This window comes from Nanorana parkeri, unplaced genomic scaffold, assembly GCF_000935625.1.
Source record: "Nanorana parkeri isolate BGI_ZX_2015 unplaced genomic scaffold, ASM93562v1 scaffold731, whole genome shotgun sequence".
NCBI lineage: Eukaryota > Metazoa > Chordata > Amphibia > Anura > Dicroglossidae > Nanorana > Nanorana parkeri.
The window spans coordinates 195,503-254,263 of record NW_017306999.1 but is presented as its reverse complement, the minus strand read 5'-3'; the positions used below and the strand labels follow the sequence as shown (position 1 = coordinate 254,263).

Below are 58,761 nucleotides of genomic sequence, written 5' to 3'. Positions count from 1 at the left end.
AGGGATTGGCAGAGAGGGGTGGGGGGTGGAAGCCAGTGGAGGGATTGGCAGAGGGGGGGTTGCAGACACTGAGTGGTTGCTTAGGTTGATGAGTCAAGCAGCTGCATTCATATTCATATTGTATATCTTTTGTACTCTGTCTGTTCCGATTCGCCCTTCGTCATGTTCAACTCCATAATATAAGCCTATGTGTGGAAATGCTGGAGGGTCAGGTGTGCACACACACACCCAGACTAGTTGATCAACTTGCAGGATTATTAACAAGAAATACTTTTTGGCCAAGTAAAACACTGGATCCAAACTACCTTCAAGAAACTATTGTGTGACGTAGAGGAAGATATGGTTCCCAGGGGCTGACCTTAACGACTAAGATATCAAGCCATAATAAATATCCTATGTGATATTTGGGGACACACATAGCGAGCACTTAAGGACCAGTTTGAAGCCGTTTTAACATAAAAAGGACAGTTTTTTTTATTTCTCTTGTAACAGAAAATAGCTTTCTTCAGCAACACAACATGCAATATGCTTATAATTCAGGATGTAGACAATATAACAGTGTCTAACCAACTCAAGATTGTCACATATACTCCATGTGGCTCTTCCACATATCCCTTGTGTGTCACCGGCTCACCAAGCCTCCTTGGCTTATTCCCTGGTGCCTCCAGCACACACACAGCCACCTGGGTCCACTCTGGCTTCTGGGTGGAATCCTCCTGGACACAACCTGTCCCTCTTCCCAGCAGGAGCCCTCATGTGCCTGAAGGCCACACCACACCAACTCCTCCTTTGAGCTCTGGTCTGGGCTCTTAATGAGGCTGCTCCAAGCCACCTGATCACCGGCAACACCTGACCTCAGGACTGGAGATTTCATCCCACCCAAAACTCTAAGTAATCTCCAGAGATCCGGATCCCAGTTACAATCAAGAAAAACCAGAAGAACTTGAAAGGCCATCTTCTTCCCTACAGAACTATTTTGATTCTGGAACCTCTCAGCCCCTCTGGCTGAGAGTCCTGGGTGACCATGTTGCCAGCATACTCCGTGGCATTGCCACACCTACATAATAAAGCCTCCATCTTGGCTTGGATGTTGGATGACCTTTCTCCATTTACCCAGCCTTAATACTCAATACTCCTCATTGCCAATGCCTATAGCTATCTTTTAAAGATTTATACCACACATCTCCATTTCAGGCATTGAACTGGTAAGCAATCTATTTACGAAATATAAGCTCAAACCATTTTTACAGCTATAATTTGCCTAACCAAAAGAGTTTTTATTACATACAGATTCCCTGTGTTATGATCCATCAAATAGCAAGGCAGTTCCTTACTTCTTCTACGGCCTGAATGAAATATTCAATAACTTAGTTAATGATAAACTAATCTTTACCAAAACCACTTCCTTTTTAAAAAAAAAAAACTTAACAAACTCTTTACAACTTCCCAGTGGCTCCATTCTCTTAAAGCAAATTACAATGCTTCGAATTGTGTTTAGTCTGAACAATGAACGTACTTAGCAGTTGAATCCTCTGATTACTACCCATGATAACTGCTATCTTTTAAATCTGGCAAATCTTCTAGTTTACATGAAGGTGGAACTACAGTTCTTGTTGTACTCCCATGGCTGATTGGATATAAGTGCTGCAGCTCTCAATAGACTTCCCTTCTATGGTCACATCTCTGCCCCTCTTCTCCGAGCCATTCGCAAAATGGAGCCAGGGCAGAGCACCCACATGCCATGCTACTTAAAGTGACACTAAACTCCTGAGTTAAATCTTGAAAATGCTTTCATGTACCTCAGGGGCGTCCCGAGGCGGGGTGACACCCGGAGCGGTAACCAAGTGTCACCCTGCCGAGACGTCACCGCGTGGCAGTCTTCTGATACCTTCCGGCGGCCATCTTGGTGATGGACGCCGGCAGAGAGAGTAGGGGACAGTCACACGGCGGGATAAGGTATGTCGCCGGGTCCCCTCCTCTCTCCTGATACTGCCGGGCGTTCGGTCCATGACCGAGCGCCCGACTTTTCAGAGGGGGGTGACACCAAAATTTTGGTGTCACCCCTCCAATGGTGTCACCCGGGTGCGGGCCGCACCCCCCTTGTGACGCCACTGATGTACCTTACCTATTGACAAACATGTATCTTATTTGTGTATCACTCGGCGGCTGTAGATCCTCCAACCATCTCTGAATTGGTGCTGACACTGTCCTTCCTTCTGGAGGGTGGCTACTTTTGTTCCCCAAAATAATTTTTGGTTACGGACTGACAAATTCTGTTGCGAGAGGTACGTTGTGGTGCCATTCATTTCAGTGGCACCCCAAAACGCTCCTCCTGCCTGCAGTGCGATCTCCCGCACTGGAACACGCGGTACTGTAATGCTGTGCATTTCAGGGCAGCGTGATTGCAAAAAAATATGCATGCAGTTGTATTCTGAAGTAAACTGTATGTTTGTAACACGGCATTTGTGTATTTTATTTTAAATAAAAGATGGGATTTTTTTTTATTCGATTAATCGAATAAAATAATCGGCCAACTAATTGATTGTGAAAATAATTGTTAGTTGCAGCCCTCATTTCATGGCATAATCACTCCACTCGTCCCTACTCCCCAATCCAAGCCATTGGTGCCTGTAGGTGCCTCATAGAGTTTGGATCCAATCTTCTATGGTCACCCTAAAAACGTTGCAGGGCTCCGCTGGGCTTATGAGGGTGAGAAGAGTCTGCTAATTGCTGCAAATGATACTTACCTTTCCCCAAATTCTCTAATGGCTGATCTCCCTCCTTGGCTTCCCTTTTTATCCCTCTCTGGTTGGGCTGGATCACACATAATTAAGGAAGTAATTTTGACTTCTGGGAATAACCACACTAAACTTTCCCCGAACAAAGGCGTGTGCAGCCCATTGCATTAGGGTGTGCACACAAACAGTACAAACACACACGCATCTATATACATATTTATGTATACTCATGCAGATTTCTTTCCATGTAACCTTTTCAGTTGAAAAGTGGACAGTTCTAGAGATAAAATCAAAGGTTTCTTCCCTCTATAGTAGTTTCTTCAGAGGTGGGCCCTTCGGCTGTGGCGAACCTACAAATCCCATCATGTATCTGCCACTGGGAGTCATGCTCCTTGACTTGCAATGCCTCATGGGAGGCCGGAGTTTGCCCACCCCTGAGTTACTTCCTTGTCACATGCGGCAGATGCCGGCTATGTGATGCTTACCTCTATAAGGGTCACTGAGACAGTATTGCGTCTCTGAAGGACACCTGTAGACAACCTGCATACACTGCCACCTATAGAATATAGGAGTTTGTAGTTCCTTAGGAAGCTGACTATCACTAGAAAATCCCATCATGCCTCTGTCTTTGAGAGTCATGCCTGTGGTTGTCAGAGTCTTGCAATGGCTCTTGGGACTTGTAATTCCACCACAGCTGGAGTGCCGAGGTTGCCCACCCCTGGTATGAACATACATCAGTGCTATTACGAGGGGAGGCCAATAAGTTCTTACCCCCATTATGATCTAGATGTGCTAGGGATCTGAAATGTTGCAGGTGTATAGGTGGATTTCTTAGTAATACGTATGCCAATTATTGTAGGTAGTGGTGGATTATAGTTAGAGCCAAGAGAAATGGAGTAAATGCCGAGCTGTGATAAGGTTCCTCCATCTTCAAGGGAAATCTGCCCCAATAATCGAGCTGCAGAAACTGTCACTTTAGTTGGCGATTGTGGCTATGAATCTCTGCCCCATCCACCTTACTCACCTGACCTGGCACCTTCGGACTTCTTCCTGTTTCCAAATCTGAAGAAACATTTACGGGGAAGATGTTTGAACAATGATGAGGCATTCATTACTGATATCTTGGCAGAATATTGCCGGCAGAAAGATCCTGTGTAAAAAAAAAAAATACACGTGATGGTTGTTTGCTTCTCTCGGCTCCCGCTAGTTTCATGATCTGTTATTGTCTAGGCACGCTTCATACGTGGGCTTTCTAAGATATTAAATCTAGGACCCCCATAGAAGTGAATGAGCTGCAGCCGGGTCAGACTTTCCTCCATAGGACCCCACTATCGGCAGCCCTGATTAGGGCGTGCCCAGGCACAGCCGGCACGCCCCGGGCATTTTTAGATTGAAAACTGGGTTACAAAACATATTCTCAAAGAAACGTTATTGTACATTGCTGTTTTTAAACAGTGGGAGACTGATTCATGACAACGTTACCTTTCCAGGGTAATCCTGCCCAGAAATGCCCAAACATCACCCATGAACACAACACTTTTGGGAAGTTAAGAATTGGGACTTTGTGTCTCAAAACAATTGTCTCGAGTTTCTCTACAACAAAGAGCAATACATGTCAATGATTTTGAAGAAGTCCCCGGCGAATCCGTCTTCAAACAACTTGCTGTTTTAATGAGCTTTTATTTCTACTTCCTCAAAAAGTAACAAAATGCAACAACCAAACAGAAACAACTGAGCTAAAAGTAACAAATTAAGTAAATCTACCGACTCATTGTTATAAAAGTAACAAAAATGTATAGTGGTCAAGTAAAATGCCTTAAAAACAATCATTTCAACAACTCGAACTTTAAAGTGATATAATATGTTTTTTTTAAGCTATTTCAAATGCCAATTAAATCACTTACAATGGATGCTGCTCCTTGATGCTTCCTGCAGAACCAGCTGGTATCCTGAGCACTGGCCATGATATGATGTTTTAGGGTGGTTCCTTTTCCTTTCAGGGTCCTATGGAGCCACCCTTGTGTGTGCTAGGAGGCTGTGCGTGTCTCCAGAAACACACAGGCACAGCAAGCCGCTCCCCTGCTCCCTGATCCTCCCTCTTCTCTTCTTCAAGCTAGTAGATGGACGGCTGCTGCAGACAGCCTTTGATGCACTCACGCTGATGCCATCACCTTAGTCCATCTTCTGCTTCCTGAAAGGACCCCGCTACTTGGAAGTGTCACAAGAAAAAAGTTGGGACAAGAACATCATGCTCCAGATATTAGTGGGGTTGAAGGGAGATTTGTGTGTGAGTGGGGGTGATGGGTTTGCAGCCCAAAGATCAGCTTTAATTTCCATTCTTTTAAAGCAATAATTACATTTTTTTTATTTCCCCCATGTCAGCCTATTTATGAAATTGCTCTTTATCAGCGTACACCTAGAACTAAACTGTCAGATGAGTAGGGTGCTTCACTTTCTCTGGCTCCAGCCACAGATAAATATTAGGGATATCCAGATACCAGTGCAGATACTTGGCATTTTCATGAGAACTACCAGGGTTGCAGCGGCTGCTGCTGGGACCTGGCTCTGGCACTCCACCATCAATTCCTAAACTCACAGCCTCAAGTGGCCACACATATTTCCATCTGAACATCTGATGATCTAATAGTTTCATTATGTCAATTGAATCTACAAAAAAAAGTGTGCGAGTGTGCGTGCAAGGCCAGATTTCCGACAAGGAAAGGGAGTGGAGGGACGGCACAGACACCAGGCGGGTAGTTTTGTTCTGCATTCAGCCCTGCTTCGGGTAAGTAAAAAATTATAAGAAATAATTACAATGAAAAAAAGTGATAAAAAAAGTAAAATAATAATAAAGAAAAGATAAAAACAAAATAAAGGTTTGGCGGGGAAGGGGGCACATTGAGGTACCTGGCCTTGGGGCAGCAGAGAGAGTAAATCTGACCCTGTGTGTGTGCATGCAATTTTAGTCACTGTCATATCATCATTCTTGAGATACATTAAAGGAGAACTATCGGGGTCAGTGCTTTTCCCCATAGTTCTCCTCAGGGTCACAGGAGGACATAAACTAGCGTCCTCCCTTCACCCAAAGCTCAGTATACCGCGAGCTACAGTTCACGGTATACCGAGACCGCCGCAGCCCTATCTAGAGGCAGAGCCAGCTGTTCCCACCCCCTCCCCTGTTTTTTGTCATATGACCAAACAAGCGCTTTCGGGACCGCACAGGGTCCCTTCATCAGACTTAGGTCCCTGTCCTTGTGTGTGTTGTAAAGTAGTCACCGCTCTCAGCTCACTCCCAGGATGGACTACAATCTCAATACAAATTAGTAAACTAAACCTGAGATTGTAGTCCATCACAGGAGTGAGCTTGGAGCGGTGACAACTTTACAACACACACAGGGACCATGGGGAACACAAGTAGCCCCCCTCCAGAACGAAGGACAGTGTCAGCACCTATTCAGAGATGATTGGAGGATCTACAGCCGAGTGATACACACATAAGATTCATTGTTGCTAATTATTAAGGTTCTTGAATGTATTTTTAAGATTTAACTCTTAAGTTTAGTGTCACTTTAAAAAGCAATATTGACCACTCAGCATGTTGGAGGGGTGTACCCCACTGACAAAAGGTAGACATCTTGATCACAGATACTTTTATTATTTGTAGAGCTATATATCTAATTTCAGGAAATGACAATGTTCTCTTCATCATATCTGTTTGTCTGGAATCTCTTGTTCCGGAGGCAAGATACAGTGATTCATTGTCCCAGCAACAGATTTACATCAAAGATTTGCACCATAACAAAGAAAGGACGGCTTGTTAGCAAAAGCAACAGCCAAATACAACATTGGCAGCCATTTCATTTGCTTCTCTTCCTCTCTTATCAAAGCAATTCACTTCTCACTGTGTTGGAAACAATGAATAGGTGGCCAGAGTGCAAGTATTTGATTTAATAAATGTGCACATACGGACCTGAACATACAGTTATTATAAGACAATAAGGAAAATATAAAACAGAGCTTACTTTCCGATTTGTGAAATAGCCTCAGAAGAGGCTACATTCCTGTATACCATCCTGTGTCCTGTAATGTTCTTGAAGAAATAGGATTTTACAGGCAAGTCTAGTGTGTAGAAGAATAAAATAGGATTTTTCTCTTAAAAGGGACTGAGTATCTACAATCTTGGAGTTCATCTTTAAAGGAGAATTATGAGGTGAGTGAAAATCACTCATCCTCATAGTTAAAGCCGATGTGTGAAACTATCACACATCGGCTAGGCAGAGCCAGCTGTCAATCAGCCAACTGTTTGAATCTCAACAGTATAGTCGGGATCTGTGCCGGCTGCGGCGCTCTTAGTATATAGCGGGCAATGGCCTGCTATATATTGAACTTTGGGTCACGGGAGGAGGTTAGTATATGTCCTCCCGTGACCCTAAATAGAACTATGGGATAAAAAGGTGATCCCATAATTCTCTTTTAAATACCTTGTGTGCCTTTTTATACTGACCTTGGTCCACCACCTGTGTCCCATTCTGACACCATTTCCAGGTGCCAGGGACTAGTAATCGAGTACATCCTTTGGTGGATTCACGCTGATGTCATCACTTTAGTCCATCTTCTGGATCCTGAAAGGACCCCGCTACTGGGAAGTGTCACAAGAAAAGAGTTGGGACAAGAACATCATGCTCCTCGGATTTAGATGAGTTGAAGGAGAACTATGAGGTGAGTGCTTTTCACTCACCTCATAGTTCTAGCCGACCTGTGACAATGAGACTGTCACAGGTCGGCTGAGTAGATCGGGAGGTGAGCGAACACATACCGGCGTTGGCTCACCTCTCGATCCTGTAGCTCGCGGTATACTGAGCCTAGGATGACGGGAGGATGCTAGTTTGTGTCCTCCCGTTACCCTAAGGAGAATTATGGGGAAAAGCCCTGACCCCATAGTTCTCCTTTAAAGAGACAATTAGATAGACAGAAATTAGTGGGGTTGAAGGGAGATTTGTGTGAGAGTGGGGGTGGTGGGTTTGCACCCATGTCGGCATATTTGAAATTGCTCTCTATCAGCATTTGTCTGTTGCCAAATGCATCAAATCTGTGTTGGTACACCTGGAACCAAACTGTCAGCTGAGTTAGGGTGCTCTAATCTTCTAATGGTTACTTCTAGTTGTACTGACCATTTCAGCTTCTCTGGCTTCAGCCATGGACAACTACGACAGCTGATCCTGTTAATGTGACACACTAAGCCTAGCCAGTTACACAAGAAGCTGGCCTGGGACAATAACTATTAAACCTGAATTCAAAGCAGAATGCATGTAATAGCTTTAGATTTGTTATTATGCACTTACATACAGTATGTAGCATGGTCTTATTAGTCTTCTCGCCCCTGAAAAGCAAATAAAATCACTTGCAAGCCTTGCCACTGTACTTCCAGCCATGTGGCTGACCCCAGCTCTGCGATCATTTTGCAGACTGTGATGACATCATTCTAGATTTTAGGAATTACACTGCAACGTCATTGGGGTCTGAATGGGAAAGTGCACACACAAGTACGGAGTCATGATCATTTGACCCAGGAATGTTCCAAAGTGGATTTTGTCAATTAAAAGCATTCTCTAGTATGGTTTAAAGTGGACCTTATATCAAAATACAAGGCTTGCTTAATATTTTTATAACCCCAACACCCCCTATGAAAAACATGGCATTAAAGTTCAACTCCTGGCTTAATTATATGTAGATGAAGTTTATTCTATTAATAATTATTTGTTGGTTAAATTACTTAGACGAGAGCATCTATCCAAACTCCATTCAGGGTCAAATCACTGGCCAAGCAAGCCACACCAATAGTCGAATAGGTGCCTCTGCAAAAGTAGATCGTTTATTAAATACTCTCCAAACACCTGATGTATTTATAAATATATAATCTATAATAATAAGTTCCACAAAACATCATTTATTGCTGTTTAAAAGCTGAAGGAAAATTAAACAACATTCTGCCCTTTTGCCAGTTGTACATCATAAAAACTCAGTATAGCTTTGGCTAAGACAGTAGCAAACTTTGGGCGCTCAGGACTTTCCCGGATCCATCTCGGAAGCTCAATTTGAATGGCGTCAACTTCCCCCGATATTTTAGATCCATGGGTGGCGACGATGTGTCCTCCGGAAAAATAATTACCACCGTTGGGCCCTGGATTTGATGGTGAGGGGACGCTAACATAACTCGCATTTTGCTCTTCGATGAGTTTTCCCAAGCTGTGGTTACCACGGAGTAAATTGACGAAAGTGGTATCCGGGCGTCTTCTGGACAACGAGTATATGGAGGTGTCGGCGGCTTTAAAATTCCCTGAATCTAAGTTTGTCTTGGAAATGAGATAACCAAGCTCTACCCACCCTTCAGCATGAGAATGACCATGAATATCTATGAGCAGACCGGTCGACATGCCAGATTTGGCATTACGAATGAAACCCATAAATTCTTCCCAGGCTTGTTCTGCTACAGGAACCCCGAAGGCTGCCTCGTCCTTGTCTCTGTTAGGATCCAGTTTAGACCTCGCTAGGTTGTTAATAACAACGTGGGGACAGTATCCTGATGTCAGAAGGCATATCTCTTTTGCCACCGCTGATGCCATTTCTTGGGTATACAGATCCTTCACGGTGGTAACCTTACAGTTGGTTGTGTCTTTTGCTGTTCCCGTTGGGCAGGAATGCACGTAGTGACACCTTCCTGTAGCTTTCTCCCAGCATCCAGCTTCTCGAGAAGGTATTGAAGAGGGTGCCAAAGATCCGCCATGTGGGGCAGTCAGGATTATGCTTAGGTTTCCAACCTGGTACTCCGTGTACTTGTTCTGACCAAAAATAACTTCTTGAGCACCACTTGGGTTGAAGAAGAACATAAGCGGGAGAATCAGCAACAACATTTTCGGTGAAAACAATAGTTTTTCCCTATAAGATAAAAACATATAAAAAAAATGTCTGTCAGCTTGAAAAATTATAAAGTTTTTTTTGTTGGCAGAAAAAAAAACTGTAACCTCCAAATACTACCTGAAAAACACTCTCGGGTTCTAAAACCGACAGTATGAATCCGTGAGGTATAGTGTGGGAACATCAATTCCTAAACTCACAGCCTCAAGTGGCCACACACATTTCCATCTTAACATCTGATGATCTAATAGATTCAATATATCAATTGTAGCTACAAAAAATGTGCGCGTGCAGGGTCCGATTTCCCACAAGGCCACCGAGGCCCAGCCTTGGGGCGGCACAGCCAACGGGCAGGTAGTTTTTTTTCTACATTCAGCCCTGCTTCGGGTAAGTAAAAAATAGTAAGAAATAATTAAAATTAAAAAAAGTGATAAAAAAGTTTAAAAAAATTAAATAAAATGAAAAAATTATATAAAAAAAAGTAAAAGATAAGATAAATAAACATTTTAAAAAGTTAAAAAACATTTTAAAAATAAAAAGGAGTGATAAAAAAGTAAAGAAATAAAGACAAAATTTAAAAAACTTAAATCAACCCTGCCATCTGGTTGCCATTCTCCATGGAAGGGGCAGGGAGGGGGGCACTGAGGAACAGAGAGAGTAAATCCGGCTCTGTGTGCGTGCATGCAATTTTAGTTACTGTCATATCAGCATTCTTGAGATACATTAAAAAAGAGGAAATCAAAAAGCTTTGAAAATGTTTGAGTGTTGTCACTGGCCAGTAGTATTTTTTTTGTCAGACTTTTAAGACAATTTAAGGTAGAACTCCAGGCAATTTTTTTCCAATCTGCAGTGTTAATTTAAGGTTAAGTCTCATGAGGTGTATGCCACTTCAAGTATCCTTTTACGTTCGTTAATATTTGCTCTTTCATTCAGGCTGGACAGTATACCTCTCACCAGTGGCGTAACAATCACCATAGCGACCCAGGCGGCCGCTTTGGGCCCCACCAGGAGACAAGGGGGCCCGGCCAGGCCAGGATGCCGTGCGGGCCGCCTGGGTCGCCATGGCATTTCCAGGCTGCATGTTCGGAGTGGTGAAGCTCACTGACAAAAGGTAGACATCTTGATCACAGATACTTTTATTATTTGTAGAGCTATATATCTAATTTCAGGAAATGACAATGTTCTCTTCATCATATCTGTTTGTCTGGAATCTCTTGTTCCGGAGGCAAGATACAGTGATTCATTGTCCCAGCAACAGATTTACATCAAAGATTTGCACCATAACAAAGAAAGGACGGCTTGTTAGCAAAAGCAACAGCCAAATACAACATTGGCAGCCATTTCATTTGCTTCTCTTCCTCTCTTATCAAAGCAATTCACTTCTCACTGTGTTGGAAACAATGAATAGGTGGCCAGAGTGCAAGTATTTGATTTAATAAATGTGCACATACGGACCTGAACATACAGTTATTATAAGACAATAAGGAAAATATAAAACAGAGCTTACTTTCCGATTTGTGAAATAGCCTCAGAAGAGTGAAGTGTTCTGTGTGCTCACCTGTCCAAGTCTGAGCTCTACTTCTAGAAGAGTTAGTAACGGCTGCTACAAAACCTATCACATCCCCACCTGTTTACTTCTCATCCCGGTTGTTTCAGATTAGCTTGCTGAAGGGTTATTGGTTTTCTTTTACAAGTAGAAGGTCATTGTGTTAATGATTACTCTGCTCTTGAAATAGAGATGTTTAGATCACAGACAAAAGAGGACGGATGGACATGTGGGTATGGAACCAGGGCCATAACTACAAATCATGGGGTCCCACAGCAAAAATGTGATGGGGCCCCCATTGGGGATCTACAGTACAAACGTCAAAAGTCCTGTAGCACTCCTTACCGGGAATCCCAAAGAGGTTAAACGGGTGCTTGAAATGACAGCGGATGGCGCCGTACATAGAACGTCTTTGGATGAGGATGTCACCAGCACACCAGGCACGACATAAAACACATGGGTCAGTGCGAATCCATTTAATGATATGTCACTCTGAAAATCAAGCGCTTTCAGGGCCACACAGGGTCCCCTTCATCGTCCACTCTCAGCCTGATGAAGGGGACCCTGTGTGGCCCCGAAAGCGCTTGATTTTCCGACGGACATATCATTAAATGGATTCGCACTGACCCATGTGTTTTTTGTCGTGCTTGGTGTGCTGGTGACATCCTCATCCAAAGACCCATTGGAGACCTCTCCCTGATCTGTGAGTAACGATGCCAAGATCCCAAAGACTCATGTGCATATGAAGTCGTCTCAACACTGTAGACAGGGGATTTGTCATTGCATTGCGATCCGTTGTGCTGTGATACATTTTTCAACGGATGCTAACAGAAGGGCACCGAAAAATGAATGGGTGTGAATGAGGCTAGTTTACACCACTCCATTATGTTCCGTCGCACTACCTTTTTTTTAGCGCAACATAATGCAACGGTTCTGGTGTGAACTAGCCCGATTCACACACATTCAGTTTTCGGTGCCCTTCTGTTAGCATCCGCTAAAAAATGGATCGCAATGCAACAGATTGGAAGGTACTATTGCAAGTCAACGGACCCTCCGATTTCCTTCCAATTTTGGTGTGAGTGCACCCTAAATTTTAGTAGCTGCATCAGTTTTGTTATTTCAGGCTTTTTTTTAGGCATTCCTTTGGTCCAAAGGTGGGCATCCATTGAACCACAGATCGGGAGGAAATCGAACGGTATAATTGCAAGTAGGGATGCACCGATACCGGTTTTTCGGTATCGAGTACGAGTACCGATATTTATATTTCAGTATTTGCCGCAATCTGAGTACCGATACCGGTACTTCCAATAGCATAGAACCTGCTTCCCGGGCAAACCTTGAAGCCGACTCCATTCTGTTTGGCCGTCTCGATGCTGATTGGACAGGAAGCCGGCTTCCCAGCCAATCGGCATCGAGGCCGACCAAACAGATCTGATAATATGGTGACACCACCCCCACCTTGCAGACACCTCATTCCCTTCACATAGATCCTAAGCAGCAGTCATCAACGTACCAGTCCCTCGGCCAGCTGGGCAGACACCGCTCTCCAAGCTCTCCCAGATCTGCCCACGTCTCCTGTGTGTGCAGCGCCCGTGTGATCAGCCCTCAGCCTGCTACTGCGCATGCACAGACTGCCCAGCGCTCTCATTCGGAAATCCTGTGCATGCGCAGAAGCAGGCTGAGGGCCGATCACGTGGTCCCTCAGACGTGGGCAGATCCCGGAGGGCTTGGAGTGCAGTGTCTGCCAAGCTGGCCGAGGGACTGGTACGGTAATGACTGCTGCTGAGGTTCTATGTGAGGGGAATGATTTGTCTGCGGGGTGGGGGTCGTGTCGCCATATTATCAGATTTGTTTGCCCGGCTCGACACTGATCGGCTGGGAAACCGGCTTCCCGGCCAAACAGCATGGAGCCAGCTGCCCGCCTCCATGTTCCCTCGCGGCACTGCCGGTCAGAGGAAATATCCCTCGGACTGGAAGTTCCAGTATCGGAAAAGGTATCAGAGCATTTGGGCAAGTACGAGTACTCGCCCAAATACTCGGTATCGGCACCGATATCGGTAAATCCCTAATTGCAAGTCAACGAACTCTCCGTTGACTTGCGATTTCCTTCGTACTTTTGTGTGAATGCACCCTGAAGGATACAGGACTGCATTATCTTCACATGTTCTAGGTTTAATTTGCCCACAAAAACCTAATAGGGCCCCCTTCCGCCCCCCGGGTTCCATAGCAGCCGTCTGGGCTGCCATGGCTATATTTGCGCCACTGTATGGAACCATAACTAGACATGTAATGTACTCTTGAATTGGTTGAGCATGCATGCTTATATCAATGGAGGCAGGAGTGCAAATGAAAACTTCTGGGTCTATTTTTTCACTGGGGGGGAAAATAGCAATTAACTGAAAAAATAACATATCCTCTGAGACGTGTTAACCAGCAATATCTGTAGAAGGTCTGGCGTTGCTCACAAACTTGGAGATCATTCCAACTGCAGCTGAACACACATTAAAGCATATCTAAACCCCCAAAAATGCAATAAATGACAGCTTACCATTCCTTACATGTGGTGGCTGCATTGGTTTTCCTTTTTTAAGACTTTTTTTCCCTTTATTTTAACCTGGTGATCCTGCCAGTAACACCTTGTCCTAGGGTGACAATGCTCAATCACTGTACTACATCTATGGAGAAACAGCGCTGTCACCCTAGGCTACCCTCATGATTTGGAAAGCAAACACCTCCCTTTCCCTCATATCCATTACATAGGGAGGATGGGCTGTGTACACAGAAGTTCGCTGGGAAAGCCTTTGTTTGAGATTTTAGTTTAGTAGACAAAAAGTTAGAGGGAGACTGGACTTCAGTCAGGATGGATAAGTACTTTTATTACTTGCAAAAAATGCATTTTTGCCTGAAAAGGAGTACACTAATGCAGCCATCACATCCAAGAACCAGTAAGCTGCAATATGTGACTTTTTTTTTCTTGGAGTTTAGATACACTATAAAGCCCAACTCCAGGGAAATTAAACCTTTTGCCCTGCAATGGGCTGACAACACACTGCAAGTCAAGTGCTCGTTTATGGCTAGGGGACAGGAAAAAGCTGTTTTACTTACCTGATCCATGCTCCTGTTGGCTCCTAGACTGATCCCCACAGCTTCTTCTTCTTCTCTTCTCTCCAACGGTCTAAGGATCACTGATGTCATCAACTACAGTGTGGGCTCCATAGCCCTGCATTGTGCATGAGGGTGCTAAGGGACAGTCCAAATTCATAGGGGTCTATTCACAAAGCTAGAAAAAAGCATCAGCCGCAGCTTGGGCTGATCCTTCGGCTAGCTTCGGTTGCGGGAGCCCTTCGGTTCAGTCGAACTGAAGGGCTGCTGTACGGACTATTCACAATAGCTCCTGAAGGAAGCCGAGCGGCTTAGCCGACCTGAAGGCATATGCTTCGGCTCGACTGAGCCAAACTGACAGCTGAAGCAGGGTGAACGGCCTGCCGAAGGCTGGCCATTCGCCTCGCAAATGACAGCTGGGCAGAGCCAGCCGTGATCTCATAATGACAGATCAGCATCCCCAAATGACCTGGGGACACTGATCTGTCATTCAACAATAACAACTGGGCGGAGCCGGCCGTGACGTCATGGCCGGCTCCGCCCAGTTGTTATTTATTGGCCGGGACCTGCTAGAAGACTCTAGCAGGTGCCGGACAATAGGAAACAGTTGGGCGGAGCTAGCTGTAACTGCAAGCTCCGCCCAATTGTTTTTGTTTTTTTAATTATTTTTTTTCTTTTTAAAAAAAACCTTTATTTTTTTTAAAAAATGTATTATTTATTTACATTTTTAAACATTTCTTTCGACTTTTTTTCCCAATTTGTTTCACTATTTTCTATTCTGCTCGTTAGCACAGAGGTACTGAGCAGAAAAGCCGATTATATGTGAATAGGGGCGAACGGCAGCAAGTGAGCTCAGCCGATCCTCTGCACTTCGGCTCAGCTGAACATGTAGAGCATGTTCGGCTGACCGAAGTGCAGCCGGAGGCAGCCGATGTATGGCTGAAATCAGCCGTACTGAGCCGCAGTGAATAGCCGAAATGTTGTTCGGGTCACTTCACTACGGCTCGGCTATTCACTCGGCTGCCTCCGGCAGCTTAGTGAATAACCCTGATAGTTACTTTCGTCAAAATGTATTCATTGAAGAGAGAATAAAAGCATGTTATAATAATACTTACTGTGAATTAACTCCTAAATTGCAGTATATTTCTGTTCCTTTAAACTGTCTCTTTGTTGGACATCACACGACGATCCCCTTGTATATTCTTCTGTTCCAGAAAGACCCGCATACAATGATATCCTGCTCAGGGACACATTCACCGCTGACAGTGTCATCATCACACTTCAAATGCTGTCACCACTGGCTGGGTAATGATTAGATTAGTCAACAGCTCGTGTCAATGTATTTCAGTAAGTAAATCTTTTACAATTTTGTCTTTAAAGTGACCCTGTCGCTTTACTGAAAAAAGAACAGCAGTATACTTACTAGGGATGCACCGATACCGGTATTTCGGTATTGAGTACAAGTATTGATATTTTTTTTGGGTACTCGCCATAACAGAATACCGATACTGGAAGTAGCATTAAGGAAGCCAGGCAGCGTGTAAAGACACACCTCCTGGCTTCCCAATTAGCAGGGAAGCCATCCCCATGCTTCTCGTCACTAGGTAACGAGAAAGCGAGGGGGGGATATATCACAATGGTACCTGGAAGTGGGGGGGATATATTACAATGACACCTGGAAGGGGGGGGGATATTACAATGACACCTGGAAGGGGGGGGGATATTACAATGACACCTGGAAGGGGGGGGGATATTACAATGACACCTGGAAGGGGGGGGGATATTACAATGACACCTGGAAGGGGGGGGGATATTACAATGACACCTGGAAGGGGGGGGGATATTACAATGACACCTGGAAGGGGGGGGGATATTACAATGACACCTGGAAGGGGGGGGGATATTACAATGACACCTGGAAGGGGGGGGGATATTACAATGACACCTGGAAGGGGGGGGGATATTACAATGACACCTGGAAGGGGGGGGGATATTACAATGACACCTGGAAGGGGGGGGGATATTACAATGACACCTGGAAGGGGGGGGGATATTACAATGACACCTGGAAGGGGGGGGGATATTACAATGACACCTGGAAGGGGGGGGGATATTACAATGACACCTGGAAGGGGGGGGGATATTACAATGACACCTGGAAGGGGGGGGGATATTACAATGACACCTGGAAGGGGGGGGGATATTACAATGACACCTGGAAGGGGGGGGGATATTACAATGACACCTGGAAGGGGGGGGGATATTACAATGACACCTGGAAGGGGGGGGGATATTACAATGACACCTGGAAGGGGGGGGGATATTACAATGACACCTGGAAGGGGGGGGGATATTACAATGACACCTGGAAGGGGGGGGGATATTACAATGACACCTGGAAGGGGGGGGGATATTACAATGACACCTGGAAGGGGGGGGGATATTACAATGACACCTGGAAGGGGGGGGGATATTACAATGACACCTGGAAGGGGGGGGGATATTACAATGACACCTGGAAGGGGGGGGGATATTACAATGACACCTGGAAGGGGGGGGGATATTACAATGACACCTGGAAGGGGGGGGGATATTACAATGACACCTGGAAGGGGGGGGGATATTACAATGACACCTGGAAGGGGGGGGGATATTACAATGACACCTGGAAGGGGGGGGGATATTACAATGACACCTGGAAGGGGGGGGGATATTACAATGACACCTGGAAGGGGGGGGGATATTACAATGACACCTGGAAGGGGGGGGGATATTACAATGACACCTGGAAGGGGGGGGGATATTACAATGACACCTGGAAGGGGGGGGGATATTACAATGACACCTGGAAGTGGAGGGGATATATTACAATGGTACCTGGAAGTAGGGGGATATATTACAATGACACCTGGAAGTGGGGGGGGGTGTATTACAATGACACCTGGAAGTGGGGGGAATATATTAGGCAGCACGTAAATATTTTGTCCCTGAAGTTGAGCAGAAAGTATGGACAAGCGTAAGGATTTAAGTGACTTTGACAAGGGCCAAATTGTGATGTCTAGGTGACTCGGTCAGAACAACTCCAAAACTGCAGCTCTTCTGGGATGTTCCCGGTCTGCAGCGGTCAGGACCTACCATAAGGCCCCGTTCACACCTGAGCGTTTTACCGCGCGTTCCTACGCTCGGTAAAACGCGCAACAGGTGAAAACCCATGTTTGCCTATGGGCATGGTTCTCACCTGCGCGTTTTACTGCCCGTTCGATCGCGTAAAACGCCATACGCCCATAGAAGTACATGAGCTTCTTTGGGGCGTATTAACGCCCGTATCCCGATGTTATCAGCCAGATACCCCCTCGGAAACTCGCGTTTGACGCGTTTCTTTTACCGCAAATCGCAGTAAAACCGCGCGGTAAGAAACACGCGGCAAACGCGAGTTTCCAATACGCTAAGGTGTGAACCCAGCCCAAGTGGTCCAAGGAAGGAGGACCAGTAAACTGGTGACAGGATCATGTGGGGCCAAGGCTCATTGATGCATGTGGGAAGTGAAGACTGGCCCGTGTAGTCCGATCCAATAGAAGAGCTACTGTAGCTCAAATTGATGAATGTTGGTTCTGATAGAAAGGTGTCTAAGCACACAGAACATCACGGTTTGTTGTGTATGGAGCTGCATGGCTGCAGACTGGTCAGGGTGTCCATTCTGACTCGTGTCCACCACCAAAAGTGTTTACAATGGGTTTGTGAGCCACATTTTCTTTTACATCATGTGGATGGCCAGGTTCATGTGTGTCTCTTACCTGGGGAATATATGGCACCAGGATGCACTATGGGAAAAAGACAAGCCGGCGGAGGCAGTGTGATGCTTTGGGAAATGTTCTGTAGGGAAACCTCGGGTCCTGCCATTCATGGGGATGTTACTTTGACATGAACCACCGACCTAAACATTGTTGCTTACCAAGTACACCCCTTCATGGAAATGGTATTCCCTGATGGCAGTGGCCACACTGCAAAATTGGTTCATGAATGGTTTGGAGAACACAGCAACAAGTTTGAGGTGATGACTTGGACTCCAACTTCTCCAGGTCTCAATCTAATCGATCATTGCGGGATGTGCTGGAAAAACAAGTCTGATCCATGGAGGCCGATCACCTCACAACCTACAGATACCACAGTGTACCTTCAGAGGTCTAGCGGAGTCCATACCTCGATGGGCCAGGGCTGTTTTTTTTCTGTTAAACTAATCTTATGTAAATATTATGCTAACAATTTACACAATTTAGAGTCCAAAGGTGAATAAAGCTTGCCAAATGTAAAATGTTTACATTCACTCTGAGCTTTACCATTCCGCTATGTTACATAAAAGTTGCAATAATGCCCCATATGTCCTGAAAAACAGATGTATCATGCGTTAAGGTAGACTACTAACGCTACAAAGTTTAATGCGCAGAACTTAGACATCACCAAAAGGAAAAAAAAGTTCTGAGACTCAAGAGGATTTAGGAAGAAAAAGGTTCAGGGACTCAAGTGTGTAATAAAAGAAAAGACATTTTGCTGCAATACTCACGTTCAATCTGGAGTAATGTGTCGCCTGCAGAATGTCCACACCTCCAGCAGGTTCAATAATTCCTCGCATCTGGTGTAAGGAACAGATAGCTATGTTTACATTTGTAAAGCCGACGGTCGGCTCTGACTCTGGCGGCTGGGCTGCTGTCAGATTGCTTCCAGGGGCTGGTACAGTGCAAGCGATTTGCACTCCAATAGCTTATTTGGAGTGCAAAGCTGACATTAGGGGTCTAATCAACTAAATAAATGAATGCTAATGAAGCATAAAATTCTAAATATTAACAACCACTTACAAAGCAATCCACAAATCTGCCCACGGATATATCTCAGACCTTGTCTCAAAGTATCACCCTAACCGTCCCCTCCGCTGTTCCAAAGACCTCCTGCTTTCCAGCTCCCTCATCAACTCCTCCCATGCTCGCCCCCACCACTTCTCTAGAGTCTCTCCCATTCTTTGACACTCCTTACCCCAACCTGTCCGTCTTTCTCCCACTCTGACTGCCTTTCGGCGATGGCTAAAGACTCATCTCCTCGGGGAAGCCTATCCCACCTCAAGCTAACCACTGAACTCTTTCTTAAACAATCCATCCCCACACAGCTACCTCCTCATGTATCACTGGCCCCTCCCTCTTAGATTGTAAGCCCTCAGGGGCAGAGCCCTCCTTACCACCTTGTCTTGAATTGTATTGTAATTATGTCTTCCATATATTGTAAAGCGCTGTGCAAACTGTTGGCGCTATATAAATCCTGTATTATAATAATAATAATAATTACATGTGACGGAAGCTTCTGTTACTCTGCTATTTGGAGGGGACCGCAGGCTTGCCTCCTTCCCACTGACAATGGGCCTTGGCTGTGGAGGGGGTTCTATTGATTGGGAGAGGGGCTTGCCATGGTGCTTTGGGGCTGTGTGGGACCTTTTATTTATGCTCTATGGATCAAGAGGACCCCAGAGACCTATTTCCCAATGATGTGGGGGATACATGGGAAGCTGAGACTCTGTTTTCCAATACCCCAGTATCCTGTCCTGGACCTGTTAGTCAAGTCTATTTGTCCATTTGTCTGAGTGTGTTAACAATGGGATTAACATGTCACTAGATGTAGGTGGAGTGAATTAACATATGATACACTCAGGAGATAATCCCATCATATGTGTCTCCTCTCTCCCTATTCATTAAGACACTGGGGAGGGGATGTCTGTTTGCATTCCGTTAATGTTTGATTGCGTTATGTTTTTAGAATCCAGAACTGTATATACTGTATACTGAGCTGGTTTTTCACTTCAACATTGGTGTTGAGGAGTTTAGTTTTCTGTCCTAATATATTGGTTTGCGTCCAAAAATTAGGCAGGTTTGGGCTGAGGACACTGGAATTCGGGTTCCAGCGGAGAGGAAGCTGATTTCTGACGGAGGTACCCAGTCGGGTGTACCGGGCGGTCCGTCACAGAACATATTTGTGCAAATGATGATCAAATTAATATTTTTAAGAAAATATACACCAAATTCATTTTAGTGCATACAAACAGAATATAAGACGCAAATTTTTGGTAAATCCTAAAAGATGGGGTTGTGTCGGGTAAATAGATACCAAACATGTCAAGCCTTAAAATGTCATGCCCCTGTGAAATGGCAAAAAACTATGGTACCCAAAATTGCTCATAGGTGATGCTGTACGAGAGGAGACCAATAAGTTCTTACCCTTACCATGATCTAGATGTGCTAGGGATCTGAAATTTCGCAGGTTTATAGGTGGATATCTTAGTAATATGCATGCCAATTTGGTGCCTGTGTGTGTTGTAAAGTAGTCACCGCTCCAAGCTCACTCTCGGGATGGACTACAATCTCACGTTTGGTTTACTAATTAGTATTGGGATTGTAGTCAATCAATCACGTACTGTCAACTCTAAATTGATGAGCAGTAAAGGCTTTTACGAGGGGAGGCCAATAAGTTCTTACCCTCACCATGATTTAGATGTGCTAGGGATCTGAAATGTTTATAGGTGGATATCTTAGTAATATGTATGCCAATTATTGTTTTTGTAGGTGAATTATAGTTAGAGCCAAGAGAAATGGACGTGCCGGACAAAGTTGAATACCGAGCCGTGATTAGGTTCCCCCATCTTCAAGGGAAATCTGCCCAAATATTCCATGAAGAGATGTCAGCTGTGTATGGATAGGATTGTCCATCATATGAGACTGTCAAACGATGGAAGAGAGAATTCAAGTGTGGTCGCACAAATATACAGGATGACCCAAGGGAAGGTCATCCGTCAACTGCCACAGAACCAAGTGTGGTGGCGAAAGTTGAGCTCGGTATTAAACTTTGTCCCGCATGACACCTACTCCATTTCTCTTGGCTTGACATATAATTCACCACGACCTACAAAAAAAAATTGGCATGCATATTACTAAGATATCCACCTATAAACCTGCAAGATTTCAGATCCCTAGCACATCTAGATCATGGTGAGGGTAAGAACTTATTGGCATCCCCTCGTAAAAGTCTTTACTGCTCATCAATTTAGAGTTGACAGTACGTGATTGATGGACTACAATCTCAATACTAATTAGTAAACCAAACGTGAGATTGTAGTCCATCCCGGGAGGGAGCTTGGAGTGGTGACTACTTTACAACACACACAGGGACCACGGGGAACAAAAGTAGCCCCCCTCCAGAAGGAAGGACAGTGTCAGCACCAATTCAGAGATGATTGGAGGATCTACAGCCGAGTGATACACAAATAAGATACATTGTTGTTATTAGTTAAGATAATTTAATGTTTAATTTTTAGGATTTAACTCCTGAGTTTAGTGTCACTATAAATATTATAAACAATATTTACAACTCGGGTATTAATAGCAGCCTGCAGTTAATATGAAGAGGAAGAAGAGGATGGGTGCGCTAACTTTTTCAGAGAGAAGTGACTAAACTCCTAAAATGTTGTAGCTCAGTATAACATGAAAGACTTGCTTTGTCATACCCTCCACACTTCAAAGGTTCTGCTCAAGCCTAAAAAAAAATGAAAAGCCACCAACCCACCCACCAGCCCGCCGTGATCGTATAGTGGTTAGTACTCTGCGTTGTGGCCGCAGCAACCCCCGTTCGAATCCAGGTCACGGCAGTGTGCTCTTTTTCACGGTCAGCATCCTCTATACATTATTGATTAATTTTGTTACTCATAACCACATGTAAAAACCTAACATTGGTAAATGGGGAACATAGAAAACTATTCAAAAGGGAATGATTCAGGCTGAATTTACATTGTTCCATGTGCATGCAAGGTAACGGACATGTGTAGGTATGAATGGGCACATAAAGATTTCTACCCATAGGGCCCATAGAGATTTCTACTTGACATGCATTGTCATGCAGGAAAATGCAACCATTTTGCTGCATCAAAACAGAAAAGTGTGTCCTACAAAGAACTTCTAATGTCTCTATGGCTAGCATAGAAAGAACCTGTTTACATCTTGCAGTAAACATGAAACACACTAAGGGCACGTTCACACTTATACGTATGGAACAACGTGTGAACAAGCATATAGAGCTGAATGGGACTTGTGCTTGATTTTAATTTCTGTTTCAATATTTTTATTGTTTAAAACAAAGTAAACACAGGTAATGGGTTCACAGTGCTCCAAAAATAGGAGTTAGTCAAGGAACAATACAAACATAATGAATGCAAAATCATATCCTATGATGTATAGTGTTAAGAGCAAGCAGGTGTCTCGCCCGTACCCATGTAGCAGGAATTTACATGTTGTGTATCAACAAAGTTAACAGGTTTTACACCTCTTAAGGGAGAACCCAGGGAGGGAAGTTAAGACCAAGAGGGAAGAGAGGCTAAGGTAGCGGGGAAGGGAAAAGGAAGAAGAAAGGAGCAAGAGGGGATAGGGAGAAGGGTAATGGTATCCCTCATACCCATAGTGGTGGCAGGGGCGGGTCCCACCTCGGACTTTCATTCATTGCTTTTGATCACCAACAGAGTCATCCCAGCCCCTCCACTAACACAAGAGCCATTTCAAAGTTCCGATCCCGTCAGATACACCGGTAGCCCATTGGATCCATGTTAGGGTGGCGATACCTGAGCCAAGGTTCCCAGATACCCAGAAACTTATTATGTTTGTCTTCTAAAATACTGGAAAGGCGTTCATTAAGCATGACATTATCTAGCCTGTTGCCAAATTCCTGAATTTCATTTCTATGCAATAAAAAACATGCGTTGTACTGCCGGAAAACGGACACATGTGGGCAGCCCCGCTTTTAGAGTGGAATGATTTTAAGGGAAATCGTCCTCTCATATTTTACTAAAGATTTGATTATATGATTAAAACTCCCATGGTACTTCTACCAAGAGACAACTGGAAGGTCATCCACTACCACCAGCCGTGATCGTATAGTGGTTAGTACTCTGCGTTGTGGCCGCAGCAACCCCGGTTCGAATCCGGGTCACGGCAGTGTCTTGGGTTTCTTTGTCACCGCCCTCTCTACATTATTGATTCATTTTGTTACTCCTACCAACATGAAAAAAAACCAACAATGGTAAATGGGGAACATAGGAAACTGTTCAGAAGGAGATTATTAAGCCTGGATTTACATTGTTCCTTGTGGACGCACCATGCAAGGTAATGCACATGTGTAGGTGTGAATGGGCCCATAGAGCCTATAAAGATTTCTACCCATGGGGCCCATAGATATTTTTACTTGACTCGTTCTCTCCAATTTTACAAACTCTTAGATTACATGACTAAAACTTCCATGGCTTCTACCCCAAGAGTCAACTTGAAGGTCATCCACCACCACCAGCTGTGATCGTATAGCGGTTAGTACTCTGCGTTGTGGCCGTAGCAACCCCGGTTCGAATCCGGGTCACGGCACTTTTTATTCACTGCCTTTTGTTTATTATTGAATACACTCGGCGAAAGGAAATTGCATTTGACATATTGAGGAAAATATGATACATACTAACCCTTTCAGAAGGGAATGCCTTAAGGGTTAGATCCCCTTGTCACAAAAAAATTTACTAACTCACAACACCCGCTCCCCTAGTCCTCACTGCACTTAGCTTCTTACAACCTCATTGGTCAGCGCAGTTTTGTGTCCCCATTGACCATTAACTGCTCTCCATTGCAAGCATTGTGATGCCGCACAGCCTCTGGCACTGTGTAGTGTAGTTTTGAAGTCTGCGACCCATAACACTGGTGACGTAGGCAGCGGGAGGTTGTCATCAAAGCACCTAAATGCAGTGGGGGCTGTGGAGGGTGTTGTGAGTTCACCTTGTGAAAAGGTGAACTAACCCTTTAAGCAGAGCTTGTCATGGTGATAAAAAGGCCGACTATGTTGAAAAACATTGTATTGTGGTAACTGTGAGAGGTTAATACTTATAATGACAGTATATCGTGTTTGAATTCCTTTGTAGTCCTCCTCATTCATACAGATGTGCACAGTCATACAATGTCTGTGCAGAAACCTGCACCTAGGAAGGGCAGCTGGTGTGTATAGCCACGTGCAGCCACCTTTTCAACTCAACTCTCTGCTCCCAAGGGTCTGCATCTATACCTGTATGAATGTGCAAGTTCAGGTCAGTGTGTAGCCACATGCAGCCGCATCCGGTAATTGACTCGTACAAGTGGCTACATGCAGTAGCTCTGTACATGCATATCTGTCTAGGCGGTGCTTGTTATAGACTATGCATTCATCACCTGATTACCACACCCGCAATTGTTTTTCTATGGTGGGATTGTGATGTCATTAGGACGTCACATGATCACGGCAGACGAGGGGATTGGCTCATTTCCACAGTATGGTGTCTATATATGTACAGTATATGGTTTCACTTGTGTTTGCATCACTCATTTTGCCTGATGAAGGGGATCCTGTGAGACCCCGAAACGTTGTTTTTTGATGCATTGTGCTATGTTTCATGCGTTAATAAATAGACGCTATTGATTCATTACTTGGAGTGCCGGTGTCTATATTATCGCACATGCAGTAGCTGTCCCTCCAGGGCACAGGTTTCTGCAAGGATGTGCATGCTGTGTGAATGATCCCTTAATTTCACAGCTTTTATTACATTTGTCTCTACGTTTACATCCAATATGCCCAAGAACTGAGCATTATGGGGATATGGAGAAGCTATAAGGGCCCATTCACACCAGATGCATTGGGACTGTGCTGGCCATTTTTTGCAGCGCAGCCCTAATGCAAGAAAAGGCAATTTGCCTCGTCACGGATTAACACCATTCACACCACCGTGTTGCGCTGAAATGCAGTAGCGTGTGCTAAAAAAAAGGATGGCACGCAGTACTTCTTTGTAATGCAGCGGGAAGCGACGCGGTACAACTGCCTCGCATCCCGCTGTGTCTGTAGAACTGAACGAAATGTCACTTGTGACAATTCAATAAAGTTACAAAAAAAGTACACAGTGAGATGTGCCGGGATCTGCGCATCAGCACTGTGCCAGGCACCGCACACCAACTGCTGTGCGATTTAGCGCAGTGGCTGGTGTGAATGGGCCCTAACATAGCCAGGGGTGCTTACAATGGTCAAATGTTGTATTTACATTATTGAACCTTATTTTCTGACAGATAAAATGTTGTTTCAACTTCTTAAGAGTTGCCGGCTGGATTTAGGCTTTAATTTGTCACTTAGATCTGAAAGTACCCTGTCCACAGTGTGACAACGCAGCAGCGATTTCACTGCAGAAGAAACTGTGTTGTGATCCTCATGAAGAAAATGAACATAAACAGATCTACTGAATCAAACCCTACCAAATTCTACCTTCAATTTTACAACTTTATTTACTATGGTAAACCAAACTTCACATGTTCTACAAAAGACTTAAAGGAGAACTATGAGGTGAGTGCTTTTCACTCACCTCATAGTTCTAGTCGACCTGTGACAATGAGACTGTCACAGGCCGGCTCAATAGATCGGTAAGTGAGCGAACACATACAGGCGTTCGCTCACTTCTCAATCCTGTCATGGCTCTCTGCCGTGACAGGGGGAGGGGCTGGATTCCCCCCTCCCCGCTCCGATCCTCCAGCGCTGACTGTAGGGGGGAGGGGGCGGGTACAGCTGGCTCTGCCTCTAGATAGGCAGAGCCAGCTGTCACTCACGCAGCTGGGCGGGTCCAGACATAATTGTCGGGATCCGCTTCAGCTGCGGCCTCTCAGTATACCGCGAGCTGTAGCTCGCAGTATACTGAGCTTAGGGTGACGGGAGAACGCTAATTTGTGTCCTATCGTTACCCTAAGGAGAACTATGGGGAATAGCCCTGACCCCATAATTCTCATTTAAGACATTAGAAATGCCAACACCATTGTCAGCCGTGATCGTATAGTGGTTAGTACTCTGTGTTGTGGCCGCAGCAACCCCGGTTCGAATCCGGGTCACGGCAGCTTTTTATCAGCGCTCATCATTTGTATTATCTATTATATACACATATTAAAGTGTATCTAAACTCAAAAACAAAAATGTAACATATTGAACATATTGCAGCTTACCAATCCTTTAAGTCAGTGGTCCCCAACTCCCGGGCCGCGGACCGGTACCGGTCCGTGGATCAAATGGTACCGGGCCGCCCAAGGAACGTGTGCGACTTTCCATGGACGAGAGGTTTAAGGCCGTGACATATGCAGGCGAAGCAGCGCGGCGCAGAGGCGAGCGGCGACTCGCGGTCCTTCGCCTGCAGTGTGTCTAGGGAGTTCCGATCCCCCGCTCTGCCCGGCGACAGCGTGCGTAGCGCAGCGTCGTGAGATGAAAAAGTTCATCTCCGGCCAATCACAGCGCGCGATGCAATGAAGGCATCACAAAGCGGCAAAACACGCGACCAGCCAATCAGATCACTCACTTCTGAGTGATCAGTATCTGCCTGTGTCTGTATTTGCCTGTTTGCAAATGCGTCTTGTCAGTCCAGAGGAGAAGTGTCTGTGGTATGTTCATACAGCCTAGTGCTATCCTATCCAGCACTCAGGCACTTTTAGCAAAAAATAAAGACATTTATCTACATTGAATTATAAAATGAAATATATTATATATTACATGATATGCTTAATTATTTATTTTATTAATATTAATTAATAATAATGTAAAAATGTATTATTAATTAATTATTCATTTGATTATTAATAAAATAAATACAGATACGTATTTAATGTAATAATTATATATATGTGTGTATCACTCGGCTGTAGATCCTCCAATCATCTCTGAATTGGTGCTGACACTGTCCTTCCTTCTGGAGGGGGGCTACTTTTGTTCCCCATGGTCCCTGTGTGTTGTAATGTAGTCATCGCTCCATGCTCGCTCCCGGGATGAACTACAATCTCAATACAAATTAGTAAACTAAACCTGAGATTGTAGTCCATCCCGGGGGGGGGGAGCTTGGAGCGGTGACTACTTTAAATAGACACAGGGATCATGGGGAACAATAGTAGCCCCCCTCTAGAAGGAAGGACAGTGTCAGAGATGATTGGAGGAGCTACAGCCATGTGATACACAAATAAGATACATTGTTGTTCAAAATGAAGGTCATTGAATGTATTTGTAAGATTTAAAGGGGTTCTAAACCCTCCGTTTTTTTTGCCTATATCTACTGCTAGCAAGCAGTAGATATAGGCAAGAAATGTAAAAAAAAAAAAAAAACGCTTAAAATCCTTTTAAACTTACCTCGTTATCGCTGCTCGCTCCCGCGACGAGAATCAGGAACTGCTCGTACGGCCGCAAAGGATCTTGGGGCGGGCGCATGCGCAGTTCCAGATTCTCGGCCGGGAGACGAGCAGAGATGCAAGGTAAGTCTATGGACGCGTGCACCCGCCTGCAGACACCGCTGGATCGGAGAGACAGAGCAGTCAGCACTGGATCGGAGTGACGTCACACCGCTGGAGGGACACATGAAAACATGGGGTAAGAAGAGGAAGATCGGAAAAAGAGACATCATTTGAGGTAAGTGCTTACATTTACATGGGGGGGAGGGGAAACATTTTTTGCCTTTAATGTCACTTTAACTCTTGAGTTTGGTGTCACTTTAAATGTAGTAGCTGAATTAGTTTTCTTCTTTTAAGCTTTTTGTTCTTTTGTCCAGTGGTCCAAGGGTGGCTCTGTTGCTCCCTGGCTCCTCCAGTCACCCTAAAGCTACCCATACACCTTGCGATCATCGGACGACACTTTACGTCCGATGATCGAACCGTCATACGATTTTTGTACGGCGGCCCCATCCTGCCCCGATTATCGCAAGGTTGGATCAGCGGTAATTAAAAGAAAGCACCTGGACGAATTGCGCTAACAAACTGCACATATTTTCGTCTGCGCATGTGTAGTGTAGATCGTATGAATTTTGACGTACGGAAACGCCACCAACCTTGTGAAAATCATACGATCGACCTGCTGGTTAGTCAAAAGTCGATTCTCGTTATCGATTAGTTGGTCTGGGTAGGTGCCCATACACCTTACGCAATCGCGTTTTCCTCCGATATTCGTAATGTTTTTTGGGCAGTGTACAACCGCAAATACTGTACAATCGATCGACTTTTGACTAACTAGCAGGTTAGAAAACTTCGGTCGATCGTACGATTTTCGCAAGGTTGGTGGCGTTTCCGTGCGTTAAAATTCGGACGATCTACACTGCACATGCGCAGACGAAAATACGTGCGGTCGATTACCGCAATTCGTCCAGGTGCTTTCTTTTCATCCAACCTTATAATTAAAGGAGGATGGGGGCCGCCGTACAAAAATCGTACGACGGTTCGATCATAGGACGAAAAGTTTCATCTGATGATCGCAAGGTGTATGGGCAGCTTATGAAAGCAAATGTGGCATCAGCCGGATCACCAGGTGAAAATAAAGAGCAAAAAGCCTAAAAAAATGAATGCGGCCTCCACATTTATGGATTTATAACCTGCAATGTATTAGATTTTTGTCTTTGCGTTTAGATACGCTTTAATTACATAGGATTGACATAAGGCAAACATAAAGCTGACATATTGGGCAAGACACTAACCCAGTCCAATGGGAATGACAATATGGAACCTGGCATGTCATCTAGGTGTTTACAACTTGCCTTGTAGTGGGATGCTCCAAACATCAAAAGTCTCTTTTTTTTTCTTAAAGGAGAACTATTGGGTTAGGGTTTTTCCCCATAGTTCTCCTTAGGGTAACGGGAGGACACAAACTAGCGTCCTCCCGTCACCCTAGGCTCAGTATACCGTGAGCCGTAGCTCGGGGTATACTGAGACGCCGCAGTATACCGCGAGCTGCTGCTCTCGGTATACTGAGACGCCGCAACTAAAGCAGATCCCAACAATTGTGCTGGGATCCGCCCAACTGCGTGACTGACAGCTGGCTCTGCCTATCTAGAGGCAGAGCCAGCTGTACCCGCCCCCTCCCCCGTCCGTTCCACCAGTCAGCGCTGGCAGATCGGAGCGGGGAGGGGGGAATCCAGCCCCTCCCCTGTCACGGCAGAGAGCCGTGACAGGATCGAGAGGTGAGCAAACGCCGGTATGTGTTCGCTCACCTCCCGATCTACTGAGCCGACCTGTGACAGTCTCATTGTCACAGGTCGGCTAGAACTATGAGGTGAGTGAAAAGCCCTGAGCTCATAGTTCTCCTTTAAACCAACACACAGTTTGAAACCTCAACCCCTCACCAGCCGTGATCGTATAGTGGTTAGTACTCTCTTCATACTAGCCATGGCTATATAATATTAAGCCAAGAGCAGTGATTAAAAATTGCCGTGACCCGGATTCGAACCGGGGTTGCTGCGGCCACAACACAGAGTACTAACCACTATACGATCACGGCTGGTGGTGGTGGATGACCTTCCAGTTGTCTCTTGGTTGAGTAGAAGCCAAAGGAAGTTTTAGTCATATAATCAAAGAGTTTGTAATATTGGAGAGAACGAGTCAAGTAGAAATATCTATGGGCCCCATGGGTAGAAATCTGTATCGGCTCTTTGGGCCTATTCACACCTTACCTTGCATGCTGCGTGCACAAGGAACAATGTAAATTCAGCCTTAATCATTCTCTTTTGAACAGTTTCCTATTTTCCCCATTTACCACTGTGAGGATCTTTTCATGTGGGTATGAGCAGGGGTGTAACTAGAAATCACAGGGCCCCATAGCAAAATTTTGTATGGGGCCCCTTTGATTTATAGTTACACCCCTTGCAGAGCCCAATTGAGATCCCACACAGCCCACCTGAGGGTGACCCTGCAGAGCCCACCATAGACTCTCTAAGGTGGGCTGGTCATACTCCTTACCTGTCCGTCTCCTTTTCTTCCTCCGTCGGTGATGAGCCCCGCCTCCTCCGCCCATCATCGGGCCACCCCCTTCCCCGTTGCCCGCCTCCTCCGCTGATCCCAACCCCAGGCCTCCTCCTCCACTGCTGGGTCCAGCTTGCTCCACCGCCGCTGCTGGCTTTCACTGACTCAGCAGCGGCTGTGGAGAGGAACGCGCCGCTGCAAAGATCACTGTCAGTGAACTGAACAGCGTCACATTTCTCTTCGCAGCCGCCAGTAACAGCCAGCAGCGTGAAATGCCATAGTGACCCAGTTGGCCCACAGGGCATCAGGAATGTCCTGGCCGGGCCCCCCTGTGCCCCGGGCCCCATAGCGGCCGCCTGGGTCGCTATGGTGATTGTTACGCCACTGGGAATGAGTAACAAAATGAATCAATTAAATAGAGGTCGTGCTGATAAAATAACCCAAGACACTGCCGTGACCCGGATTCGAACCGGGGTTGCTGCGGCCACAACACAGAGTACTAACCACTATACGATCACGGCTGGCTGGCTGGGTGGTGGGTGTGTGTTGCTATTTATTGTCTTTAGGCTTGAGTAGAACCTTTGAAGTGTGGAGGCCATAACAAAGCAAACAAGCTGCAACATTTTAGCAACTTAGTCACTCCTCTCTGAAAAAGTTAGCGCGCGCATCCTCTTCATGTCAACTGCAGGCTGCTATTAATACCCTCAACTAGCTGTGCCCAGGGCCAGATTTCCCACAAGCCCAACCAAGGCCCGGCCTCTGGGTAGCAAAGAGTAGAGGGGCAACAGGGGTGTGGAATTCCTATCTCCTGATGCTCGGGACATGCAGTTCCGGGCGCTGGGCAGGTGGTTGTTTTCTACATTTAGCCCTGCTTTGGGCAGGCAGAGCTAAATATACAGCGGGGAAGCCGCCACTTGTTTTGTATGCAGCCTGCAAGTCTGCCATTCTCTATGGGGGCGGGCATTTTGGCGGGTATGGGGGCGCATTGAGGAACCTGGCCTTGGGTCAGCAGGGAGAGTAAATCCGGCCCTGGCTGTGAATATTGTTTATAATGTTTAAAGTGACACTAAACTCCGGAGTTAAATCCTAAAAATACATTCAAGTCCCTTCACTATGAACAACAATGAATCTTATTTGTGTATCACTCGTCTGTAGATCCTCAAATCATCTCTGAATTGGTCAGAGCTAAATATACAGCGGGGAAGCCGCCACTTGTTTTGTATGCAGCCTGCAAGTCTGCCATTCTCTATGGGGGCGGGCATTTTGGCGGGTATGGGGGCGCATTGAGGAACCTGGCCTTGGGTCAGCAGGGAGAGTAAATCCGGCCCTGGCTGTGAATATTGTTTATAATGTTTAAAGTGACACTAAACTCCGGAGTTAAATCCTAAAAATACATTCAAGTCCCTTCACTATGAACAACAATGAATCTTATTTGTGTATCACTCGTCTGTAGATCCTCAAATCATCTCTGAATTGGTGCTGACACTGTCGTTCATTCTGGAGGGGGGCTACGTCTGTTCCCCATTGTCCCTGTGTGTGTTGTAAAGTAGTCACCGCTCTAATCTCGCTCCAGTGATGGACTACTATCTCATGTTCAGTTTACCAAGTTTGTATTGAGATTGTAGTCCATTAGGGGAGCGAGCTTGGAGCGGTGACTACTCTACAACACACACAGGGACCATGGGGAACAAAAGTAGCCACCCTCCAGAAGGAAGGACAGTGTCAGCATCAATTCAGAGGCGATTGAAGGATCTACAGCCGACTGGTACACATATAAGCCCGATGGAGGCCACTAGTCAGGGTTGCTCGGCCACTATTTTACCTATTTGACTAGTAAAAATGATACATGTTGCCAACTAAAGCCACATGCGGGGTCCCTTTATTCATTAAAGGAGATCTATCAGGTGAGTGATTTCCACTCAGCCTCATAGTTAGAGCCGACGTGTGACAAAGAAGCTGTTACAGGTCAGCTCTATAGATCGGGAAGTGAGCAGAAACATGCAGCGGATCCGTCTCCCTGCAGTGAGCGGTGACTGTCAGTTATCGCTCCCTGCAGGGATTCCTCCCCGCTCCGATCCACCAGCGCTGAGTGGAGGAACGGACGGGGGAGGGGGCGGGCACAGCTGGCTCTGCCTCTAGATAGGCAGAGCCAGCTGTCACTCACGCAGCTGTGTGGATCAAGACAGTATTGTCAGGATCCGTCCCGGCTGCGGCGCTCTCAGTATTTTGCGGGCAATAGCTCGCTATATACTGAGCTTTTGGTCACGGGAGGATGCTAGTATATGTCCTCCCGTGACCCTAAAGAGAACTATGGGGAAAAACACTGACCCCATAGTTCTCCTTTAATGGCTCAGCTCCTCATGTATAACCAGTGGTGGACATTGTGCACGCTACACACACCCCAAAAAACAAAAGTACAGAGTACAAAGGGCATGTGTAAGACACCCCGTCATTGTGTCCAACATGTGCACAGATGCCACAGGTCTCTGCAAGGTCCCGGAAACCAGCGGCATCTATGCGCATGCGTGGAAATCTCCCGCACACGTGTGCTGCAAATCTCTGCCTGCTCCCGAAGACCTGACACTAAGGTAGCATTCATCTAACGCTAACCCTCTCCACAGGGTGAGGACGCAGCAGTGATATCACAAAAGAAGAAACAGTGTTGTCATGTTCCTGAAGGATGTTGAACCTAAACAGGTCTACTGGCTGAATCAAAACCTACCTTCAGGGCCTGTTCACATGAGTTTCAGGTCCTGATCAGCAGACGCGGTGCTATGTGTTTTGCCGCGTTCCAGTAAAATAAAAAAATATTTATTTTTTTGGGCGTGGGGCTGTCAGTATGTTAGCTGCAGTACAGTGCGTTTTTGACGCGTTTTGCATTTCCTGGCCGTACAAAATGTGACATGCAGTATTTTTGTGTCGTAACCTGAACGGACTGCGCATGTGAGAACTGTAGACCATAAAACACATAGGGATACATTGGGAGGCATTTTTAGCGCAGGAGCGTACGGATCAGGTCAGCACAGAAAGCGAACGTCGTGTGAACAGACCCTCAAAGTTTACAACTTTATTGGTTGTGTTCAACTAAACGTCAAAGGTCCTAGAGAGCTAAAAGCAGGGAGCTTTACATCAGCCGTGATCGTATAGTGGTTAGTACTCTGTGTTGTGGCCGCAGCAACCCCGGTTCGAATCCGGGTCACGGCAGCTTTTAGTACCGCTCATCCATTTTGGTTATATATATATATATCGTGTCAGATTCCCCGCATCACCTTTCATCATCACGTGGAGTCACGAGGCGGCCCAACCAAGTACTGATGGGGTGGTCATAATAATCTGGCCGCTCAGTGTATATCTCACTCTATATATGAGCAGCATGAAGCAATCCCCTAGAGTTGAAATATTGGGCAAGACACAATCCCTGTCCGCTGGAACCTGTCACATCAGTTAAATTTTTACAACTTTCATCACGAGAAGCACCGAACATCAAAGGTTTTGTTTAGGGCTGCAACAACTAATCGACATAATCGATTATAATCGATTATTGAAAAAGTTGTCAACTTTTTCAATAATCGATTAATCGGCTTCCGATCAGTTGGCCCTGTTCGCCGCTCCACACACGCTCTTCACGCCGCACCTCCTCCCCGCCTCACACTCACCGCCCACCGACATCCACGATCGGCACAGGGACGCGGGGAGATGTAGTAAGGAGGAGCAGGTGTGGGGGGATGACAGCCGCCGATAGACAGGTCCGATCTCAGAAGCAAGTTGCTGGAAGACTGCTCAGGTAAGCCTGCACTTCCCACACATGGTGCTCTATAATGTATTGCTGGGATTTGTATTCCTCTATAGCTGATGGTACATTGTGCTGTATATTATACATAGGAATACAAATCCCAGCAATACATTATACACTGTATGTATAATGTATTGCTGGGATTTGTTGTACTCCTCTATAGCTGGTGATATTCTGCATTGCGCTGTATAGAGGACTACAAGTCCCAGCAATAATACATTATACAGCGCAATGCAGAATACCACCAGCTATAGAGGAGTACAACAAATCCCAGCAATAATACATTATAAAGTGGTACAATGCTAAATACCACCAGCTATAGAGGACTACAAAACCCAGCAATAGTACATTATACAGCGCAATGCAGAATGCCGCCAGCTATTATGTACTATTGCTGGGATTTGTTGTATTCCTCTATAGCTGGCGGTATTCTGCATTGTGCTGTATAATGTGCTTTTGCTGGGTTTTGTAGTCCTCTATAGCCGGTGCCATTCTGCATTCATTGCTGTATAATTTTACACTTTCCATTTCACTATATTGCACACCACACTATCTTTTTTTTTTTTTTTACTTCCACCGCGCCAAGCTTGCTCCTGTGATGGACTACAATCTCAATACAAACTAGTAGTCATCACTGGAGCCATTTTTTTAAATGTATTTTATTGTTTATCCGATTAACCGAACGTAATAATCGGTTTTGAAAATAATCGTTAGCTGCAGCTCTAGTTTTGTTACCGGAACCCACAGACGGTCATATGCGCCTATCAGCCAACAGACGTGATCGTATACTGCAGGGGTAGGCAACTCCGGCCCTCCAGAGGTTGTGGAACTATAAGTCCCATGAAGCATTGCAAGACTGACAGCCACAGGCATGACTCCCATAGGCAATGGCAGGATGGGATTTGTAGTTAAAGCACAGCTTGAGGGCCGGAGTTGCAGATACCAGTAGTCTGCGTTAGTTTGAAGGAGAGATGAGCTCATCACTGCGCTGCTTCTTTTATTTTAAAAAGAAATAAAATCATAAGGTTTGTATTTTGCTCCCAGAGAAGGCAGCCAACCTCACTTACATTGCTACTCTCTCCTCCTAAGGATGCTTCTTCACTGACCCCCGTCCATACTTTGAAAATTATGATTTGTGCATTACACATCGTCACTCCCCCCCCATCCCAAACCAGCTAATTTGGCGCCACACACAAATCCCTTTCACGTTTTCCCGCCACCCGCCCTCCCTGCTGACGTCACTCAGGCGTCACGCCCCTCTTGCCCCTTCGCGGCCATCTTTACTGCGGGCGCCGCTCTCTACACGCTATCCTCGCCCTTTTCTTATTCAAAATACCGTCTTTCAGTTGCAGTACCGCCGCTTACTATTCGCTTTCAAACACGCAGAACGTTTATAACAATTTAACGTCTCTTTGTGGTCTCGTTCCCTTAACCATAATGGCGGATCGAGGTCTCCGGCTCCACCCTGATACGTGCATAGAATCTGACGTCACTGCGCAACGAGCGCGCTTTGGTTTAAAGTACCGATTCTGCTGGAGTCTGGCGGACGGGGAACGGTGCGGAGTGACTGGGGATGGCGATGACGGTACATTCCGGGGAGGAGGCTGCATAGGGGTTAATGACAAAGTAGAGGCTTGGGGGTTGGTAGCTCACTGCCGGGTTGGTGTTTGCTAAGTGCCAGCTGACAGTGTATGAAGGAAGCTTCCTCCCCTTAAAGGGACAGTCCTCTCCTCTGCAGTAGACCCTCGTGTCATTTATAGATCTCTACAGGTGAGTGTGCTTTATGACTACTAACATAAGTTTAAAAGTGTGTTAAGCAGTCGTGTCAGATGGGGGGATGTGGCCCAATGGTGTCACGTGAGGGGGTGTGGCCTGCACTGGGTGACACCAGAATGACTGACAGTCATTTTGGTGTCACCCCCTTTTAAAATTTGGGCACTTGGTCATTTCACGAGGATGGAGGGGGGACCTGGGGGATACCTGATCCTGCTGGGTCAATATCCCCTCCTGTCTCTGCTGGCGTCCGTCACCAAGATGGCCTCTGGCAGTGAAATACATCACTATGCATGCGTGATGATGTCACCCTGTGAAAGTCATAACACATTCGCGATGGGCACACCGGGTGACATCCACCCTGATGCCGCTGCTGGTGTTGAAGTAACCCTGTCACCTCCATAATGTCCATAGAACACAGCAGCCTCCCTTGAAAAAGAACTCAAAGTAGATCTGAAGCCATTTTAGATGATTTAGGATTAAACGCTATGTTTACCTTCCGGGCCAGACTTGGGCATTTTACAGCCCATGGGCCACTTTCGTCCCTTTGGCTATCCCTGTCTGGACAAGGACTGATCGCCGACCCGCGCTTGTTTATGGCCAGGTGACACTGGAGGCGCCGGCATCTAAGGGCAGACCCCCTCCTCCTCAGTCATTGGTTGCTAGGACCGCTGACATCCTAGCAACCAGTGACATTAGGTGTCTACTTCGTCCTCAGTCATTGGTTGCTAGGACCACTGGTATCTAAGCGACCAATGACATTAGGCGTCTTCTTCATCTGCAGTCATCAGCTGTGATGGGGACAAGCAGTGCCGGGGGGCGCTGTGATGGGGACAAGCAGTGCCGGGGGGCGCTGTGATGGGGACAAGCAGTGCCGGGGGGCGCTGTGATGGGGACAAGCAGTGCCGGGGGGCGCTGTGATGGGGACAAGCAGTGTCGGGGGGCGCTGTGATGGGGACAAGCAGTGCCGGGGGGGCGCTGTGACGGGGACAAGCAGTGCATTTTAAAGACATGTCCTGATGCTTCCGCGATGTCCAATGGCTCGTCTGCTGGGTCATGTATATACTGCGTATGCTGCTCTGGATTTGTGGAGTGAGTTTGTAACTCATCTTTGTGTGCCGCAGGTTATTCTGGAGGATCGCTACACAACTGATTGGTCTTAGTTCAGTGCTCCTCGAAGTCCTTCTTCTGCCATCATGGGTATTCAAGGTCTTCTACAGTTCCTCAAAGAGGCATCGGAACCCGTCCATGTGAACCAGTACAAGGGACAGACGGTGGCAGTGGACACCTACTGCTGGCTTCATAAAGGAGCTTTCGCCTGTGCAGAGAAACTGGCGAGAGGGGAACCGACTGAACAGTAAGTTTGTGTCTTGTTAAAGCAGCACTCCGGACAAAAGTGTTTTAACTCTTGTAGTTGGGCTACCCCGGCACTGCAAGGGGTTAAAGTCTTTTATTTTTGGCATTAAAAGTGAACTATGGGGCAAGTGTTTTTCCCCATGGTTCTCTTTAGGGTCACGGGAGGACATAAACTAGCGTCCTCCCGTGACTCAAAGCTCAGTATATAGCGAGCTATTACCCGCGATATACTGTGAGGGCCGGGACGGATCCCGACAATACTGGCAAAATCCACCCAGCTGCGTGAGTGACAGAGCCAGCTGTCAATCTAGAGGCAGAGTCAGATGTGCCCGCCCCCTCCCCTGTCCGTTCCTCCACTCAGCGCTGGAGGATTGGAGAGGGGAATCCCTGTGGGGAGCCGTGACCTACAGTCACCGCTCACTGCAGGGAGACTATCGAGAAGTGAGTGGATTGGCTGCATGTTTCTGCTCACTTCCCGATCGATAGAGCTGACCTGTGACAGCTTCTTTGTCACACGTCGGCTCTAACTATGAAGATGAGCGGAAATCACTCGCCTCATAGTTCTCCTTTTAATCTTCTGCTAGCAAGCAATAGATATGTCCCATGATTAATAAATTAGGAAATACCTAAATACTTAACTGTTCCTGCGCCGCTTGCTCCCGGCTGAAGAACTCCCGGCTCCTGAACGGCTGTGAAGAAGAAGGGCGCATGCGCAGTAAAGGGGAGAAAACAGACACTGAAGCTCAATGGAGGCAGCCGGGAGAGCGCACGTCGGACAGACACCGTGGGACACGAGGAGTCTGCGGTGGATCAGAGACCGGCAGCAGCATTGGAGGGAGTGTCGGAAACAAGTGGAAGGAAGAAGATGATCGCAGCAAGAGGCATCACAGAAGGTAAGTGCTTACAGAAAGTGGGGGTTTACATTAAAGGTCTTTTAAGAACATTTTTGCCCAAAGTTCTGCTTTAAAGCTGAACTCCAGGCAGATATAAAGAGTAACACGTACTCTATAATGGCAACTGTAGCAGCTGCACACACTTGTATTCCCTTTGAGAAGGAGTCCTGTGTAAGCTCTGAGTCTGGACTTTGTGCTTCTACAAGGCGGAGGACTATTCCCCTTTCCTTTCCTCCTTTTTTTCTCCTTTCCTCCTTTTTTTCTACTTTCCTCCTTTTTTTCTCCTTTCCTCCTTTTTTCTCCTTTCCTCCTTTTTTTTTTTTTTTCCGTTCTTGTTTTCCTTTCCCTTCCCTCAATCCCAGGGCTCAGTGTCTGGTCAGCCATTTACTAAGCACTAGTGCTCTCACCTGGGAGGAAAGTGTCTATGTTAGAAAAAGCAAACTTTCATTTGCTTTCCTGTATTAGAGAACTGAGGATTGGAGTTTGCTTGCTGTGGGTTTCATACACTCTCTTACCTTTCCTCGGGGGTTTTCTTTACCCGTGGTGTTCTTCCGATGTTGCTTACAGCCACCAATGTTGCTTTTTGTGTTTTACAGGTATGTGGCCTATTGTATGAAGTTTGTACACATGCTTTTGTCACACGGTGTGAAGCCCATACTGGTGTTTGATGGATGTACGTTACCATCGAAGAAAGATGTAGAAAGAGCGAGACGAGAGTGAGTAGTCCAACGGACCAACACCGTATTCACATTTGTTACTATTGGTTGTAGTATGAAGGGTCATTGCATTTAGTTGTATACAATGTGACTGTTCTATGACGGGGCTTCTAGATCCTGGGTGCATTGTTATACAGCACGTTGCATAGCAGTGTCATTCATTTGCACAGTCTTCTTTTGTGTTCTTTTTGACTAACCCCCAACCTCCTCGCCCGCCCACCTCATCAAATTTAAAACAATAAGGACCTTAGATTCCTGGTCCCAAACCTGCCACCTGGGGCTTTAGCTTTGATAGTCATATTTCATACATCATTTATCCTGCATGTATTGGAATTGCAGGAATATCATTGATTATAGTTTGGTTCGTGTTGGCAATGCAGTAAAAATATTTGTGTGTTTCGCAGGAAGCGGCAGGCAAATTTGCAGAAGGGGAAGCAGCTGCTGAGAGAAGGCAAGCTGTCCGAGGCCAGAGATTGCTTTACACGCTCGGTTAACATTACCTCTGAAATGGCTCATCAAGTCATAAAAGTAAGTCTGCCGAGTTCAAGCTTGAAGATGGGGCATGTGACTCATTTCACCTATCAGAAAAAACAATGTTCCTTTTTATAACCAAAAAAAAAATTTTACTCATAATGCTTACTTTGCCTTACTTTTAATGCAAAACCTAAAGATGTCAAAAATCTTAGAGGAAATCCTGAATTTGATACAGATTGGGGTACTGGTGATAGTTGTAGGTAAAAAGGCTTTTCTTTTTAAAGAATGCACAATTACAATAAAGAAGAAATCCTGGAAGTTTCAAAACTTTCCCTTGCAGGGGTGCTATCCCCGCACTGGAAGGGTTAACTGCTTGTTTTGGTGGGGGTCACCACAACTTGGCAAATGTTACCAAGGGGTCCCGGTCCTAGAAAGGTTGAGAGCCACTGGTCTAGGAGCTAAAATACAGAAGATATATTTACCTGATCCTTGGTGCCATTGAGCTGCTAGACAGGTCCACGCAGCCCCTTCTCTCCTGGGCCCCAGCAATCTAAGGACAGCTGGCATCACGTCTAATTCAGGTCCAGAATAGTTGTGAGAGCACCGGGGGACATTGCACAGCCAGAGTGGAGAGGGAGAGAGATCAGTGCTGACCACTGCAGAACCCGAGGATCAGGTGAGTATACCTGCTTTGCTCCATCATCTAGAGGAAAACAAGCTTTTAACCCTTGCTGTGCGGGGGGTAGCTCTACTGCAAGAGAGATTTTTAAAATGTCCGGAGTTCTTTTTTAATTGTGCATTCTTCTAAAATTATTTCAATGCCTTTTTTATTTACAACTAGCACTAGTATCTGAATCTGTATTGATGTCAGCCTTGGTCATCACTTGTACAGCATCCAGACTGAGGAATGGATTGGTGAGCATTGGGAGCCAATCATTCTCTGACACATGCAGCTGTGACAGGAGGTTAAGCAGCGTGTGTGTTGTCCTATTGATTGTCCAATCCACAAACTGCTGAGCAAGAGACACTACTGTACAGATGTGTCCCCTGCACTCCTTACAGGATTCACAACCTTGGATTAAAGGAGATCTATGAGGTGGTATTAAAGGAGGATTTACACTGATCCTCATAGTTAGAGCCGACCTGTGACAAACAAGCTGTCACAGGTCGGCTCCATAGATCAGGAAGTAAGCAGAAATATGCCACCGATCCGCTCACTTCCTGATCGTCTCCCTGCAGTGAGTGATGAATGTCAGTCTCCGCTCCCCCCCTCTCCGATCCTGTATAGGAAGATGATCACCAGCACTCTGAAGATTTTGTCAAATCCTTGTGTTCAATCATTATGGAGCAGCGTCACATATATCAATATAGTCAATGTTTTGGGGCCACGCAGGGTTCCTTCATCAGTGGCATGGTCACTATGTCGCCCTGATGAAGGGACCCTGCATGGCCCTGAAACGTTGGTTATGTTGATGTATGCAATTAACACAATGATTTGACAAAATTTGAGTGCTGGTGATCATCTTCCTATACATGGCTGTCCTTGTCTGGTAAAGGTTTGTTGCCATAAAGTTGGCTGGACAGACAAATGCTTTTGAAATGTAATTGGCTTTGTTTTGATTGTATCCCATTTTGGCATAGAAAAGTCTTTGCAAAATGGCAACTAGATATGATCTTCCATTGCAATGCTGTTTTTATACATATGTCTGCTCTCTTACAGGCTGCACGCTCTGAAGGTGTTGACTGCATAGTTGCCCCATATGAGGCCGATTCCCAGCTGGCATACTTGAATAAAAATGGTTTTGCCCAGGCAATCATCACAGAGGACTCCGACCTTCTTGCCTTTGGTTGTAAGAAGGTAAGGGGCTATTTTGTTGTTTTTGAGCTCACTATTGAAAAATCTTCTATGCGGTTAAGAATTACTCTTTCCTCCTCCCCAGATGTACATTTACGAGTTTTAGGATCTTAAAAGAGGTTTTCCAGCTAATAGGACTCTGATCTACTGGTTGAGCTTAGGGTGACGGGAGGACGGTAGTCTGTGTCCTCCCGTTACCCTAAGGAGAACTATGGGGAAAAGCCCTGACATCATAGTTCTCCTTTTAAAGTGCATGTTCACCCAAACTTTTTTTTTTTCTTATTTTTGGTTAGCGTGGGGAAAGATAAGAACCCCTGGGGCACTGTTACCTGTCCTGCTGACAAAGTTGCACCACACAGGAAATAAAGGAATCTTTAACTGTTAACACAGACAGAAATGGGATTGTTAATAGAGCACTGCGAACACTCGTCTGTTCCTATGGTGTCACCCTTCTGCATGTAGAAGCAGTAATGTGTCTCCCTATTGCTGCTCACTCACTGATACGGAAGATTTGCAGCCTCTTTGCCAGCTTAAGAGCAAGCAGGTGACTAGTCTCTATAATCACGTTACTGGCAATTTTTCTGCTAGCGACTGGATCACTATCGTGACACGGCCCTTCATCGGACAAAATAGAAAAACATTTATTTTAACCATTCCCAGCTCTAACTAAAGGTGGGGAAAAAATAGTTTTGCACTTGGGTCTCAGGGAACCCTTACACCGTGTGATGTGCGGACACTGCCACGTCACTTCTGTGTGTGTCTGATGCACTCGGACGCACCAGAGGTTCATCATGATCCACTCCAAGGTGTCTCCCCAGACGCGGGCTCCAATGTGGGTGCACCTGAAGTGTGTGATCATCCTCTGCTGCGGCCCTCCCGGGCAGCCAGGACGTGCTGTGCTAGTAGGTCCAGCAGCCCATGCTTTCCCGTTGCTCTTCCTTCTATACCTAGGTGTCACCACTGCACGTGCAATGGGAACAAAAGAACAATGGAAGACAATTCAAAGAAAACCACATCATCCTCCAACCCCTGGGAGTGGTGGGTAGCTGCAAGGGCCCCCTATGGACAACTATATGTAACCAACAATGGCAGGCAGAGCAAAGGGAGAGGGCAGGCAGGCTGAGAACCAGGACCTAAATCGAACCCACTTCGGGGTGAATGGAGAACATGTTGCGGATCATTGTAAGGAAAGGAGTGGTGTAACGTATTGTGACCCAGCGCTAGATACGTTTCCTGTGGACCCCTCCGCCTCCGATCCACTGGTTGGCTCACTTGTCTTTGGCCGGTGGGGACGAATTCCTCTGATGTATGTAGGGTGTTGATGCCCCTTTAAATCCTTTTTTGTTTTTATTATTGAACAAAAAAAACAAGCTTATTGGACTTTTTTTTTCCCTTTCCTAGGTGTTTCTTAAAATGGACCAATATGGGAACGGCTTAGAAATTGATCAGGCTCGGTTTGGAAAGTGCAAACAGCTCGGAGATATATTTACGGAAGAGAAATTCCGGTATATGTGCATCTTGTCCGGATGTGACTATTTGCAGTCTATTCATGGTGTGGGTTTAGTCAAAGCCAGTAAAGTTCTAAAAGTTGCAAATAATCCGGATATTATACAGGTAAATATTGTAAAAAAACAAAAGAACGGAAAAACAGCGCCTTCTCCTTGTGAAATTCTGTTTAATTCGTCAATAAAAAAACCAAAGTAAATATACTCCCAAATATAGTCTGCGTAATGGGCATTCAGAACAACCGTCCAAGCTAACGGACTATGGTCAGCATCCTGTAGAACTGTCAGACATCTAGAATGTGAGCAGAAGCAATCTGTTGTGTCTTGTTGACGCGTTTCCAGGGATGAACCCTCTTCCTCAATACAAATGGCATAATGGAAAGAAAAAACGTTTAAAAGTGTATTTTTAGTTGGTTAAGGCCTCATTCACACGAGAAACGGGCGGCCCGTACAGATCCGTCTGCGTGCACGGCTGTATCAGGCCGCTCCAGGGAAGGACAGGTGCTGCGTGTGATTTGTACACAGCAGCCTGTTCTCTATGAAAGAACGCCGACCTACACGTCCGTGCGGGTGTCTGTACTCGCACGCTGACAGGATGGATCCTGTCTGTTTCCAAACCGGGACACCCTTACAGACGTGCAGGTCGGGTGAGAGTAGAGCAGCGTACGGCCGCGTCCTCCCATAGAGAAGGAAGAGGCTGCTGCGTACAAATCACACGCAGCACCTATCCTTCCCGGTAGCGGCCCAATATGGCCGGCCCATACAGATCCTTGCTGCATGCACGGCCATTTCTTGTGTGAATGAGGCCTAAAGCCCAACGCTGGGAATTTTTTAAATCAAAATGGGCCCCTATACAGATTGAAAAAAGCAGCTCAGTGCACAATAGTTGGGCGATTTTTATCACAGTACTTCTATTCGGCCACAAGATGTCCTCGGTCTCTCCAGGAGTTATACAACCTGCAAACATGGGGCATACTATGAAAGAATGGGCATCATGGACCCGCCTCCTAAGGGACAGCACCATGGCACCCTTCATTCACTGCTGCATTAGCAGAGCACTGACCCGAGCTTGAGAAGAGGCCTAGAGGAAGATGACACCACAGGTCACTTGATGAGAAGACATTTAAAAAAAAAAAAAAAAGAGTATAATAAAGAAAAATCTACTTCTTGGGGGACCTCTAAATGAGTTGGAGAAGGGGCATACCAGTGTCCAGTCTTTAACTCATATGGCTCTATTGATCACCTAGGGTTGGGCCTTCTAAAACCAAGCATTCCCAGCAAAGTGTAATGGAAGCACCCTGTATTAAATGTTTGTAAAATAAAATCTTCATGCCGGCGATAAAAAATGAAATAGACATTTCCTGAACTTGTCCACAGAGACCACTACAATTCCTTAGCTGTTTCCCGGGTATTCTGGGATTTGTAGTTTCTCACCTTAATAACTCCAATACTTTTTCAAATTTCTACATATTTTTTCATCTCTTTCAGGTCATTAAGAAAATGGGACAGTATTTGAAATCCAATATTACTGTTCCCGATGGATACATAGATGGATTTATCCGTGCTAATAATACCTTTCTGTACCAGCTGGTCTTTGACCCACTGAAAAGAAAACTGGTTCCTCTTAACCCTTATGAAGATGGCATTGACCCTAAAGAATTGAGCTATGCTGGGCCGTATCCTTTTGCGTTTATTGTTTTTAAAGTGCGTCTACACTCCGATTACCACGGCTAAAGGGACCTGGCACGAGGGTAACAAAGTGGTTATTGTTACTTTTTAGGGATGCACCGATACTAGTATCGGTGCCAATACCGAGTATTTGGGCGAGTACTCGTACTCACCCAAATGCTCTCGATGTTTATCCCGATACTTGAACTTCCGGTTTCAGGAAGCCAGACGGTGAGTCATTACACGCGGCTCGGCTTCCTGATTGGCTGGGAAGCTGGCTCCATGCCTCATCACCAGGGAGCATGTAGCTGGCTTCACGGCCAATCAGGGAGGCGGGTAAAGACTTGCCCCCCTCGGCTTCCTGATTGGCTACTTACCTTATTTATTGCCTCTTGACCCTATCATCTTCTGGTTTCCGACAGTCCCTCCGGTGCTGGTGCCGATCTCTGATCCACCGCAGAGTCCTTGGGTCCCACAGTGTCTTTCCGACGTGTGCGTGCCAGGCTTCGTCCATTCACTTCTGTTCTCTCCCCTCCGTTCTACTGCGCATGCGCCCGCACACTTCCACCTTCACAGCCGTTCCTGAGCCAGGAGTTCCTTGTGAATGTGTAATTGTCAGCTAGACACAGATTTTTGAAATTGCAATGCTCATTAAAAAAACACAAAAGTAATCGGATTGTTACTGGCGACACGAATGCAGGTTGTGTATAAAATGTAAGAAGACTGATATGGGCAACTGAGACACTTTTTTTTTTTCTTGTAGCACATGTCTGCAGACTGCACAGTGCACACCATTGTTCTGCAGCATACAACTTGTCTCTTCACTTCATTTTCCTTAACGATCTAAACAGAAACGTGGGAGACTCGATGGCTTATCAAATCTCACTGGGTAATGTGGACGTCAACACCATGAAAAAAATAGATGACTACAATCCTGATGTTCCTCAGGTGAGTTCATGTCGTGGAGTCTTTGCGGTTATTTATTTCTCTAAAGTGAAAGTGACACTAAACTGAGGAGTTAAATCTTAAAAATACATCCAAGTATCATAACTATTAACAACAATGTATTCCTATTTGTGTATCGGCTGTAGATCCTCCAATCATCTCTGAATTGGTGCTGACACTGTCCTTCCTTCATACAAATGACTAAACGTGAGATTGTAGTCCATCCCGGGAGCGGTGACTACTTTACAACACACACAGGGACCATGGGGAACAAAAGTAGTCACCCTCCAGAAGGAAGGACAGTGTCAGCACCAATTCAGAGATGATTTGAGGATCTACAGCCGAGTGATACACAAATTAGATACTTTGTTGTACATCGTTAAGGGACTTGAATGCATTTTTAAAATTTAACTCCGGGAGTTTAGTGTCACTTTTTAAAGGAGAACTTTGAGGTGAGTGATTTTCACTCAAGCTCATAGTTCGAGCTGACGTGTGACAGTAAAACTGTCGCACGTCATCTCAATAGATCGGGAAATGAGCGAACACATACCGTCGCTCGCCCGCTTCTCAATCGTCTCCCTGCAGGGATTCTCCTCCAGCGCTGAGTGGAGGAATGGGGGAGGGTGCGGGTACAGCTGGCTCTGCCTCTAGATAGGCAGAGCCAGCAGTCACTCACGCAGCTGGGTGGATCTCGACAGTAAGGTCGGGATCCGTCCGGCTGCGGCGGTCTCAGTATACCGCGAGCTGTAGCTCGTGATATACTGAGCTTTGGATCAAGGGAGGACGCTAGTATATGTCCTCCCGTGACCCTTAAGAGAACTATGGGGAAAAACACTTCTCATGGTTCTCTTTTAATAAAAACATAAGATTCCACTCTGCTGGAACAGCTGCAGCCTTTATAAAGGATGGTGTTGCTCTCTTGAGTGAATTTTAATAATGTACTGTATGTAGAGCTTGAAAAAAAGAACAGTTCACTAAAAAAACAAGCACTGTGATGTGTTGTAACAATGCATCACGGCATGCATGCACAATACACACCATCGTGCATATGTTACGAGCACTATAACATGCGCCCGTTGGTGTGTATGCACCCTTAGTGGGTTGTCTTTGCGTTTTTTTTGTGGCTTTGTTCATGGGTGTTCTGTCTATTTCTCTCATGTGTAGGTGACAAAAAAGAAGAGCCACAGCTGGAACAAGAAGGTCTCAGTTTCTGGAAGCATCTGGCAGGAAAACTTCAGTCCCTGCACAAATATAAAATTAGAAGAGAAGCCAAAAGTGGAAGAAAAGGCGAGTCGGCGAGGGTTAATAATCCCAAGTAATAAGAACCCCATGAAAAGGTCTCTTGAAGGTGCGTGAGAATGTTTTAAAAAAAACCCGTAACTTGTTACTTTTATTTTTGTTTTTTTTCTGCTCGAGCAGCCAGTTAATGCCCAAAAATAAAGTTTGACAAGACATTTTAATGATGGTTATGTGCCCGGATGATACCTAAGCCTGACACATGCGCATTATGATTCTGCATGATTGGCAATAAAAGTATGTGGACACCCGCCCAATGATCGAGTTCTGCTAATTCTACAGTATACGAGTTTTAGACAATAATGCTCCTCCCACCTTATGGTAACAGTTTGGTTGATGGTTTTGTTCTGTTCCAGCATGACAGTGTTCCTGTGCAAAAGCCAGCTCCATAAAGTATAGATGAATCGATACCGTATTTTTCGGTATCGAGTACTGATATTTTTTTTATCGGTACTCGCCGATACCGTGAGTCCCATTAAGGAAGCTGGGTGGCATTTAATGACTTGCTGCCTGGCTTCCTGATTAGCCGGGAAGCCATCTCCATGCTCCCTCTGCACCAGGTGACGAGGAAGCATGGAGCCGGCTTTCTGGCCAATCGGGAAACTGGGGGGCGGGTAATGACTCGCCGCCTGGCTTCCTTATTGGCCAGCTTCTCGACCAATTAGAAAACTGGGCGGCCAGTCATTACATGTTGCCTGGCTTCCTGATTTGGCCGGGAAGCCGCTCCATGCTACCTCGTCACCACATGACAAGGAAGCATGGAGTTGGCTTTCTGGCCAATCAGGAAGCCCGGGGGGCTGGTAATGACTTGCTGTCCGGCTTCCTGATTGGGCAGCTTCCCCACCAATTAGAAAACTGGGCGGCCAGTCATTGCATGCTCTTTTGAGCATGGAGCTGGCTTCCTGGCCAATCAGGAAGCCAGGCAGTGTGTAATGACTTGCCGCCCGGCTTCCTGATACCGCAATTTCCAGGATTGGGCTGGGCATTGGTAGCATTTGGGCGAGTACGAGTACTCACCCAAATACTAGTATCGGTGCATCCCTACCAGAAAAGACATGGTTTGGTGTGGAGCAACTTGAGTGGCCTCTACGGAGCCCTTACCTCAACACCTTTGGAATGAATTGCAACGCCAACTGTTTTTCTCATCCTACATCATTGCCTGACCTCACACATGTTCTTTTGGCTGAATGGGAACATATTTCTAGATAAACTCCAAAATCTTATGGAAAGCCTTTCCAGAAGAGGAGAGTCTGTTAAAGCTGCAAAGGAAGCCCAACTCCCTATTAACGTCCATGGTTTGGGAGTGGAATGTCCAAAAGGCTCATATAGGTGTGGTTGCCAAGTGTCTATAAACATTTGGCCATATATAGTGTATTTAGGAACCTAATACGAGTATTCCTTGGTTCTAAGTGGGCCTGTATAGCGTAAACCTAGCCTTGGTGAGAACATATCATGTACATCCCAAGTGAAGCGGTGAACCCTTCAGTGTCCACAGCTAAAGTCCTTATTTATTTATTTTCCAGGTGGGGTTTCGGAATCAGACCTCCTCAGTCAATATTATTTTTCTCAGAATAAGAAACCCAAAAAAGAGAGTGAAGACCATTTAACAGAACTCCAGGCTTCTCCCCCATCAAATGTCCTACAACCACTAGACGACCGGGCCAATACGAAAGCCTTCCAGCCCAAAGCAAGGAATACTTTTGCCACCTTGCTGCAAAGAAGGAACGAACAAAGCGGTTCAGCCTCTGTTACTGGAACCCGCAGTAGGTGCGTCACTTCTGCAGGTGTTGCGGCACCACTTAATTCATTGTTGTCGACTTCAAATCTAATTGCAGTTGCTTTGTGTGAAAAGCTGCATTAGTTTTCTTTTTCCTGGTGATTCTGCACACTTCTTGTCTTAGGGTGACAATGCTCACTTACTGCACTGATTTGTACTATAGAAACCTCCCTCTTTAGTATACAAAAGAAGTCTGGGTATGTGGAAGTATTCTGAGCAAGGTTGATAAGACTTGGATTTGGAGCTGTTGCCAGCTCAAACCCAGAATTTACAAGCTGATTGGATTTCTGGCAGTTTAACAATTATAACTAGGGATGCACCGATACTAGTATCCGTGCCGATACCGAGCATTTGGGCAAGTACTCCCCCAAATGCTCCAAAGCTTACCCCCGATACCGGAAGTTCTGGTATCGGGAAGCCGGGCAGCGAGTCGTTACACGCCGTACGGCTTCCTTATTGGCTGGGAAGCTGTCTCCATGCTCCATCGTCACTTGGTGATGAGAGAGCTTGGAGTCGGCCTCCTGGCCAATCGGGAAATGGATGGCGTGTAATGACAGGAAGTCGGGTGGCAAGTCCTTACCCGCCTCCCGGCTTCCTGATCCGGCTTCAAGCTTCCTCGTCACCTGGTAATGAGAGCGCATGGAATCGGCTTCCCAGCCAATCGGGAAGCCCAGTGGCGTGTAATGACTTGCCGCCTGGCTTCCTGATTGGCCAGAAAGCCGGCTCCATGCTTCCTCGTCACCTGGTAATGAGAGCGCATGGAATCGGCTTCCCAGCCAATCGGGAAGCCCAGTGGCGTGTAATGACTTGCCGCCTGGCTTCCTGATTGGCCAGAAAGCCGGCTCCATGCTTCCTCGTCACCTGGTGATGAGGGAGCATGGAGCCGGCTAATCGGGAAGCTGGGTGGCGAGTCATTAATGGGACTTCCGGTATCCGTGAGTACCCAAAAAAAATAAATATTGGTACTCGCACTTGATAACGAAAAAACGGTATCGGTGCATCCCTAATTATAAGAAAACACTTTCTTTGGTATTTTTAAGACCAAATTGGAGCAAATAAAATGATTTTATTTTCTGTTTATTCACATTACATTGTGAGCGTGCCATTCATTGTATGTGAACTATTATATGTTTCCAGGTTTTTTTGCAGTGAATCTGAGCTGGTGACCTCCTCCCCTATAGACCATATTAAGCCAACAGACTACACGGCAAACTCTTCAGGGACTCCTTGTGAGGTCATCCAGGAAATGGAAATACCTGAGGAACGCAACGAGCCGTGTAAAGAAGAGCTGACTCCATCTCCAGTCTCTGATCATTGTGACGTGAAATCTAACGCGGATTCTCCACTTCGTAACGCAAGAAATTGTTTTAGCTGGTCAGGAAGCTTGGCCAAAAGAATCCCAACGTCCGAGAGCCCCCGTCCCTCCATCCTGTCTCTTAGGAGGTTTCAGAGGACTAAAAGCAGTATAGTGCCAGGCACAGATCACCTTGACATGGACCAGACCCCTAACTCCAATGGGGACCAAACCAACGGTGTCATCATTCAGAAGAGTACAATGTCTGTTCTGGAGATTGATGACTCCAGCTCAGAAGTAAGTAATATCTTATTATTCGGTATTATCCTTCTATTTTATTTAGAATTTATATTGTGCCAACAGTTCGCGCAGAACATAAATATGATGATGGTGTGGTTGGCATTTTATACTTTTGATGAATATTAACGTAGTATTAGGGTCTGGGCGTTTTTTACCTTATCCCCCCCCACACACACACACACACACACACACACACACACTTACCTGTCAGCTACGCTCGTCCCTGCCGCCGGTCCCGAAGCGATCCTCAGTTCCCCGATCTTCCTGTTTGCAGGGGGGGAGGATACTGATGGCAAAGGAGCCATAGGCTCCTTCTGCCATCAATCAAACTGTTGGGCGGAGAGGAGGGGCGTGGCCTGCCACAGGGCTGTGTGTGTCTATGGAGGCACACAGCCACTGCGGGCACGAGCGCGCACACACAGGTGCCTCCATTAGCCGATGGGGGGGGCGGGGGAGTGCTGCGTGGACCCACTTGAAAAACGAGGAATTAAAAAGAGAAAGAAAAACAGCAACAGCCTCAGAGGTGGGTCTCCTTGAAGGAAATATTTTTTAAAAAGGGTTTATTATCACTTTTAAATGAAGTCTGCAAGTCGGAGCCACATGTAGCTTAGGTTTATTGTTGTGGGTGGAGTTTAGGGGCCCATTGACGCTGTGGCATTTTTGTGATATGCTTCGGTGCTATTAATTTTGAGTGGCACCTTAACACACTTCCACAGTTCCCCCAAAAAATGCAGCTTGCAATAATTATCTGCTGCATGTTGGGCGGTGCAGCTTATCAGAATAGTGTTTTTTTTTTCCTGCATTGCATTGTGAACACGCAAAACAAAAAGCCTATAAAGTTTAACTATTAACCGCTGTGTATGAGCCTGTGTGTGAGTTAGTGTCCTGTAACTCCCAGCACTGATCCGAGGGATGCAAACTGACCGCGCCGGCAGGGGTCTGCTTCCCTGCTTGGCATTGAACTGGCAAGATCACCGAGTATTTACCAGCAAAAAATAAATAGTTAAAGGTCACATATTTTTTAGGACCTTTTGTGAGTAGCCCAACATTCAGAATTTTGATTTTTAGGGTAAGAAACACTTTCATTATACAGTGCCGAATTTTTAGGGAAATCGGTACAATTTTACAGGGTTATTTAAAGGGGGGGGATTTAAAATGTAACCACTCCTTTTCCAAATGGATACTTAAGATGCCCATGTTAAATATTGCGTGCATCTGTGAAACAACGGCAAAATATGGCACCCCAAATTTTCCATAGGCAACGCTTTAAAAGCCCATACAGCTTATAATTTTAGAGATATGGCAGTGAATATTCACCCTAGAATTATTGCTCTCACTCTGGCACATGCGGCGATACCCTACATCTGTAGCATGATCGTTGTTTTCCTTTGTGGGCGCACCCGACGCGTGTTTACGAAAATGTTTTAACTTTTTTTTTTTCTTAAGAGAACTATGGGGTAAGTATTTTTCCCCATAGTTCTCTTAAGGGTCACGGGAGGACATGTACTAACCTCTTCCCGTGACCCAAAGCTCAGTATATTGCGAGCTACAGCTCGCGGTGTACTGAGACCGCCGTAACTTTGGACAGATCCCGACATCGCTGTTGAGATCCACCCAGCTGCGTGAGTGACAGCTGGCTCTGCCTATCTAGAGGCAGAGCCAGCTGTGCCCGCCCCCTCCCCGTCCGTTTTTCCAGTCAGCGCTGGAGGATCGGAGGGGGGGGAATCGCCAGGGGGACCGTTGATTGACAGTCACGGCTCTCTGCAGGGAGATGATCGAGAAGTGAGCGAGCGACGGTATGTGTTCGCTCACTTGCCAATCTATTGAGCCGCCGTCTGACAGTTCCATTGTCTCAGGTCGGCTCGAACTATGAAGATGAGTGATTTGCACTCGCCTCATAGTTCTCCTTTTTAATTGGTATCACGTAAGGGGCTTACATGCCCCCTATGTGATCGCATACTAATGGTGACAGGTTCCCTTTTAAGGTGATAGTGGTCTTTTAGACCCCTAATGTCACGTTTTCACTCCAAATAGGCTATTGAGGCACCGATTGCACTCCTGTAGCTTATTCCTGGCTTCTGCAGCCGAGCAATGATAGCTGAGGGACTGGAAGTGATGTAATCAGCGTCGCTTCCAGTCCCATAGATCGGGGAGGAGATTGGTGAATGGATGTCTGGGAGACTGTGTTAAAGGGGCCCACTGCCAGCGACGCATGAGATACATCTGTGGCAGTGAAAGGGTTATTGGCTTTAACTGTTTTTCACCTCCAAAATGTCATATTTTTTAAAGTGACATTAAACCCTCAGATTTTTTTAACATAAAACAATACTGTAATGTGCGCCTTACTGTAATCCATGGTTGTTTCCCTTCTCTTTGCTGCTCTTCCTTTTTAAATCCTCATGTCTTCTCATGCTGGGGGAGAACTTCTGTTTTGCAGCAGACTGCCTTGTCTCTGAAATGGATATATTTGGTGTCTGTGTGTAGGTTTGCAATCTGAGGCAGCACTACAGGAAGAGGCACTCAGCTGCAAAGGGAAGTTCTCCCCCAGCATGAGAAGACATGAGGATTTAAAAGGAAGAGCAGCAAAGAGAAGGGAAACTACCATGGATTACAGTAAGGCGCACATTACAGTATTGTTTTATGTTAAAAAAATCTGAGGGTTTAATGTCACTTTAAATTTAATGTGGAAAGTAGATTGAGAAGAATCTTGCATCACAAAACTGATGAGTTCTGGTACATATTTCTCTGAGTTTCATAACAAATTTACTTTTGTCAGGACATGGACAAGAGTCTGGCGTCTTCTCCTGAGTTCAGCATGAAAGACTCTCCTACACACCAGACGGCGTATCCAGAGAGGAAGTCTATTCCAAAAATGAAGGTAAAGATAAGTCATTGCCTGTGGGTCTAGTGTTGCTCTGATTGGTTGGCCTGGGACGAATGAAGTTCTGGATAATGCACATTTTTGGTTTAGCTTGGCAAATGAAGAGATTCTGGGTTGGGTTTCTAGGCCTGTGTAGGGCCTAGAATGTAGGGCCAAATGGGTCCTACATTCTCCCATAGTTTTCTATAGTGCGGTATATCCGAGCCGTTAGAAGTTCCATGAGTTCGATCTCTTGGATGTGAGCGTATAGGTCAAATTTGGCTGGTCAAAGGGTTCATTTGCACTGGAATGATGTTGGGTATCTTGCTGCAGTCAGTATATGTAAGGGGGCTCCCCTCTTAGAGGTGGATGATTGCTCTACATTCCATGTTATAAAGTCCAACATGTTCTAATTAGGGATACACCAAAATTTCGACCGCCGAAACATATAGGCCGATAATGGCACATTTGGCAAAATTCTCAGCTCCCCCCCCCCCCCCCCTTCCTGATCTACTAGCATCAGCTCTGAGAGCTACTGCTAGATCATGATCTACCTAATGGGCACCCCTGGTGTATACTATGCTCTCTATTAGCGGTAGAATTGTGAATGTTTGAGAAATGTAAATTGGATGTTTTTGATAAATGGAAAATGTTACACGTCGGGTGTTCTCTGAGTCTAGCATTTGTGATGGAAATATTTGCTGCACAGTGTCTCTGGCATCGGGTCTTTCCACCACAATACTTAGAGAGAGACTGTCTTAAATGCTCCTCGGATGGAACGTGCTCGTCTCAGATCTTTGCTTTCTGTTCTCTTCATACTGGACCTCAGGTGCCCGGACTTCTTCGATCAAAGAGCTTCGATTCGCGCTCTGGGACAAAATTAAAACCAATGGCACCGGCAAAAGCTAGCGGGCTGAGCAGCCGGATGCCTGCAAGAGCAGCTCAGAACAATGAGAACAAGCCAGGCGTGCAAGCCACCATCAGCGACCTGTGGAAGAACTTCAGTTTTAAAAAGTAAGTGTTCATGTTGTCTCCATGCTTCCCTTTCCTGTTTGAGCCAACTTCCTTTTATTCTCTTTTTGTTTAATATATTTTTATTATTGTTTCACATTAAATACATTGACACATTTCGAAAATATAAACAGAAATATAAAATTTCCCCTTTTTTGTATAAATATCAACGATAACATGTATTTGTTAATTCCTTTTATTCTCTGAACCTCTCACCTTCTATTTCACTGACTCATATTTTTTTTTTTTTTTCTGTGTTCCTTTTGGTATCTCTCACACTTTCTTTTTTCCATTTCATTTGTTGACAGAAACTCATCCTTTCTTAAATCTTTTTGCAGGCATTGATAGGTCTTCCCAGACTCTTCCTCACATGAAATGCTGCATCCTCCAACTTTCATCCGACTTCCTCATTTAACACCGTGAAAGATTTTCATTGTTACTGTTTACAAATTTTAGGTTATTGGTCTGTTAGATCAGAATCTAGGATTTGTTTTTACTTGGTTACTGTTACCGTGTCATTACGCACTCTGTAGCTGAATATTTGCACATTTGGAATGAATGTAGTGAAGCAATGAAACTGACATTTTATGGGAGATGTGATAACCTTGAAGAAATGTATCGGGCCTTTAGTAGGCTGAATTTCTTCTTTTTTTATTATTATTTAAAGAACAGGATGATCTCATATCAAATCATTTATTGTGTAACAATGAATTTCATTCCTAAGGTTAAAGGAGAACTATGGGGTTAAGGCTTTTCCCCATAGTTCTCCTTAGGGTAACGGGAGGACACAAACTAGCGTCCTCCCGTTACCCTAGGCTCAGTATACCGCGACCTACAGCTCCCTATATACTGAGACGCCGCAGCCGGAGCGGATCCCGACAATTGTCTGGATCCGCCCAGCTGCGTGACTGACAGCTGGCTCTGCCTATCTAGAGGCAGAGCCATTGTACCCGCCCCCTCCTCCGTCCGTTCCGCCAGTCAGCGCTGGCGGATCGGAGGGGGAAATCCAGCCCCTCCCCTGTCACGGCAGAGAGCCGTGACAGGATCGAGAGGTGAGCGAACGCCGGTATGTGTTCGCTCACCTCCCGATCTACTGAGCCGACCTGTGAGTCTCAGTCACAGGTCGGCTAGAACTATGAGGTGAGTGAAAAGCACTCATCTCATAGTTCTCCTTTAAGTTACACATGAAATATGTAATCCTTAAGGTGCCCATACACTGGCGAATTTTGGCCGGTTGATAATGTACCGGCCGAAATTCGCACAGTGTGTGCGGCTGTCGGCTCCCTTTCAGCCGGCATTCCTCGATCAGCTGATCGAAGGAGCCGGCTGGAAAATCCCTGTGCGATCAGAGGCGGCAGCCAATGAGCTCTGAGCTGGTATTCTGCAATGACACGCCATTTGTGTTGATAGAGGAATCGTGTCAATTTGTTTAGTTCAGCCCGTGGGTTGAATGAAAAAACTTGACAGGTGTATGGCCAGCTTTAGAAGATGCAAGACCTTCTTTTTAGGGACGCACCGATACCGTTTTTTCGGTATCGAGTACCGATATTTATATTTCAGTACTCGCCGAGTACCGATACCGGTACTTCCGGTAGCATAGAGCTGGCTTCCCGGGCAATCAGGAAGCCAGGTGGCGTGTCATTACCCACCGCCCGGCTTCTTGATTGCCCGTGAAGCCAACTCCATTCTGTTTGGCCGTGATCGGCCCTCAGCCTGCGACTGCGCATGCGCAGACTGCCCAGCGCTCTCATTCAGAAATCCTGTGCATGCGCAGTAGCAGGCTGAGGGCCGATCACGTGGGTGCTGTGCAGACAGGAGAGGGACTGGTACGGTAACGAATGCTGGTAAGGATCTATGTGAGGGGAATGAGGTGTCTGCGGGGTGGAGGTCATGTCGCCATATTATCAGATTTGTTTGCCCGGCTCGACACTGACTGATTGGCTGGGAAGCCGGCTTCCCGGCCAATTAGCATGGAGCCGGCCAAACAGCATGGAGCCAGCTTCCCGACTCCATGTTTCCTCGCGGCACTGCCGGTCAGAGGAAATCTCCATCTGACCGGAAGTTCCAGTATCGGGAAAGGTATCGGAGCATTTGGGCGAGTACAAGTACTCGCCCAATTACTCGTTATCGGCACCGATACTAGTATCGGTGCATCCCTACTTTCCACTGGAAAAATACACCGGAATCAACCTTTGTGTAGAACTCAATAAGTGAAGATTTTCCGTGTTCTCGGGAATATTGTAGAAGTGTTAATTGTGCCCAAGCACTACCCTGAAAAATGTACTTTTTTTGTTAGGAAAAATAGCAGTGCACTTTGCACGAACTACAAATCCCATGATGCATATCTCTCCGGGAGTCGTGGCTGTGAGAAACTTGCAAAGCCTCATGGGATCCGTAGTTCCACCACAGCTGGAGGGCCGCAGTTTGACCATCCCCGGTGTAAGCACCCCTGTACCTTTTTTAGCCTTCTAGCTGAACACCTGTAGTGTGAGATTATCTAAGGCACTGCTGCCTTTTGGCTGCTAGTTTTAGGAGATTTGGTGATTGTTTTTAATGGCTTTGCTCACTTATTCTCTTGCTGGAGGCTCTGGCATGGAAAAGCAAGGCCTAGCTGCTACCAACATGGCCATCATCTCCATACAGAGAAAAAGTATAAATAGTAAGTATGTGGGAAGGTCAAGGTGACCACAGGTAATGTTAGTAACTTGTCCTTTTGCCCTCTGCCTTTTTTTTGCTTCCAGAGTTCCATTACTGCTTACCTCACGGTTGGCTAGTTGTCACTTGTATAGAGTGTTTACCTTTTTCATGTCATTTGTATGGACTGGGGGGAATTTAACAAAACTGGAGCAGACAGAATGTAGAGCAGTTGCCCGTGGCAACCAATCAGCATCTCCCTTCAATTTGCTCAGGCAAGATTTGAAAATGAGACAGAGAAGCTGACTGGTTGCAGTGCAAATCTGCTCCAGAATTTGTCTGCTACAGTTTTGATCAATTCCCCCCAATGTGTTTTTGCATCAAATGGGCTTTTTGAATTTGTATATATTTGTATGTGCTTTGTAGAAAATATGCATCAATTTTGTACATTACTAGGTTACGGGTAACAAATAAATTTTTATACGGTCTATTCCGTGCGGAGCGTCTCATGCATTTTCTGCATATTTGTTCATTCATTTATATTAGTGGGCAGCAAATGTTTTATTTCTTTTGTGAAGAAGGTAGCAGGGGAATGGAATACATCAGCGTACAAGGTAAGCCAGTGTCTCATAAAATTTAAAATGTATTGCTATTGATCGGGGCAGGCATGTATGTGAGGCCTAAATGGGGCTAAAAAAAAACATCTACCCTGTTTCCCCGAAAATAAGACCTAGCACTATTTTTTTTTCTAGATTCCTGTAATATAAGACCTGCCCCGAAAATAAGACCTAGTTTGGTGGCAGCAGGAGAGATGGTATCAGCCTGCAGGGACATACTGTATCAGGCCCCATTCACACTGAGCGATTTACCGCGCGATATCGCTCTCCAATGCATCTCAATGGGGCTCTGTCCGTCGTGCGTCGCTACAGCAGGACCCTTTTGGAGCGGATTTTGCCGCGATTCTAGGTTGCTCAATGCAACCATTTGCGCGATATCGCGCGGCAATATCGCGCAAAATGCAAATCGCGCGATTTGCGAATCGCTCAGTGTGAATGGGGCCTTAAGGGGATGACAGGGGACTCCCTCCGGCCAGCGCAGTGACAGGGAGCTCTCCAGTACCATACTTCACCAACTGCTGTCCCACTGAAGGCACTGCTTAATGTAATGGTACTGTACTGTAATGTGTACCGGTAAATGGTACCGTATTTTACCGTGTTGTCCACTGTCTGATGTCCCCACTGCTGTACCGCTGTCCCTGATGGCAAAGGAGTCCGGTGCTGTAGAAAGCAAGGCTGCGGTGGCGGCGGAGGTAGCAGAGTCGCATTAGCCGATACTTCCTCTATAGCGCCGGTTACTAACTTTGGATTGTTGTACATTTTGTTGCACATTAAAAAAAAAAAAAAAAAGACATCCCCTGAAAATAAGACCTAGTGTGTTTTTTTTGGGGGGGCAAAGAAAATATAAGACGGTGTCCTATTTTCAGGGAAACACGGTAGTTGGGGTTGAAATGTGTAGGCGTTGCTCTCTTTGGGTCCAGCAGTTGCTAGCAGCAGCGCCTGCCTTGTACCAGCAGGAGAAAGGTTTTACTTCTGGCAAGGATATCCTCCATATAAATGCCGTACATAATGAACTTCCCACCAATGCCTGCAGTGACACTAATCACCATGCTGGTTACTAGTGAAATGACCCCCATGTTCGTCATTTAAGCACTTTCCAGGTCCAGAGCAGTTGGCGTTGCCTCAATACTTGCCCTTTTCTCTGGTCACACGATATCTGTACCAAAAAAAAAATAGTTTGAGCTAAGGATTCACCGATACCAATATGTGTGCCCATTACTCATACTCCGATACTTACCCCCAATACCAGAACTTCTCCCTCTGACCAGCTGTGCCGCAAACAAACATGGAGCCGGCTTCCCAGCCAATCGGGAACCTGGGCCCCGGGTAACGACTAGCGCCCCGGCTCCCTAATTGGCCGGGAAGCCGACTCCATGCTGTTCGACTGGCTCGATGCTGATTTTGGCCTGGGAAGCCAGCTTCCTGGCCAAACTGCACGGACCCGGTTTCCCAGGCAATCGAGAAGCCGGGCTGTGGGTAATGACACACTGCCCGGCCTCCTGATTAGCCAGGTTAATGGTAGCGGAAGTATCGGAGAGTACCGAAATATAGATATCGGTACTCATACTTGATACCGAAAAACCTGTATTGGCGCAGCCCTAGTTTTAGCGATGGTGTCATCCCGTGGGTGGAGTGTAATGCACGCTCTCTGTTCTTTCCATCGTTCAGCGTTGAGGAATTCTGTCCCCCACTGCTGCACCTACTTTGCAAAAAACCTATGTGCGACTCTGATCTTTAACCCCTTCGTGACTGACGACGCACAGTGTACGTCGCCAGCATCGGGGCTGTTTAAACAGACTCCCGGCGACTTTTGCCGCCGGGAGTCTGTTTAAACTTGTAGAGCCGACTGTCGGCTTTACAACAGAAGCGATC

General features: G+C 46.0%; 1 protein-coding gene and 5 non-coding genes across 6 annotated transcripts; 4 read left to right on the top strand and 2 right to left on the bottom strand.

Annotated features, from left to right (window-relative positions):
- The first annotated feature begins 23,246 nt into the window (after positions 1–23,246).
- Positions 23,247–23,318, top strand: TRNAH-GUG. The gene has a single exon. It is a non-coding gene; the product is annotated as a tRNA-His (tRNA).
- Positions 23,319–26,188: 2,870 nt separating this feature from the next.
- Positions 26,189–26,260, top strand: TRNAH-GUG. The gene has a single exon. It is a non-coding gene; the product is annotated as a tRNA-His (tRNA).
- A 3,329-nt stretch (positions 26,261–29,589) lies between these two features.
- Positions 29,590–29,661, bottom strand: TRNAH-GUG. The gene has a single exon. It is a non-coding gene; the product is annotated as a tRNA-His (tRNA).
- A 910-nt stretch (positions 29,662–30,571) lies between these two features.
- TRNAH-GUG lies at positions 30,572–30,643 on the bottom strand. Its single transcript has one exon. It is a non-coding gene; the product is annotated as a tRNA-His (tRNA).
- A 2,611-nt stretch (positions 30,644–33,254) lies between these two features.
- On the top strand, positions 33,255–33,326 carry TRNAH-GUG. The gene has a single exon. It is a non-coding gene; the product is annotated as a tRNA-His (tRNA).
- Positions 33,327–36,851: 3,525 nt separating this feature from the next.
- EXO1 (exonuclease 1) lies at positions 36,852–53,645 on the top strand. Its single transcript, XM_018564156.1, has 12 exons — positions 36,852–37,045; positions 38,534–38,653; positions 39,058–39,181; positions 40,848–40,985; positions 42,384–42,596; positions 43,976–44,163; positions 45,007–45,103; positions 46,265–46,448; positions 47,920–48,163; positions 49,311–49,764; positions 52,544–52,645; positions 53,457–53,645. Exons 1-12 carry the CDS (start codon positions 36,885–36,887, stop codon positions 53,643–53,645), a joined length of 2,214 nt encoding a protein of 737 aa, XP_018419658.1. The 5' UTR covers positions 36,852–36,884.
- Positions 53,646–58,761: the final 5,116 nt, after the last annotated feature.

Excerpts from the sequence above, each read along its gene's own strand:
- EXO1 (XM_018564156.1), top strand. The coding sequence starts at position 36,885 with ATGGGTATTCAAGGTCTTCTACAGTTCCTCAAAGAGGCATCGGAACCC. Across the intron at positions 45,104-46,264 it reads ACAATCCTGATGTTCCTCAG|GTGACAAAAAAGAAGAGCCA; the intron begins GTGAGTTCATGT and ends TCTCATGTGTAG. Across the intron at positions 52,646-53,456 it reads AGTCTATTCCAAAAATGAAG|GTGCCCGGACTTCTTCGATC; the intron begins GTAAAGATAAGT and ends ACTGGACCTCAG.